Here is a 72,089-nt window from a genome sequence, read left to right as displayed (position 1 = left end):
CTGAAGTTTTTATTTTAATTTTAATATTATACTCGAATTTAGGTTTTAGAGGATCCTCATTTAAAGAGACATTACAATTATAATAGATCACCTATTTAAATTTTAAGATGATCCGATATGAGGCCATTTATTTCAAAGCGCATTAATATTATTTTAGCTCTATACGTCAAATGCATTGTTTACCTTTGATTTTATAATCCTCATACTTTCCATCCTTTATATCACCATCGATGTGGGACATCACACAATAAAACTAAGCATACGTGTTTTCTTTTAAACAAAAGCACCTTAAAAATCTGCATGGACCATTTTATCATCATAAATGATTAAATTGAATAACCTTTGTGCTTTCTCTTCTCATGCAATGTCTATTTATTAAATATGTGATACATTGATTAAAGTACCATGTGTGTTTTATAGGTAACATAAATTCTAATTGTACTTATGAATTTATACACCATATCTAATTAGAGAGATAAAAGATGCATAACATTGTTCAAATTTTTTTAATCCTTATTGTTAAGACAATCAATGAATGTTAATGATGGCCCAGTGTGAATATCTATAATAATTATAGACCAGTGAAGCATTCAATTCTTTTTTTCAAGAAAAAATTGTGATACATTGTTGTATGTACATGATTTAAGATTGTGATACATTGTTGTATGTACATGATTTAAGAGTATCCTATATATGTTCAATAACTATATATGTTCACTAATGCACTTCTTTTGAAACATGAAATTGCATATATAATGAGTCTATAATTTTAAATTATCCTACAAATCCAATGAGAACTTAATTCTAAATATTTGATAAATAATTAATGATCATTTATTTAATTATGCATGGAAAACTAGCAATTTTTTTATTGGGCCTCCTAATCTTTATTTGGGTTTTCTCAATACATTAGGGTATTGATAATGGAAATATTAATATATTCAATTACTCTAAGAGCTTGTTCTATTTAGATTAATTTCCGTTTAGTTCAGCTTTGTTTAGCTCCGTTAAGTTCACTTCAGCTCAGTTAAGTTTAGTTCAATTCAATTCAATTCAATTCAACTCAGATTAGTTCAATTCAGTTCCCGATTTCCTTATCTCATGAACAATTCAGTTTATTTTACTTCAGTTCAGTTTACTTCAGTTAATTTCTATCAACTCACCTCAGTTCATTTCAATTCAGCTTAGTTCTATTCAGTTTAGTTTAGTTCAGCTTAGCTAAGTTCTGTTTAGTTTAGTTTAGTTCAGCTCAGTTCAGTTTAGTTTAGTTTAGTTCAGTTCAGTTCAGCTCAGCTCAGCTTAGTTAAGTTTAGTTCAGTTTAGCTTAGCTCAGCTCAGTTGAGTTGAGTTTAGTTCAGCTCAGCTTAGCTCAGTTCAGTTCAATTTAGTTCAACTCAGCTCTGAGTCCCTAAAGAAATGTTGACTTTTTAATAATGGTTTAGGGGTTTAAGGTTTGGGATGAATCAACTCATTATTGAGGATTTACTCATTAGAGTTAATCAACTTTTTTGATGAAGTTTTTTGAAAAACGTAAAAGAATTTTAATTTGCATGAATGTTATATTTTTACAACTTTTCTTATTTCTACATATTATTCATTTATGTCTTAATGAGATTATGCACACACCGTTCTAATTTTATGTCCTTTTCACATGCAAAATAATATGCTCCTTGTAAATAAAATCAAATTACATAATGGAATAAAAAAAATCTAAATATTATTTACAAATATAAATAAATTTGTATCATGGATTTCCTTTGAATATAATTATGTATTTTTTATTTTTAAGAAAAATCCGTATAAAAATATGAACTTATACGTATAAATATATTCGTGTATAAATATGTATTTCCTTTGATTATTGAGCGTTAAACCCTTATTTAATTTGATTTTATAATCCGTATATAAATTCGTAATAAAATCTGTATATAATTCCGTAATCCTTACAAAAATCTGTATTTATGCGTATAAATATATCATGTATTTCCTTTGAATATAATTCCGTATGTTCGGTATTTTTAAGAAAATTATGTATTGTGTATTTATAAAATAATTTCGTATTTTTCTTAAAAGAGTAAAAAATTCGTATTGTGTATTTATACAAATTTAAGAATTAAATGTGATATTTTAGTTAAGGATATATAAGAATATGTTTCAGATTTGGAATTTATTTACTAACGTAATTGTAACAACTAAATTTAATAAAATATCCTATAATATATTCACCTAAAAAATTGCCCCATAATATTTGTAACAAAAATTTAGCATTGCACGTATAAGGAAGTAGGGTACGGAATTTTATTTTTAATTTTTTTTCCCCTAAAAAACGTATCTAATATAGGATTTAAAAAAAACAATATTATATCTTCAACCTATAGTCATCTTCAACCTTTAGTCATCTTCGACCTTAACATTTAATAATGGTGGATTGCAAATAAAAGAAAATTGAAAAAATAATTGCAGATGAATCATGAAATTATATCAAACTCAAGCACAATATATATAATTTTGACTTGTCTGAAAATTATTATTCGAATAAGTGAGTTAGTGAATGCATTATGAAGGAAGTAATCATTGTAGGTCCATTGATTTTGTACTCCATGAATAAAGGGAGAAAAAGCCAACGAATAAATCAGTATATGAAGCCAAAATTTTGATTATATGATGATCAATTTTATTATGAAATTAAACAAAATATAATAATTTAATTCATTATTTGAACCAGAAGAATGAATGTTGTAGGTTGAACATGAAGGTTTTTGATGATATATGAATATAAAATAATTCAAATCAATTGTATAAATGAGAAAAAAAAAACCTTTTGAACAAATAAATTAATTTAACCTAACTAGAGTTTAATGACTTGATGACTAGGCTTGATGATTGTGTAATGACTTGATGACTAGGCTTGATGATTGTTTTATGACTTGATGACTAGGCTTGATGACTGTGTAATGACTAGACCTGATGACTGTTTTGTTGAGGTATCGAATTAGACGTCTAGGATTAGTCAATGAAAAAAATAAACAGATGAAATTTAATATCTTATTGTAGTCGACCATAGTCGCTCGTAGTCGAACATAGTCGACGACTACGGTAGAATGTTTTTCAATACTACAATGCTTACTGTTTCACCAACTTCTACAAATTCTTCAATATTGTCTATTATCTGATCAATATAAACCAATATATTTTGGGTCAATGTCATTCAATACTGCAATGCTTACTGGTTCACCAACTTCTACAGATTCTTCAATATTGTCTAATATTTGATCAATATAAACCAATATATTACTATAATAATCTAATTTCTGACACTTTTAATCTAATATTTGATAATTATCATCTACTTTCTCACACTTATAATATAATATTTGATAATTATAATCTTATTTCTGAGACTTATAATATAATATCTTATAATTATAATATAATATCTGACCATTATTATCTAATTTCTGAATCTTTAAATCTCAAATTTGATATTTTTTTTTTTTTTTTGGAAAATAAGATTTTATTACCAAAAAGAGAAGGTTACAACTTACAGAAGCTAAGTTATAACTACCACCAGAACACCAAAAGACCTGAAAACAACAGATCACCCCACGACCAGTTCTAGACCCAAACCTAGCCACCTTCTAGGAAGGGTTCTAGGAAGGGCCTAGAAAAACTGGACTCGGATTTCCGGCCACCTTCTAGGAAGGGTTCCGGAAACCAGGACCAGACAACAAAAAAACCAAAAAACAACAAAGCCAAACACCCGAAGATCACCAAAACCTACAGCCAGAAGCAGACATGCCTGCATACCGACTAAAGAAACCAAAAGAACAAAGATAAATCACAAAACTAGCACCAAAGGAACAAAAACAACAAACTGCAGCAACAAAAACAGCACCAAAACAACAGTGCATTAACAAAACCAGCAGTGCAGCAGCAAGAAAACAGGCCACAGCAACACCAAAAGAAGAACGCAGCACCAGCAGCAAAGAGCAGCAAGGCAGGACAGTGCAACAGCAGCAGAAACAAACCAGCTGCAGCAGAAAGCAAAGCAGCAACACAGCATAACAACAACAAACTGCAGCAACCCAGCAGCTCAGCAAAACACAAACAACCAGCAACACCACACCAGCAGTGCAGCATACAGCAGCACCCAGCACAACACAGCAGAACACCCAGCAGCAAGGCAGTCAGCAGGTAGCAGAGCACAGCAGAACAGCAAAGCAGCAGCAACAAAAACCTCCCACAGCCTACAGCAGCACACTGCATCAACAACAACAGCACCAAAGTAGACAGCAGAGCACTGAGCAGACCAGAGCAGCAGCAAAAAGACCAGAACAGCAAGGCAGCAACACCACCAGACAACAGCAGCACACTGCAGCAACAGCAAAAGCACCAGAACAGCAAAGCAAAGGCCAAACCAGCAGGGCAGACAGCAGTGCATAGCAGTGTACAGCAGAACACCTAGAAGAGTACAGCACCAAAAGCACAAAGACAGCAAGCAAACAGCCACACCAGTAAAAAAAAAAAAAAAACCGCAAACAAAACAAGAACAACGGGAACCTCAACTGAAAAAAGAAAGAAACCAGAACACACACACAAGGAACCCGACTCAAATTTGATATTTATAACTTAATATCTGACTATTATTATCTAATTTCTGATGGTTAAGAATCTTATTTATTTTTTGTTTGTATGACCAGACTGACGATGGGTGGAACTAGGTCGTTGAAACTAATCCTCCCTCGGTCAAACTAAATTTATAAAAACTTAACAATCCTATATACTAGTATAGAGGCAAGTCAAGGGTCGAACCCAAAGGAACGGTAATGTTCAAGCGCTCTCAATTATGCGCCTAAGCTAGGTCGGAGTCTAAGGATTAAAGGTAAACACTTACCAACTAACAAAACAAAGAACCAAACAAATAAACACTAGGAACGGGATCAACAAGTAATCATGAAAATTGTAGCAACTTGGGAACATTATTCAAATCAATGGTTGTGAAGACTAATGACAGGCTCAATCAAAAGAGTCAACAAGCTATCTCCTAGAGGTCAAACTAGCGCCAGCTACGAGAGACTCTAACTAGGAGCATCACTAATCAAGCTCATTCGACAATTGCGATTCCTAAATCAATGATCCGTATCATTAGAAACTACAATGCAATCTAGCATAATTCTGAAGGCCTAATCGAATTTCACACATGCAAACTTCCATTAATCACTTTAATCTCAACAATAAATCAACACAATCCCAAATTAAGCACAATCAATCAATCATACAAGTTTCACCCAATTCCTAGCTAACAACTACTCTAACATCATCATTAAATCAACTAACAACTAAAGAAATCAAGGATCAACAATATATGAAGAACAACTACACTAATCAACAACCAAACATCAAAATAAAACCAAACAATTATGAAATCAAACAAAGCAATAAAATGAGATAGAGTTAAGACTGGTAATTGATAATAGAGAAGATCTCCAACACGATTGTCACCATTGAATCTTCAATCTCTCAATCACCATTAAATGGCAATTGGAAAGCTCAAGATGCAAGGAAGTGGATTCTCCAAGTTCAAGCTCTTGCGCTCTGAAGCCGTGCTCTAATGAATATGGGGTGTTAAACCCACAATCATGTGCTTTTGGGACTGCCTCACTTAGTGTTCATCATCATCATGACTGTGCGTTCATTCGAAGACCTTAGCGAATGCACGAAGCCGCAAGAAGATCGAAGAAACCCCAAAGATGCGTGGGGGCGCAAGGCACGGGCGCGGGCGCGCCACCCTGCAACACGGGCGCGCCTCCCCCGTAGTGCGGGCGCGCCTTCCTGGGTATTTGTTTGTTCGATTTTTGTTTTTGCGCCTCTATAAATACCTTTGTCAACCTGATTTTTGGGGCAAGTTTAGAATAAGCTTCATTTCACATTTAGATCGTATTCTTAGCTTAGTTGAGAGCTTTTCTCTCTAGTTTTAGGGTTCGTTTAGGAGTAGATTTTAGAGAGAGACTCCACCTTACTAAATCACCAATATCAAGACCCAAACCTCGTTCAATACCTACAACCACGAAAAAAGAGCAAATAAAGGAGAAAAGAGTAGAAAAACCAACAAAATGCATAAAAGCTACAAAATAAGAGAGGAAAGGTGAAACCAAGACCAAATGCATAAAACTAAGCATTTATTAATAATGAAAGCCATGAAAATAAGGTAAAAACAACCTAAATGCTCAATAAATGGGTGCCATTTATGACACCCATCAAATACCCCCAAGCTTACCTTTTTCTCGTCCTCGAGCAAAACTGAACCAAGGGAGAAATGATGAGCTTATTCAAATAAACAAAAAGAAGAGAAAAGACAAGAATATACACTAACTCACTTTCGTAGGAATCACGGTCAATTTAGCAACTAAAGACAAGCCATTTAAACCCCTAGATCGCCCTAGAGGACGAGTGATGCTCTCATAAAGGTTTCCTAATAGATTAACCTATAACTCTCATAATAATACAAACAAGGCAAAGCATGAAAAAGAAACCAAAATAAAAGAAAAGCAAACAAATGTTCATGAACTGACTTTCCAAATGTACAAGCATAAATGAATGCAAATCTTTCTAAACAAGTAAGGGAGTGCATGTTTCAAGATACCCGAGGTTGATTGAAACATAAATATGATAAGCATAGGATCTAGAGAAACACAATCCACTTTCATCCCAAACGGTCTTACCGCGTTCTCCCTACTAGTCTCATATCTTCCCCTAGTGAGCATCTCAAAAGTTCCACGAAGGAACCGAAAAAAGAGATAATTTTGGGCTACTCGATGTCTTGACAATGCATCCCCTTTCCTATGGCTTTAACTCATAATTCCCTCCCCCGATATATGACTCAACCTTTAGGTCGAAAGGTCTTTCCCAATGGTTGTAACGTAAGGGCAAAAATTGTGAGGGTAGGCTTAAAATTTTAAAATTTGGCAGTATTCCTAATTAGTAAAGCAAAGGACGATCAAACCTTCTCCTCATAACCAAGCAATCACCAAACAAAAACAAAGTAACTCCCCCAAGCTTATTCAAAGCCATAACCACAATCATATATACTAAAAGCGTAAATGCTTCTCCCCCAAGCTTAAAGGAAGCATTGTCCTCAATGCTTGAAAAGGGGAAAAGAATCACATCAAAATATTTTTGATTTTTCTTATTTTCAATTCTTTTTATTATTTTTTATTCTTTCAAAGCAAATGTCCATGCCTCTTTAACTTAGGACGACTTTTACAATTTTTGCATTTGCATTGTCCTTGCCTTTTTTACTTTGGACGGCTTTTTTCATTTATTCATTTGCCATTATTCACACAAATATTATATCACAACATAAACTTGCTTTCAAAAGAACCAAATATCCAAACTCCTCCCCCACAAACTCCAACAATAATGATCAATTGCTTCACAAAAACCAAGAATAAAAACGAAAATGAAACAAAAGGCTCAAGATCTAAGGATGTGGCTTGAAAAGAAGGGAAAAGGCTCAAATGGTTAGCAAGAAGGTAAATGTAAACCCAATGAACTAAAAAGAAAGAAAATTAACCTAGAAAAGAAAAATTACCACCCTAAAAAGATGCCTTTGTCATCCCTAGATGGTTCGGTCTCGTGTTTGAGAATTATGAGTCAAGATTCTAGATTAGGTCCGCAATAGTCAAGGATCCATGCCGCTCATGCAAATATATGTTGAAGGCTTGAAAAATAATGAACCTCACATGGATGTAGCAAAAACTCACTATTGGTGTCAATTCGACTATAGGAAGCAACTACCAACATGCCACAAACAAGTAGAATCCGGTTTCATGGTCCCACTAGTTCTAACCAACTACCTTAGCATGCTTTAACTAGAATCAACCAAGCGTACTCTCAAACCGTGCACACCGTTACCACTTAGGAAGAAAAGAATTCAACTATACAAGTCCAAAAGTATTATGTCCAAAGCAAAAACAAAACAAAGATACATTGCAAAATTGCCTTGATAGAAACAAAAATCTTTTTGGAGTTTTTCAAAATATAAGAACATGAAAAAGCATATACAAAGGTGCATAGCATATGTGAATCAACATCCCATCAAACATGATAGAACACCCTCCCCCAAGCTGAATGAGACAATACACTGAAACATAAATCATAGAAACCATGGGAGGGGAAAACAAGAAGAGCAATCCAATAAACCAACATACGTCCAACAAATCATCATCCACTTGTGAGAAAGAGCAAAGAAGGATATTACCGGACATTAGGGGGGTGTAAATACCCACAAATGACCCAATCAAACCTTTTAAAGCTAATTTCCTCAAGAATTGAACCTTGCCTTCCATATGCTAGCAAAAATAGGAGTCAAACGTCCTTGATTCTTGATCCAAATCGAAGCACCAAAGTATATCAAGTCATGTACCTAGCAAAAGGCACACAAACATTTCCATGAGAGAAAATCTATTCTAAAAAGAAAAGAAAATGAAAGCAATAAAACACGGGTTACTTCCCGAGAAAGCCTTGCTTAAGGTCTAAGCTTGACCGCTCTAGAAAATAATAATTCAATGCAAGCAAGAGCTTCTCAAATGTACTACTACACATTTCATATGAAAGCAAGTATGCACATGACAAAAATAAGGCATGCAACAAGCATAGTGCACGCCTAAGGAGTTGAGAAGAGTAGTGCCAAGAAGAGGAAGGAGAGAAGGGAAAAACAAGAATATAAGAAAAAGGAAGAGAAATAAAAGAAAAAGAGGAAGGCATACTTTTCTCAACAAAATATTTTTGGTTGGAAATCCCACCATTATCCCCAAAAGTCATCAAATAAGGCAGTTGGGGGACTAAAAGCTCTTCAAGAGGAAGGGATATGAGAAAAGATGGTAATGACATGGGATAGGAGGGAACAAGATCAAGCTTTCTTGAAAATGAGGTGCAAGGTAAAGAAATAGGAATTGGTTGCTCACTTACACCACTATCCATTGAAACACAAGCTCTCTCATCCAATGAACTCACATTCAAAGGGCTCTCCTCCAACTCATCATCATTCAAATCAATCTCATTCTCAATCACATCCTCCTCATAAACTTCACACCCTAAATGAGCTCTCAAAAGCTTCAAATCATCGTAAAGGTTTATTGGATGCTCATCAAAGGGTTGAGGGTCGAACTTGGGAGGTAGCTCAAAATAAACATGAGAAGTACAATCTCCCTCTAAAAAGGCCTTATCCATCTCAATGGTGGAAAATGTAGAAGAGAAAGGGTCATCAAAGGTAAAAGAGGAAGGCAATGGTTGAAAATTTAATATAGGAGTTGGAGACTCAACCTCACCAAACACTTCACTCTCATCTTCATAATCATCAAAAGTAAGCTCTGCCTCCTCAACCTTATCATATGGAACCTCTTCTTCATCAATATCATCTAAGCTCAAGGCCTCACCCCTCGAAGCAACCATGGTCATCATGCAAAGGAGATGGGGTGGAAGAAGATTGGTTCTCAAAATTAAGGAATGGGGGAATGAAATTACAATCAAGGGTGGTGGGTGGGGGAATTGACATATCAATTGGTTTTTCAACACTCAAAACCTCTTGGTCCTCATCACTTTCAAACATCCAATCTCCCATGGAAACTACTTCATCCTTCTCATCCTCACTCTCTTTCCTCACAACTTCTCCACGCTTCAAAAATTATAATGTCCCATCCTCCTTAACTTGAATTAACGTTTTCTCAAAATTAAGAGAAACCAACATTTTTAGTTTCTCTTCAACTCCATCTAAAGGCTCATTGGAACGAAATTAAAATTTAGAAGGAGGTTCAAAGTGCAAACTCTCTTTTGGAACATCCATCTCCACACCCTTTTCCTCTCTCATAGGCTCTCTAACATTCTCCTCGCACACCTTGGAGCTCTCAAAACAATCATCATCATCATCTTCCATAACTACCAAAGTAGTAGAAACTTCATTTACATTCATCATCGATGACAATTGATTCTTCATCTCCTCATCCTTCCTAAGAACACCCACATTACTCTCTTCCAAAACTTTCACCAATTCCATTTGGCTTCTCATAATCTTCGAAAGTCTCATCTCAATTGGTTCCAAATTAGAATTCATCTCTAATTCTCTCAATGAACCACGAATTTGATTATGAGGAGACTCAAAGCTAGACCCTAAAGATTGGAAATATGAAGAGCATTGAGGAGTATCATGGGGGAAAGAATTATATGCAAGCATGCGAGTATCAACATTAGAGATATGAGTGGCATCATCAAAATGGGGAATGGGGGCACAAGAAGGCATGTAAGATTCATTATTCATGAAACATGGACCATAACAATCATCAATACACTAGTAGAAAAAAAGCATTAGGCACCCCCCATATGGCACCGGTTCAGGCTAAACTGGTGCCCAAAACCGGTCCAGAAATGGGCAGGATTTTAGAAGAAGAGAAAAGGCACCGGTTCAGACCAAACCGGTGCCAAAAACTAAAAAGGCACCGGTTTGAACCGGTGCCAATTGAACCGGTCCTCAATTAAAAAAAAAAAACCGCTTAAACTTTATTATTAAAAAAAAAAAACCCGCCCATATATAAACCCCCCAAACCCTATTTCTCATTCTCGCCGCTTCTCCTCTCCTCTTCTTTCCTTCTCTTTCTCTCTCCTCTTCTCCTCTTTCGCTCACCAGGCAGTCTTTCTCATCTCCTCCTTCTCCCTCAAGACTAAGCTACCACGTCTCCTTCTCCTTCTCCTTCAAGACCACCACGGAGACCACCACGAACACCACCACGGAGACCACCACGAGCACATGCAACACCACGAACACGTCTCCTTCTCCCTCAATTTCTGGGTTTTTTTTTTCCGATTTCACCTTAGGATTTTTTTTTGCGATTTTGATTTTTTTTTGTCAATTTCTAGTTTTTTTTGTTAACTCGATTTTAATAGATTTATTGTTTTCGATTTTTTTTTTTTCAATGTCTGGGTTTTTATTTCGATAGCAATTTCGATTTTTTTGTTTTCGATTTCTGGGTTATTTTGTTTCCGAATTCAATTTTGATTTTTTTTTTCTCATTTTTGTTTCTTGTTTATTCGATTTTAATACATTTTGTTTTCGATTTTGATTTTTTGTATTTCGATTTCTGGGTTTTTTTTTTCCGTTTTCAATTTTTATTTTATTTTTCGATTTTTGTTTATTAGATTTTAATATATTTTGTTTTCGATTTTGATTTTCGTCTAATTGATTTTCGAAATTGATTTTTCTGGGTTCTGAGTTTAATTTATTTCGAAAATTTTGGGAATAATTTTAATTCATTTTTCTGGGTTCTGAGTTTAATTGATTTCGAAATTGATTTTGAATTTTTTTTGCGTTTAATTGATTTTCGAAATTGATTTTTATGGGTTTTGAGTTTAATTAATTTCGAAAATTTTGCGTTTAATTGATTTTTCTGGGTTTTGAGTTTAATTGATTTCAAAAATTTTGGGAATAATTGATTTCGAAATTTTTGGGGTTAATTGATCTTCGAAAATTTTGGGGTTTAATTGGTTTTCGAAATTTTGGGGTTAATTGATCTTCAAAAATTTTGGGATTTAAAACACATTCAAAAATTTTGTGGTTAACTGTGTTTCGATTTTTTTGGGTTTTTTCTGGTTATTTATTTATTAAATTATTTTGATTTTTGAGTTTGTACATTATATTCTAAGTTCACAAGTGATGCATGAGTTATCTGGGTTTTTTTTGCATTTTTTTGTGAGTTTTATTGATTTCTGGGTTTTAATTGATGCAGGTGTTAGATGCACAAGGAATTCAAAACTTTGATTTTGGAATATTGTTTTTGATGTTGTAATTTTTTATTTGTTTTTTTTTTTTTTTTTGTATTTTTCAATATCTATTTAACGTTGAATTTTATTGTATGATTATAATTCATTGTTTTTTTTTTGTTTTTTTTTTGTATTGTACAATAACAGTTTAATATATTGTTGTATTTCACTGTCTTTTGCGCTTGTTCTAATTTATAGTTTGATGTTCTAATTTATTTTAGTTGATTTAATTTTTAAGTAAAAAAAGGCAAAAAAAAAAAAAAAAAAAATATTTGGGCAGTTTTGGCACCGGTTAACCGGTGCCAAAACCAATGAAATTAATTATTTTGGTTCATTTTTGGCACCGGTTAACCGGTGCCTAATTGGGTATATGGCACCGGTTTTGAACCGGTGCTAAAAAGGGGGTATTTGGCACCCCTCACATAAGCAGCGGTTCAAACCGGTGCCTTAGACCGGGTTTGAACCGCTGCCAAATCACTTTTTTCACCTAGTGATAGAAGCATTTGAATAACCATGCCCACGATCATAACTATCTCTAGCAAACCATACATAAAAGTCTCAAGCATCATCGATTGACAATGCCAGAAATCTACCATTAAACATGCTTTCAACAATGTCTCTAGTTTGCTTAGTCAAATTATTATAACAAATTCCACATGCCTCCCAAAGATCATAACCATGGTAACTAATGAAGTTCTCTAGTCTATTAAAGTACACCCAAAATGGATCATTCTCAAATTGAGGAAACGAGGTATTTCTCATTTTTTTTTATACAAAACAAACAAAAATCAAATAGTAAAGTATAAAAAAAAAACCTAGACTCAAGCAATCAAAAACACTCAAACATAGACACCGTCTCCGGCAACAGTGCCATTTTGATGATGGGTGGAACTAGGTCGTTAAAAATAATCCTCCCTCGGTCAAACTAAATTTATAAACACTTAAAAAACCTATATACTAGTAAAGAGGCAAGTCAAGGGTCGAACCCAAAGGAACGGTAATGTTCAAGTGCTCTCAATTATGCGCCTAAGCTAGGTCGAATTCTAAGGATTAAAGGTAAACACTAACCAACTAACAACACAAAGAACCAAACAAATAAACACTAGGAACGGGATCAACAAGTAATCATGACAATTGTAGCAACTCAGGAACAATATGCAAATCAATGGTTGTGAAGACTAATGGAAAGCTCAATCAAAAGAGTCAATAAGCTATCTCTTAAAGGTCAAACTAGCGCCAGCTACGAGAGACTCTAACAAGGAGCATCACTAATCAAGCTCAAACGACAATTGCAATTCCTAAATCAATGGTCTGTATCATTAGAAACTACAATGCAATCTACCATAATTCTCAAGGCCTAATCGAATTACACACATCCAAACTTCCATTAATCACTTTAATCTCAACAATGAATCAACACAATCCCCAAATTAAGCACAATCAATCAATCATACAAGTTTCACCCAATTCCTAGCAAACAACTACTCTAACCTCATCATCAAATCAACTAACAACTAAAGAAATCAAGGATCAACAATATATGAAGAACAACTACACTAATCAACAATCAATTATCAAAATCAAACCAAACAAATATGAAATCAAACAAAGCAATAAAATGAGATAGAGTTAAGAATGGTCATTGATAATAGAGAAGATCTCCAACGCAATTGTCACCATTGAATCTTCAATCTCTCAATTACCATTGAAATTCCTCACTTTCTCTCTGTAAAATCTACTCCTAAACTAACCCTAAAACTAGAGAGAGATGCTCTCAACTAAGCTAAGAATATGATCTAAAATGTGAAATGAAGCTTATTCTAAACTTCCCCCAAAAACCGGGCATACAAAGGTATTTATAGAGGCGCAAAAACAAAAACCGAGCAAACATATACCCAGGAAGGCGCGCCCGCGTTGAAAGGGAGGCGCGCCGTTGCTGCAAGGGTGGCTCAACCGTGCCAAGGGGTGGCACGCCGGCACCCGTGCCTTGCGCGCACGCGTATCTCTGGGTTTCTTCGATCTTCTCGCGGCTTCATGCGTTCGCTAAGATCTTCGACTGAACGCACAAGCATGATGATGACGATGAACACTAAGTGAGGCAGTCCCAAAAGCACATGATTGTGGGTTCAAAACCCCATATTCATGAGAGCACCGCTAGAGAGCGCAAGAGCTAGAACTTGAAAATTCCACTTCCTTGCATCTTGAGCTTTCCAATTGCCATGAGCTTGCTCCAAAAGTTTCCTCCACCTTAGTAAGTCACCAATTTCAAGACCTAAACCTCGTACAATACCTACAACTACAAAAATAGAGCAAATAAAGTAGAAAATAGTAGAAAAACCAACAAAATGCATAAAAGCTACAAAATAAGAGAGGAAAGGTAAAACCAAGACCAAATGCATAAAACTAAGCATTTATTAAGCATGAAAGCCATGAAAAGAAGGTAAAAACAACCTAAATGCTCATCAAAAGGGTGTCATTTAAGACACCCATCACGGACTCTCGTTGAGTCCGTTCTACACAATACTTTTCCAAAATGGAAAGAGAACTTACCTTTCTATAAGTCTAAATATAGAGAGCATATAATGCATGCACATGGAATCTGGGAGGAGGAATTGATAACAATAAAAAATTTGGTGGTGGATTTAATGAAAAAAGTGCTTGGCACTTCTAAACCGTTACACCAAGATATTGACACGGCAATGATGTTGAGGGAGTTAGATATCCCAAAGATGTTACCTTCACAGCTTGCCCTGTTGTACAAAGATTTCACTAATGAGGAGATAAGGAGAGCGATGTTTAGCCTCAATGGTGCAAAAACTCCGAGGCCAGATAGTTTTTCGGCTGAGTTTTTTAAGAAACATTGGAATACGGTGGGTCAGATAGTTACTCTTGCGGCCAAGAGGTTCTTGAAGACAGGTTTTCTTCTGAAAGAATGGAATCATTCCATTCTTGTAATGATTCCTAAATTTGAGTCGCCCGAGACCGCTTGTCAACTTTGGCCTATTAGTCTTTGCAACACTATCTATAAGTGTGTGTCCTAGTGTTTAGTTAACAGGTTGAAACATGCTATGCCGGACTTGATCTCAAATACTCAACATGCGTTTCTTACTGGGAGACAAATGACAGATAATATTCGTTTGAGCCATGAGGTATTATATAGGATAAATAAGAGGAGGAGAGGTATAAATTTTCTGGCGGCGATCAAGATTGATATAAGAAAGGCTTATAACAGGGTAAATTGGATGTTCTAACACCAAGTTTTACAGGCCTATGAGTTCCCTCCTCACTGGATTCACTTGATCCATCAGTGCATTTCTACAGTTTCATAAAGTGTTCTACTAAATGGAGATATGTCTCAACAATTCAAGCCCACAAGAGAATTACGTCAGGAAGATCCTTTATCTCCTTATTTATTTCTTTTTTGTATGAATATATTTTCAAGAATGTTGGATATAGGTTATGCTTTGAAGATATTTGAGGGCATTAAACTACCAAGAAGAGGCCCCTCTATTTCCCACTTATTTTTTGAAGATGACGCCCTTCTCTTTTTAGGGCAACTAAAAATTGTTGTCAAACTGTTACTACACTAGTAGAAAAAGGCTTATTTGCGTCGCTCATTTATAGTGTATTTGCGTCGCTTCTATGAGCGACGCAACTGCTCGCGGCGCAAATGACTTTTAAGTCATTTGCGTCGCTCCTAGGCGCGACGCAAATAAGAGTCATTTGCGTCGCTCCTTTATAAACAAGCGACGCAAATGACTCTTCTGATAAACTTATTTTTTGTTATTTGCGTCACTCCTTTATAAAGGAGCGACGCAAATTACTCTTCTGATAAACTTATTTTTTGTTATTTGCGTCACTCATTTATCAAAGAGTGACGCAAATGACTCTTCTGATAAACTTCTCTTTTGTTATTTGCGTCACTCTTTTATAAAAGAGCGACGCAAATGACTCTTCTGATACTTCTTTTTTGTTATTTGCGTCACTCCTTTATAAAAGAGCGACGCAAATGACTCTTCCGATAAACTTATTTTTGGTTATTTGCGTCACTTGTTTATATAGGAGTGACGCAAATGACTGAGTAGACAATACAAAACTGTTGTATTTGTGTCACTTGTTTGTTTAATGAGTGACGCAAATGAGGTGAATTATTATTTTTTTTTAATTATAATAATTGCTTGTATATGTTTGTAGTACCTGTTTTCCTTGCTAGTGGTATAAAGTAATATGCTAACGCTAATAATTGAAATTAAAATGCAATATTATTGAATGCAAATGTAAATTTCGGCAGAGTCTACTTTGTATTTTGGCCTACCCATAAAATTGGGAATGACGGCGGCATATTATAAACCTGTCCAATAAATTTACAACTCAATATCATTGACATTATGGTCATCATCCAATACAATCACCAATACCAACCCAAATTGTTGGTAAACCAAATACATTCATGTCAAGCCTAACAAATAAAACAAGAGTCTAATAAGTAAATGGAGTTTGCTAAGTGTAGATCTAAAGTTCAACATAGCATATAAAATAGTCTGCCCAAATATCTTGAACCTCGTTTATCTCCTCCTCTTTATACGGTGTAGATCTTGAAAAATCCTATAAGCACAACACAAATAGATGAGAAAAGGTGTAATTCAAGTGTAGGTACTTCAAATTGTATTTATTAAGTAAAAATGAAATATTTGACAGCTTATACCGTAGTAAAATACTCATTGCTATGATGATTTTGAAGTATTTCGAACAGATAAAAGATTCAAATTACACTATGTGAGAATAAGAAATAATTCAGGTGACAAGCAAAAGCAAAACTTAAATTGTACTTTCTCTATTTTTATTTCATTCTCTTTGGGTTAGGAGTTATCTCTTTCTTTCTCTTTGGGCTTTTAAACTTCTTAAATCGCACTTTCTCTATTTTTATTTCTTTCTTAAAATTTAAATTGCTTGGCACAATTCATAATGAAGTATGATTTAGATTTTATTGTTAATTATAATGTTATTTCCTCTTTTTCAAAGAATTTTTATTGTTATGATGGTGATTATTAAAATACAAAGAACTTAAGAAACCAACGTACAAGTGATTGACCCACTTAATTAATCCCAAAAGTCAGAACATACATTAAAATGTAGCAATAAAAAAGAAATTCACTAGTTCTTAGCTAAATTATCCCCCTGCCAACAGCATATATATTAGCTATTTTTTTACCGTTGCATTTAATCAAAAATATAGTAGTGCATCAAATAAGCATATTGAACTCAATTTAGCAATACTAATGGCTGAAGCTTTTATACCTGCGTTCATAGAGAACACTGCGGCTATAATGACTCTCATTCACAAGGTCTCCAAGCTTCTTAAGCATATCATCCTCCCTGTAAAGACAAGTTATTAATTATAAGAATCCAATATTTATTTATACATAAAACAACAGGTGAAAGAGGATCCTAATTCCCAGCAAATAGCTAAATTCAACTCACCTCAAATCCGAGGATACAATCAGGATTCATGAATGGAAACATAGTTGCAACATACAAGGGCCTAAATACAATTAACAATCATAGACAGTCAATTAAGTACTGAAAATCCAATTGACCCAACACATTCTAATTAATGGTATTATGGCATAATCCATTGCCCGGTTCCTAAAATAACAAGTCACTAAACCTTGGGTCATGCACTATGATGCAAATATTATTGCAATTTCAATCAATTATATCACAATTAGAAATCCAATAAAATTCACAATCATTATACCAACCACAAAAAATAAGCTAAAACTACAGAGAATGGTTAGAGTATATACAACAAGCGAAGACAATGTCGTATGTGTACTACCGCCTCAATTGTTTGTATACAATCACAAACTCGTGGAACTTAAGGAATTCACTTCCACATAGTAGAGAAATCTGACATAAATTTACATATATTAATTAAACCAACAAAAGCCAAACAAGCTAAAAATTATTTTCTACCTTAAACTAACACCATTTTTGCAATTAAACTAAGTACTTGTTCAAGTTAAATGCTGAAATTTATCTACCATGAAAATATTTAACATAACAACAAGAGCCAATGGGTCGAACTTAGCTGAAATTGACTTCACAAATTGACTGCTACAGTGGGTCGAACTTCACGGAACTTTTCCTCTAATTAGTAGGTCGAAATTTCTAGGGTTTATGGGGGTAAAATATAATAAGTTTTTAGAGGGTTTTGCTTGAATTTTCTGGGGTGTTTAGCACTGATTTTGAGCTCGAATTGGGGCATTTTGAGCTCGAATTGGGGCATTTTACTGCTTGAGGTTGAGGTTCGAATTTCTGCTCGAATAATTAGGGGGTTTTTGGCTCCAAAATGTTTAATTTTTCAAGGGTTTTTAGGGTACGAATTTGCTAGGGTTAAGGTATGAATATTTGCTCAAATTGGGCGGTTTTTGGCAAAAAAATGTTTGATTTTTCTGGGTTTTTAGGGTTCGAATTTGTTGGGGTTTTAGGTTCGAATTTCTTCTCTAATTGGGGGGTTTTTTTTGCTCTAAATGTTCGATTTTTCTGGGGTTTTTAGGGTTCGAAATTGTTGGGGGTTTAGGTTGGAATTTCTGCTCGACTTAGGGGGTTTTTGAAAGGAAATTTTTCGATTATTCTGGGGTTTACATTCGAATTTGCTGGGGGTTTATACACCGAACTTCTGCTCGAATTGGGGGGGTTTTTTGCTCGATTTGTATGGGGGTTTTCGTGTTCGATTTTGCTGGGGGTTTTGGTTTGATTTTGTGCTCGAAAATCAGAGATTTTTGGCTTGGATCTTTCTATTTTTCTGGGTTTGAAAGAATTGTGTTGTTGAATTCAGTTGTTGAAGGCAACAACAAATGGGTTAGCAAGAATATTTTTTTGTGGGTATATTGAATTTGGAGGCAGCAGCAAATGGGGAGATGGGTGGAAAAATTAGAATTTATTACTAACCTAGACTTATTTGCGTCGCTCATTAGTTAAAAAAGTGACGCAAATAACTTAAATTTAATGAGGTGAATTAACTATTTGCGTCGCTCATTAATTAAAGAAGTGACGCAAATAACTCTCAAACTCATTTGCGTCACTTGTTCCAAAAGGAGTGACGCAAATAAGACCGTTATTTGCGTCATTCTAATAAATAAACGCGACGCAAATAACATAAAGCTGAAGCATATCAGGCATTTGCGTTGCTTCATAGAAAATGTGCGACGCAAATAACTTATAATGAAGCTAAAATATATCATTTGCTTCGCTTGTTTCTACGAGTGACGCAAATGAGGCGACGCAAATGAAATTTTTTCTACTAGTGCTAATATCTTACACAGGTTCTGCAAAGTTTCTGGATAAAAAATAAACTTGGGAAAATCCCACTTCGATGTTAGCCCCAATACCCCTCTCATTGATCAAAGAATGTTTAAAAACATATTGTGCATTGGACAGGAAAGTCAGCTGGATCCGCATTTGGGGGTGCCTATTGATATGGTAGGAACAAAGGAAACAACCTTTCATTAAATTGTGGATAAGATTAGTAAGAAGATTTCTAGGTGGAATGCAGTTCCCCTCTCCCAATCCCAAAAGTTAATTTTGATTAATTCGGTGCTGATAACATTATCAGCCAATGTCCTTACTTGTTTTGAAATGCCAGTTTCTATTGCTAACAAAGTGGATTCTCTTCTGGCAAGATTCTTCTGGGTGTCTATGGGGTCACAGGGTATGCATTGGGTTAATAGAGACACAATTCAACTGCCTAAGGGTATGGGAAGATTAGGAGTGTGCAATTTGGCTTGCTTGAATAGTGCTCTTCTTATGAAACATGTGTGGAGAGTAAGTAACAATCCACAGCTTTTGTTCTCTAAGGTGTGTAAGGCGCGTTTTGTAAGTCCTATTCTATCAGGGAAATTAGCGTCTTTGGTAAGCAGGCCCTACTCTTGGGGAATGAGAGGCTTAGTTAAAGCTGAGGACATTTTGGTTCAGGGGTGTGGTTGGAAGTTTGGGAATGGGAAAACAATTATGGCTACGAAAGATAAGTGGATGGAAGGGAAGATACCGACAACGCGCTCTTTGGATACGACGAGCGAGATTTGGAATTGGAGGGCTAGGGATTTGTTAGACCAAGATGGTACAGGATGGAATCACAGAAGACTCAGTTCTTGTTTTAATCTCAAGGATGCGACTATTATAGCATCAATGGAAGTGCCAGTTATGGAGGCAGAGGACTACATGTACTGGTTATACCATAAGTCTGGACGTTATACGGTCAAAACAGGTTATGCTTTTGTTTTGTTAAAGGTTTGGAGTCTCGGATAGGAAATGTGGCGGTTTTGGAGTTTTATAAAGTTCTCTGGGCTCTCCATATACTTCCCAAATGGAAACTTTTTGTGTGGAAATTACTCCATAATGGTTTGGCAACAAGAGGTAACCTAGGTAGAAGAGGGTTGGATATTCAAGTTTACTGTGATCTTTGTGAGGATTTGGAGGAAGATATGCAACATATCTTCAAGTTTTGTACGACGGCGTATTTGGAGGGGTGGAATACTAGGCATCCACTCAGAAGATAATGCAGACCAGTCCTTTGTAGATTGGTTTCTGTACTATATCCAGCTTTACCTTAGCTTGGATGGGAAACATGGCCATAGGATTACCTTCTTCTTAGCTACTTTGCGGGGTTGGTGGAATGCTAGGAATAACAAGGTTTTTAGGAGGTCAGGGTCGAGTTTGTTATCGACTCCGACAATTATTTCAGATGGATAACGTCAACATGATCTTTTTACCAGTAATGGAGAGATGACCTTACGCTGCCTGCACCCTCCAGAGAGAGTTTACATGATCACCCGCCAGGTTTCATGCGGGCAATTCTAACTAATGATGGAGCTCAAGAGGGGTCAAGTGTGATACAAGTTGATGGGTCCTGGAATAAGCAGAGAAGGAGATCAGGAATGGGGTGGTACCCAGATGGGGTGGAGGAATATGAGTTCGATGGTCTTGGAGGTGCGACACATGGCCTAGCTCAGTCGGCCATACAAACTGAGATGAATGCTTGTATACATGGTCTTAAGTGGGGACTCTTTGACAGCTAACATCGATAACAATTTACACGGATTCAGAGAATATGGTTAGGATGCTGAGGAATAAAAGCAACGTCGACGTTGATCTAAGATGGACAGTGGATCATATTCTTCATTTGGGATCAGCCTTCTCCTGGTGTAGCATTCAAAAAGTAGACAAGATCAAGGTACAAAAGGCACATTTGCGGACAACGGCGGCTAATACTAGTTTACTGTCTTTTAATAATGTTTAGTAGTGTTTAGTAGTGTAGTTTGTTTTAGCATATGTCAAAAAAAATTTAAAAAAAAAAAAATCAATCATTAAAGATCCAATAAAATAAAATTAAGAGTCCAATTTCCAATCATCAATCATATATATATATATATATATATATATATATATATATATATATAACAATAACTTGTCTCACGAGCAAACCAAATCTTACATCGCTACCTTCATCCCAATAACTTATTTATAAGGTTATTGGTTTATCTTACATTGTCGATAAGAAAATAATAACTTGACAATTATTTCCGTTTAGAGGGAGTATTCGATCAATAATCGTTCCACATGTGAGGCAGCAATGCAACTTCAGACGACAAATAACTTTCAGAGCTTGCAACCTCCCCTATACTTGACGAACCATTTAAGTTAGGGGAGGTTTCCATTTTTGTAAGCTGAGTTAGGACAGCTTCGAGCACCTTTCGATCACATGCTAAAGGACTTTGGTTTATAGAGGTTGAGTCATTTTGGATTACAGTAGTGCAATTGAAAGTAGTCGAGGTTTGATCATTTTGAGTGGAACTATTATTAATAGGATAGATGTGAAAACTTTGGTGATATAACAACGGATTATTGGTATTATCATGGTTGGCAGATGATGAGGTAATGGAGAAGCAGGGCACTTGCTGGTAAGAATTACTCGTATCTGCATTTACTTGAGTTTGGTTAAAGGTGATGTAGGAGTCCATTAATGATGGTAGGCCGGATGATGAGCTTGTATCTTCCATGGAGTTGCTCTCCTTATCAGCACCGCCTTTCGAACATATTTCTGATCTATTCTTATAGAAAACCCTACAAAGGACCCAATCTTCTTGCTTCAAGTTAATGAAAAAACTGTATGAGTTAGCATATAGATAATGTGCATAAAACTCTAGAATATTTCAAATATCAATTATTTATCTTAAAAAATACAAAGTTATTAAGTTAAGTAACATGTGTGAGAAACTTTATCTACTCATTGCATTCCTTAAGTTTTTATTATAAGTATTACACTATCTTAAGTTGACTTTTAAAATAAAAAATTAATTCAATTATGTTTTATATACAATAGTTTAACAAGACATGCTTAGTGATATAAAAATTGGACCATTAATATCTTTAACATTTTAATAGAATATGTACCGATGAGGTTTTTGTTTATTCACCATATACCCTCGATATTTTTCAAGTTCACCATATAATCTTGAGTTGCTACAAAAATTCATCATATACCCATAATGACAACAATATGAGTGAAATTTGATTAATTATTCATCGAAACCACCCTAGATAGATCTCTCCCTCATTCCTGAAACCGCTCTTCTCCTTTCCTTAACTCCCGAAACCACTCTAAATCCATAACCATATCCGTATGATTGATTTTGAGGATGAGAAAAGGAAACTTAGGGTGCTTTGTGGGTGAGAAAAAGGAATGTAGGCAGTTTCGTGGGTAGGGGAATGTATTTAAGGTGGTTTCGGGTCATAATTAACCCTAATGACTAATGAAGTTTACAATCATCAGTCATCAAAGGATAGATGGTGTATTTTTGTGAAACTATGGGGTATATGATGAATTTAAAAAGTTTAGGGGCATATGGTGAATAAACAAAAAACTCAAGGATATATGTTGAAAAAAACAGTTATTAAAATGTTGAAAAATGAAAATAGTCATTGTAACTAATTCAACTACATATTACATGACAAATTTTATTTGTTATGCATTAGTTAAAAATACAAGTTAATACATTAAATAAATACTTTGTACTATAAAAAAGAAAATTATTGTAATTGAAATATATGTTAAGTTATGGTGAATTTAATTTGGATATTTACTCTCTCCACCTGGCCCTTCTTGTTTTAATATCTTAACTAGATTAGTACTCGTGTGTTGCACGGTGGTTGATTAGAAATTTTGTCTATAATTTTTTATCTTTTGTTGTTGATAACTTTCTAATATGATTTGGCTCGTTATTTTTGTACGAAAAATTTGTTATATAAATATATTAAAAAAAACATGAACTTAAAAAAATTAGTTATAAAATGCTGCATCATAATGTAATATTTACTATGTTATTAAAAATATAATAAAATGAAGGTTAGATTAAATATATTAATGTTTTATAAATGTATAATTCATTAAGGTTATACGTTTAGAGTGGAAGCCTAATAAATCCGTATTTACTATTTAAAAAAATATGTATTAATTTGTTCAAAAAAAATAGTGTATAATTAGCTACTAATATCTATGTCTATTTAATATTGTTGTATTATGAAATCCAAAAGTAGTGTGGATTATATACAACAATATTGATGTCAAATTCAAATTTTCACACCTAATTGGTCCTAGTTTCTAGCTAGAAAAAGGCACAAAAAAAAATTGATGACATCATAGGTAAAAATTGAAGGGAAAATTCTTTATGAGAGTTTGACACGTAAGCACTTTAAGAAATTGATGACATCATTAATGTTTTGTTTTAGTAATAGTTAATAGATGGTCAAACTCACTTCTATTTTTTATTGTCGGCCTAACATCATTTTTGTAAATTATTATTTCACTCTTTTGACATTTTTTAGTTTTCAACAATCTAACTAATTTTATAGCTTTCTCTGCTCTTTTTTATCTTCCTACTTTTGGTTTATGTTATTATTATAATCTTACAATTTTTCTTTAATAAAAAAACACCACTTTTATCGGTTCTTACCCCCACCACATGGTCCATAATAATAATAATGATAATAATGATAATAATAATATTTCAATACAAAAAAAATCATTTTTCTGTCCTACCGAAAAAGTTTTTTTTATTTTTTTATTTTTGAAAAAAAAAGGACCCACTTCCTAATTACTACTTCATTTCAGTTTTGATGAATAGTAACTGGAAAGATGTAAAATAAATAATGGAGGGAGTACCCCATTTACATTATAGTACATTGAAATAAATTAAATTTGGAAAAATTGTAAATAATAATATGACCTTTGTCTGATCTTTCAAAACACGACCTTTTGATTATCCCAAAATAATATGCACCTCTAGCGACATTTGCTTACAATAGAATAAAAACATTTGTAGCCTTTATCGTGACATGTGTTGCATTGTTATGGGTGATGATGTTTAATTTTAATTTGTGAAATTAAACCCTTCTCATTATCAGCCCGTCCCCTTCCCTGTCAACCATCATCCCATCTCCTTCTTTCTGTCACATAACCACTAACAGCCTAACACTTCTCTCATAACTCATAGCCATCACCCCATCGACCCGTTTTCAAACTGGGGAAATGTCGTGAATTGGTAGATTTCGTTTTGTGTGTGGGGAAAGTTATCGTTGGCAACTTGGTGGGGATGGCGTTAGGAGGGGTGGGTTGAGGAGATGGTCGTTGCGGTGGTGTTGAGGAGGTGGTTGTGAGGAAGAGGAGAGAGATAGAAAGGATGTGGTTGTAGTAAAGCGAGAGTGAGAGTTAAAAGGGTGGCAAGAGCGTGTTTGGTTTCGAAGCATAGTAAGATATTTTTGACAGGTTTTCCGGTGACATCACCGACTGATGGTGAAAAGTCTTGTTTCTTCAATGTTCGGGTGTTAAGTGTGAAGACTGGGGAGGGATGAAGGGATCGGAGGAGAGTTTAAAAGGGGGTGGTGATTGAGGGTGCTAGATGGTGGCTGGTGAGTGCTACTTTGGTGATGCTCATGTAAGAAATTATGAAAAGGGATAGGGAAGAGAATTTTTTTTTTTTAATTTTTTAAAATGAATTTATATGTTAAAATAAATAATAAATCCTCTAACAAATCACAATGTGACATGTGTTTGGTTTAATCTATTAATCAAGTTTTTTTTTTTTTTTGAAAGACATCTATTAATTAATCAAGTTACCAACACTTTACTTTTTGTTTTGAACATATGCACCCAAAAGTCATATTATTCTTAGATAATAAAAAAGGTCATTTTATTTTTACAATACTGGCCAAGGGTCATATTATATTATTGTTGATAAGTTTTTAGTAAATTTAATATCCTTAAACAACAACATATTCATCAAATAGTAGCAATTACAAAATAAATGGAGTAATATATGTACTCTATCAATAGTAATTTTATGTTATACTCAATAACCAAAGATTTTTTTTTTTTTTTTGACAAGAGCAAAGGAACAAGCCAATTTAAAAATAACTAAGCGTATTCGAGCGGCAATTCCTAGCAATATCATTGGCCTTCTTGACTTGGTCTCTAGCGACCTTAAAAATGGTGCATTTTTTGAAAGAAGCACCCATTTCCTTTATCTCATTTACCGTCCACGAGATCTCAATATTCTTACCTTTTTTGTCTTGGAGGTTGTTAAGGAGCGATATTGAATCCGATAGGAAAAGGAGTCCTTGCATGCCCTTTGCACGAGCCCACTTCATGGCTTCCAAGCATGCCCAAGCTTCACACTGTAGTGCAGAGTTTGCTGCCCCATGTCTTCCTCTTTCAATTAGGATCATCTCCTCTTCATTACCCCTAAGAGACCATCTGATCCCTGCCCTCTTGGTCTTTTTATCCCAAGAGCCATCCACTTCAACCTAGATGTTTTCAAACCCCTATATTTCTTGTCCCAATTGGACATGATTAAACCCTGGTGGAAGGGAAGGATCATCCCTTTCCTCGCCCACATCATTATGATGCCGCTACTCATTATGTGTGAAGGTCTCATGATCACGCATTGCTTGGTTGATGAATTCCTCAACCAGGCTTGCTCCTCCATTTGTACCATTAAAACTTCTCGCATTCCTCGTTTTCCATAGTCCCCATAAAGTCGCAATAAACAAAACAATACGGGTACCATATATGCTTATCATCCTCGCTATTGAACAGCAGGATAAAATATTGGATCCAATTTCTCAACGAATTGAACCCAGTAGAGTCAGAGAAAATTGCTAGGGACTGTTTCCCCAGGGCTCTTTTGCTAGAATACAGAATCTGAACAAGTGTTGGCTATCTTCGGGATCCACCCTGCAGTAGCCACATGTATCATCTATTTGGATACCCCTTTTGGTTAGATTCTTCTTGACTACAATTCCATCATGGTAAAGATTCCACACAAAAATCTTCCATTTTGGTTGGATGTTCATTCTCTAAATAAGCTTTACAAATTCATGATCCTTTTCATTATGGATCTTCCCTCGGCTTGAATCCTCTTCTTTCATAAGGAAATAGTACCCCATTTTTACCGTATATCCCCCTGTGGGATGGAACTTCCAATAGATGAAGTCATCCTTGCTTGTGGAGGGTAGTTCCATTGATAAGATAGCCCTTGCACTTTCCCAATCAAAACAGAATCTCACCTTTCTGATCCTCCAAGTGCCTGTTTCCCTGTCAATAAAATCACTAACCTTCCAATTCCTTGCAGCCCCTAGAGTTTGCCTAGAGTTAACAATTGGAGCCTCTCCACTGACCCATGGCATGCTTATGGCCTTGATCTTATCTCCATTACCGATTTTCCAAGCAAACCCCTTCTTGAACACATCTATGACCTTTTGTATGCTTGATCTTCCCATTGAGGGATTCCCTCTCCGGGCATAGCGCATAGCAAAAGAACAAATCCCACATGGTTGCATTCCTCTATGCACCCTTAACAAAAGCAACTGCGGATTTAGGTGCATCCTTGTTGCTTGTTTGAACAGGAGGGCATCATTTAGAGTTGAATCCCCTCTAATCCCTAGCCCTCCCATACTTTTAGGGGATTGGATGACAGTCTTACTTACCCAGTGCATACCTCTATTCCCATTATTGGACCACCAGAACCGAGTGACTAAAGATTCAAGCTTGTTGGCGATGCTTTGTGGGAGTTTAAGAAATTTCATAACATGCGCTGAGATACTCACCAAAACCGTATTTAATGAGGACTAGTTTAGCAGCTTTTGACAGACGCAGAGGGGCCCAATACATAATTTTTTCAGAAACTTTGTCCACCAAAAACTGGAAAGAGTGTCGTTTCCTTCCCTGGATATCTATTAGAGCTCCCAAATGAATCCCCATGTTGTCTGTTTCAGCCATAGCTAAGATCCTTCTCAGATCTAGCTTTATGCCATTATCCACCCCCGAAAAAAAATTTACGAATGATTTTTGTAGATTTAATTGTTGGCCTGAGGCTGTACCAAACCTATGCAGGATGTCCCTAATGCATCTACAAGTCCCTTCATTAGCTTTGAAAAACATCATAGCATCATCATCGAAGAATAGGTGAGAGATGGAGGGGGATCTCCTTGAGAACCTCAAACCTTTAAACTGGTTGATATCCTCTGCTATAGATAACATTCTAGAGAGGATGTCCATACAAAAGATAAAGAGGTAAGGGGATAGAGGGTCCCCTTGCCTCAGGCCACCCTCAGGCAAAAAGTGATCAGTAACTTTCCTATTGATGATTGTTCTATAACTCACTATCGAGATGCATTGTGAGATCATCCTAATCCAGTGTCTTGAGAACTTATAAGCTTGCAGGACCTTAAGAAAAAAGAGTCAATCCACCCTGTCATATGCTTTTGACATGTCAATCTTGATTGCTGTGAAATTCGAACCCTTTTCGAATTAATAAGGTGCATTAACTCATGGCTCTGAAAGATGTTATCCTCCATGTATCTCCCTAGAATAAAGGCACGCTGATTCTCCGAAATCAACTTTGAAAGTATTCCCTTTAACCTATTCACTAGGAACTTAGAGATGCACTTGTAGATTGTGTTACAAAGGCTAATCGGCTTGAACTGATTAGCAAGCTCTGAAACTTTTACTTTTGGAATCAACACCAGAAGGCATTGATTCCACTCTTTGAGCATGTTTCCAGATCTCAGGAATTGGTGGACACTGTCTAACACTAGTTGACCTACCTCTTTCCAGTAAACATGAAAGAAATCAGCAGTAAAACCATCCGGCCTTGACAACTTCGAACAGTGGATGTCGAACATAGCCTTTTTTATTTCTTTGTCTGTGGAAGGCTTGTCAAGCCATTCCCAATCTGCGTCAGAAACATTAGGGATATCCAATTCCCTAAGCAGCAGATTAATATTCTCCCCTTGGTTGGCTTGATACTCCGACTTGTAAATATCTTGAATGGATGTTAAAATTACCTTTTCCACCTCCTCTTGCCCTTCTACCCAAGTGCCATTTTCATTCGTTAAAGTGAAGATCTCATTGTGTAACTGTCGTTGTTTTACTCTTCTGTACATTGTAGGGGTGGGGAAGTCACCATATTTGATCCAGTTTAATTTCATTCTTTGTTTCCATAAATCAAAGCTAAGCTGGTTCTCCGGGATGAGCTGATTTATGAGTTTGATGTACCCTCCCCCCCCCCCTTCTTGAACCGAGTTGATATTCATTCCTGTGTCATGAAGCTCCTTAAAGACCTTTCTCCAGTTAACCCCCCAAAGTTTTTTTTTTCCACGCACCAATATTTCATCCTTGTTCTCACCCCCAACAATTTCCTTGCAAATTGGAACATAGGAGAGCCACCAACTTCCACGTTCCATTCTCTTTCCACTATTTCCTTAATCTCTGAGAAGCATAGGCACCAATTTTCAATTTGGTATGGCCTATTAGAAGCATGGGTGCTTCTTTTCAAGAAATAGGTGATAGCCGCATGATCAGAACAAATAATGGGTTCATGCACTACTATTCCATCCGGCGAGTGTTGAAACCATTCCTCCGTTATATAAGCACGATCTAACCTTTCAAAAATGAGATCACTTCCTTCCCTTTTATTGCTCCAAGTAAACCTTGGCCCTGAGAAAGGGACTTCCGTGACATTGCTACTAAATCTCCAATCTAAGAAGGAGTTGATACCTCTAATTTGATTCGAGCCCCTAATTTTTTCGGTTCCACTTTCTACTTGGTTGAAATCCCCCATTACAAGCACATTTTTTAACTCCTCTAATATCCTTTGGAGTTGTTCCCAAACAATTTTCCTATTCTCTACCTAAGGCTCTCCATAAATAAACAAGACATACTTAAAACTTCCATAAGCTTCAAGAATTTTACAAAAGATAAAGTTTTTTGTAGCATACAAGCATTCCACTACATCATTAGACCAACCTAACACTAGGAGCCCTCCAGTACTTCCATCTGAATTACAACCAAAAATTAAAGTAGGGTGCAACATACATAATTTACTAGTTGCATTAACAAAATCCATTTTTGTTTATGAGATAACCATAAACAAAGGTAACTTCCAACGATAGAGCCACACTAGATAGGGAATTGCAAGAGACTGTGGATCATTTAAGCCCCTGCAATTCCATGCCACAACTTTCATATTCCACTTGTAGGCTGATCTGGTCCAGCCGCCTCACCATTTGAAGAGATCTTCACTGATTCAAAGGTAGAGATTTGCAAGCAATGTCCATGTCATCCACTACCAACCTTAGAGCCGAGGTCACCTCTTCGCTCTTTTGTCTCTTGAACGGCTCTGAAGATGAAGATGAGAATTCTAGAAGCCTTTGTTTTTTCCCATTTCTGAATATCCTCAACTACCTCAAACCCTTGATCCCGAGCCATGTCCAGATCTGAGAGAGCCTTTGAAGAAAATTTCCTGTTCCCTTTTGCACTCTTTATCCATATGTTGAAACCCCCTTTCTCGGAAAACCTATGAAGCCTCTTGAGTCTTTTGCGTTCAACCCAAGTTGAATCTGAATCACTATATTAGACTAAGTCATCATCACAAGAGTGCGGGAGATGCCCTATAGCTTCCCTTATCCTTTCCCTGTTGTTACCACTATCATCATAGCTAAACAACTCAGTAAAATTAAATGAACTAAGATGTGATACCGGAGATTTCGGTGGATCAAATTCCATGAGAGGAAAGTTAGGTAACCCTCCTAGATCCTCCGGGGACAGTTGCAAGAAGGGATGCATAGTGGCTCTTGAAACTCGGTGCAACTCCTGTATTTCTGCCCTTCTCACATTTCGAATGCCCAAAGCAAGGACCGTGCTTGCTTCCATTATACTTGCATACTCCTCACTTGAAAGATTTTCTTCATTGTTCCTTCTCGTTGCCATAATAGTCGAGTCCGAGAACCCCTATTGCGCACCAAAGCCATTTCCAGGCCCATTAGTTGTTAGAGAGCTTCCCCTATGGCCCACCGAGCCCAGTTGCTGCTGCCTATCAATCCACATCGGAGTTACGGCCCAATCTGAATCCCAACCGCGTGGAATATCGTTCTTGGCCCTCCTCCTTGCCCGATACTGGTATGCGCTAAAGAGGACTCCCCCACCTTATATGTCGCGCCTACGAAGTTGGGCCGTGGTGGGGGTGGCGGGCTATGCATAGGAGACAGAGGAACCCATCCTCCCACAACCGGAGTACCAAGACCCGAGCCCAAGTTCAGCCTATGTGATCCACCTTGATCATCATTAAATAACTGCCTTCGAACATTGCTTGTAGGAATACCCAAATTAGGGTTTTGCTGCCTCGAAACTACAAATTCGGCTTATGGATCATTGCCTAATCCAAACTATCTTCCAAGAGACACAGCTAAATCCGGTTTAACCGGTTCAATCCCATCAAGCTCAATTATTTTCGAATCATCCGTACAAAAGTCTTCATTTCCCGAATGGAAATGATCACTTTCATTGCTTTCTGGCGACGATGAGTTACCCTCAAAAGGATGCCCAACCTCAAACGCTGCTTCTCTTAGCACCCTTCTATAAATCAGGTTGTCTTCTAGGTGGTTGTGGTGCCTAAAATCTACCCCCATATTGCAGATCTATACTAGTCTGGTAAGCCGTGTATGAAATTGGAATAAAATGGATATTCCCTTGGACCATATAGAACCCATATCCCGTCGGCTTCCACTTCATCGAGCCTTTGCCTAACTCGTCTTCTTGCGTTGACAAGGTGTAGAGGGCAGCGAGACGTGGCATGTCCTGCACACCCACAAAGCATACAAAACCTTTATAAACCCTCATATCTCAAGTACACCCAAATAACCCTATTACCGTCCAATAGTATGAAACACCCTGGGATTAATGGAATTGATAAATCCACTAAAACCCTAGCCCTGAGTTCTGCTTGAATTGGTAGCCCTTCCCCATCAAGATCCAACTCCTCAATGTAACCCACATGCCTAAAAATCTGTCTAGCCTAGCCTTGCGTGAGATAGGCTAAAGGCAACCCATAAACCCTAACCCAGAGCCTAGTTAGAGTAAAATCATTTGGTGTGGGACATAATCGATCTGATATTGTCTAAAATTGATGATTCTCCCTTCAATAATTGGTGTACTAACCCGAACCAATGCTTGCTGGTCCTTACTCATACTGCATTCAAATAGAAAGTAAGGTCCCGACCTATATGCCCTTATTTCACCACTTCTAATCCACCTTAAACTTACTATTTGTTGAACCATTGAGACAGAAGGGGGTGAGGTCCTACGAAGAGGCCTATCACACTCAAGTTAAAATTAATTTTGATATCTTCAACATCAAAGTCTAGAGGGTTGGGTATTAGGGGTCCCCCTCTCAGATCCATGTTTTCATGCTCATTATGAGCATTTGGTGACTGATTGTTATTACTCATATTAAGACAAGAGGAATGAAAGAAGAAGAATTTAAGAGGAGAGATAAGACTGGAAGAAATGTGAGAAAAAGACAAAAGAGAAGAATGTAGAGTTGAGTTGTATTTGCTGCAACTCTTTCGCTTTTATAATCAAACTAGAGTCCTTGGTAGACGGAAGGGTATAAGCGTGGGGAGTAGGCAAGCTGTGTAATGAAACACTAAACTATAGCGAGCCGCCTCTAGCTAACCTTACTGCACCCGTAAAAAACCAGAGCATTTAATGCTATATGAGTATTGGCTGCATTAATCGGCAAGGAGGCTCCCAGCTTTTCTTGGAAGGAGAAAAAGCTTAGGAAAGGTTGTAGCCTTTAATTGGGAATCGATAGGTTTTTTGTGATAATCAAGGAGATTTTTTAACAATGGATAAGGTGGCGTTAATCCAAAACATTAGCTATGAGATAGCAAAATCTCCTACCTAGATGGAGCTATATTAAGTCAAATCCCCTATTTTATAGGACAAAGGAGGGGGATGAGATCTGCATGCATGCAATGCCCTAGAACTTGTTCTTAAAGAATCCTAGCAAAGTTAAGAGGAACTCACTTTTAGTGAGAGAGGCTCTCGTTCTAGAGAGAGAAAGTTCAAATGATTTAATTCCAATAATCATAGATACACATTAAATAAGTAATTGAAAAGAAAAGGGGAAATGACTGTAAAATTAATTAGAAAAAAGTAATAATGGAGAGATAATGTGAAAGGTAAATAGGTAAAAAAAAAAAAAAAAAAAAAAAAAAAGGGGGATCGAACTACATACTTTTAAATAAATCGAGTGTAAAATAAATGTTATACATTGAAGGTAAAGTTAGAGTAAAGTTATCAAAAATTACTTCAATCTAAAATAAACTTAATCTATTTATTTGGTTATTGATATTGTCACTATCTTTATAGGGAATTGACTTTATATGAATAACTTACCCTAAATTTCACTTGAAAACTATTGTGATTTTATATTTAATCTCACATAATCCTAAATTTCACTTTATATTTTGTGTAAAAAAATTTACAGTTGGTTATATTAACCCAATCCAGACTACAAATTATCTCAGATTGGATAAAATTACCCTACAATGAACCAATGTGTTAACTGGGGCGTAACTATTACGGGATCAAATGATTAACATGCATGGTAAAGGGACTAAGCTAGGCATAAAAAAGAAAGGTAAAATGAGTAAGAAAAATTAAGGGATTATATTAAAATGAGGAAATTATGTCAACAACTATGAATTAAAGCATGTGTTTTGAAACCTAATACCTATTAAATTGTTTTTTTTTTTTTTTTAAAGAACTACCACAAAGTTGTAAGAAGTTTAAGTAGCACTACCACTCTAACAATTTTGGCTAAAATTTTTGGCATTTGGGTCTCACTTTTTACCTTTATGAAGGGTAATTTAGTCAATTTAGATGGTGATTTTATGAGGTAAAGGTAAAAAGTGGAACCTACATGTCGAATATTCTAGATGGAATTATTAGAGTGGTAGTGCTACTTAAACTTTGTACAATTTAGTATAGTTCTTTTAAAAGAAATTTTTAATAGGTAATTGTTTTCAAAACACGCGCTTTAATTGGTAGTTCTTGACAAAATTTCCTTAAAATGACATGTGTATATAACAAAATATAACAATTATTACTATAAGCTAAAAACTCTATATTATTCTATAATGTGCCTTACTAGGATGCAACATCAATTCTAATGATCAATACTCCCCTGTTTAAAAATGTTAATCCCATTTACGTGTATTAAAACAAATCTTTGATTAGAAATATCTTTAATCTCACACTAGCTAAAATATAAAAATTAGATATTAATACTCAAGAAGAATTAAACTAGATCTCATATGATCTATGACTATGATTATTCTTAGATAAAGAGAGAAATTTACAAGATTTACATATATTTTGTTGTAATACTATTATCAAAATTTTCATATTCTTATATATGTGGTGACAACACCATGTAACAGGGGTTATTTCGTTAGTGTAATAGGGGTTACTTTGTCAGTGTTAAAGGGGTTACTTTATTAATGCTATAGAATTACTCTGTTAGTGTTATGTATATAAGGGTTACTCAATTAGTATTACAAGGATTACTTGGTAAGTTTTATATTAGTAACTTTGTTCTTTTATAAGTGGCCACACAATGTGGCTGACCAAACACAAGACGGACTGCAAAATTTTCTAATTTGATACTCCTTCTATCCCATATTGGACTATATCCCATTCAAATGAGCTCATCCACGCACTATAACTATAATTAATTAAATTTGATGCCTTAATTTGAATTATAAATTTTATTTAACTTTAACATAATTTATACAGTAATTTTTAAGATAAAAAACTACTACATTTGTTTCTATTTATTTGCAACATATGAATTTTGTATGTCTCACAAAAAATATCCGTTTGTTGCAAATAAAAATAAAAAATCTAGTATTAAATAAGATGTATGTATCTCATTTTATTTTTATCAATCCATACTTTCCTATTAAATTTTTAAAATTTTAAAGTATTTTTTTGTACTATGGAATCAAATATATTTAGCATTAATAAACACAAATAAAATTAATGGATAAAATGATTTAGTCAGATCTAGTTTGGTGTAGTTTGATTTGGTCATCTTTTTACCATACAAAATTTATAAGTACTTACTTAAAAATACTAAACTAAACATAGCCTTAGTTTTCATACTTTTCTTTTTCAGTTATCTCATGTTATTAGAGGTTTTTTTTATATATACTTTGTTTTAAGGAAAAAATTTAATACTACCTCCATTTCATAAAATGTGCAACAAACTTGACTGCACGTTTTGATGCTTGATTAACAAAGTAAAGGTATGTGATTAAGGGTAGGAGAGAGAAAGAAGCTATAATTAATTAATCAAGGACCACCACCACTCCACCACTAACTGCCATCTTCTCCTCAAACCACCCACCAACAGCACCACTAATGTCGTACCAGCCAACCTACACAACCCACAAGCAGCACTACTTACACCGTCCCAGCCAACTCGCACCACCACTAAATTCCAAAACCCACCATGAACAAAATCCTGAAACCCCACCATCCTCTCACCACCAAGATCCGAAATCCTAACCACCATCTCACTACCAAAATCTGAAACCCCCACCACCCTCTCTCCACGAAAATCCTGAAACCCCCACAACCTGTCTTACCACCAAGATCCCAAAAACCCCACCACCTTCTCACCACCAAGATCCGAAACCCCAACCACCCTCTCACCACCAAAATCCCAAAACCCCTAACCACCCTCTCACCACCAAAATCCCGAAACCCCACCACCCTCTCACCACCAAGATCTGAAACCCCCACGCACCATAACCACCAAAAACCCCAACTCCACCTAACTCGTAGCCACCAAAACTTACCCCACAAGAAGGAGCGGCGAGGGGGCGCGGCAAACTTAGCGGCGACTATGATAAGAAGGGCGGCCACTGATCTGAGTGGTGGCGGTGGAGTGATGGTGGTGAGAGAAGAGAGAGAAAAGTGGTGTTACTGGTGGTTGAGAGGGAGGAGAAAGAAAAGTTGGTGGTGATGGTGGTGGTGGATGTAGGCTGTGAAGGAAGAGAGAAAATATGGGTTTGGGTTTTAATTATAGATTGATTAATTTGGGTTAATAAGTTAATAGGTGGTTTATTTAAGTTAAGTAAGGGTATGTTGGTAATTTCACACAAAAAAATTACTATATTAGGAAATTTTTTTTTTGTTACACATAATGTGTAGTTTCCGTTTTAGGAAATTGTTGCACATTTTATGAAACAGAGGTAGTATTAATTTAATAATTAAAATGTAGTATCTCCAACAAAAAGGCGTTTTCCCTGACATTTACATATTATGAAATCTACTCTTTCAATAAGATAATAGCTCAATATCTTCTTTTACATTCATTGTTTTTTTTTAATAAAGTAATAATTGAAATCCTATCACTTATGTAAATATATATATAACTATTCCAAGATGGATTGAGTAATTCATATATTTACAACAATTGTTTGAAATACTATAACTGGTCAAGTTATAATTTAAAATTTTAACAAGCAAAAATTTATGTATAAAAACTTGTTAACTTTCTAAATTATTATCTATTAATGTCTAATAAGATAGTAAATGTGATAAAAGGAAAATAAGTTATTACTTGCCGAAAAAAAAAATGTTAGAACGTAATTGGATAAAAAAATTAATATCACCTTACATAATTTGTATTAATAAGAAAGTAATATTAATGGAATACTTAGGCTATTTCTCTTCACCATAAACTAATAATATTTAAATTATAAGTTAAGTTTAGTTTAAATTAGTTTAGTTGCGTGCAAATAAACTTAGTTTAGCGTAATCAAGTTCGGTTAGACAAAATAGCTTAAGTTCAGCAAAAATAAGTTAAGTTTAGTATAAATAAATTTAAATTAGTAAAATACAATAATTGAAATGAACAATTATAATAGCGAATTAGTAATGAAAGAATTTAGTAAATAAAAATATTTTAATATATGTAAAAATAATTTAAGTTTAACAAAATTTAATTTTATTTCATTATAAGTGCGGGGTATAATTAAGTTCAACAAATATAATTTAACTAAAGTAAATATAAGGTGAAGATAACAAGGACTTATTTCTTGAATGTTCAAATGAATCTAAAACGATGAAAAAGAAAAATGTTTGAATTACCATAAGATGATTAGAGTATACACGTAGTTTTTGCTCCTTTAGGTTAGTTCATGTTCACTTCACCTTAAGGAAATAATATTTAGTGTTTCAATTCTAGTTAAAATGATTTCAACTCTATAAAAATAATAATTTATCAGTAAAAATCAATACCTTTAAAGAACAAATATAATAGAAATCGATAAAAATGTAATTAAATAAAGGAAAATAATTCAAGTTGTAAAATTAATACTCGTTAAGTAAAACTAATATCAGTTCAGCAAATATAAGGTGAGCATAACATGTTCTTATTTTTAATACACTTTAACTTGTAAGATTTGGGTTTTTTTTTTTATTTACATTTTGTTTCAGAAAGTCTTGTCATCTTGTGAGGAAATGTATATTATGTAAATATTGTTACAATTCTCTTGATTATTCCGGAATAAAATGATCTTTAATATATATACATCTTCCATAAGAGCAAATCCAATGGTTGCCCAATTCAAAGTTGGTCATTACCTTTTTATTTATTTATTTAATAATATCTCTCTCTTCAATCTCAACCATTTCCAATCACCATGCCCAATTATGCCCATATATACCCATTGGTTGCCCTCTAATTTTTTATAATCATAATATTCATCACTAATCTAATTTTACTGCTGATGTCATTACTTTCTACAAGTCAACCTCTTAGAAAAAACCTCCAAAACTAATAATGACATCATTATTTTTTTTCAACATAAATAAAAATTTAAAATCGTAAAATAATATTTATAGCGTGCATCGCACGAGCCTAATCTAGTTAATAAAATAAAAAAAAAAATTTACAGCCCACTCATACCGTGACAAGTGGCACATATATATATTGTTTGCCCACTCTTTCCCAATGGTCATGTCCATGATCTGGTCATTAGCTAGATTTTTCTTTCCTAAAGTATTATCTTTTAAGTTTTTTTAATACTTTCTTTCTCTCTCTCTTGATGCTTAGGAAGTAGAAATGGAGGAAAGTTATGTATTTGTAAATACATAGCATTGATTAAATATTTTATAAATACATGGTAGATATATAGAGAGAAAAGAGGAGAGAGATAGGAAGAGAGAGGTCAGTAGATGGACACCACCTATATTTTGGTCGAATTGTATCACGTGATAGGGGGACCACATGATGATTGTTCCACTAAAAGATTATATAGTATCATTGAATCTTTAGTGGTATAATAGATTTAGCACAACTAAATGCATATATAATACCATTATATACATATATAGTATCATTGTATTTTTAGTGGTATCATTTGATCATCCAATGATAGCAGAATATGATTTCGTTTGTACATACGTGTAATTACATAAATACGCCTTGTTATGCATTTCTACATGCATAACGTTACTCCCTTTAAAATCCCTCCTTGATGCCCACCTTAAATAAAGAACCATTGGCTTCACTCTTAAAAGAACAAAAAGCTGACAACTTATGACACATGTCACATTGCGATTCGTCTGGATTTTTATATTTTAATTTTTTACATTTCACTTTTAAATAAAATAAATTTTATTTATTCCTTTATTTAATTTTAAAACACAAACTCCCCCTTTTCCTCGTGTTGGCTCATCAGCCCCATTCCCTCCCTTTCCCCGATGGCTGCTAGCTCCCTTTAGCGCCGCCAGCTCCAGCTACCTCCCCCTTCCCGCAAGCCACCCAACCCCCTCCTCATCCCGTTTCCCACAGCACCCCAAGTCCTCCACCCCCTCGTAGGGCCCCAAGTTATCCCCCTACCCCTCTAGCTTGTCTCAATCTCGATTACCGTGTCTTGTTTTATTAGTGGCGTGTTTATTAAAGAATGGTAGGGGTAAGAATTAGTGGTGAAAGGGTTTCGAGGGAGGCAAGGGAGGATGTTAGTTGAGGCTTGAAGGGGCTTGGCCCCGAAAGCTTTTGGGGAAAAAATTGTACACTTATAGAGTAGTAGCCTAGTAGGTAAAAGTCCAAAAATTACTAAATTGTTTTTATTTTCTTAGGAAGCCTAAATACAAACGAAGTATTATACTTCCTCTGTTATCTTATTATTGCAGCACTTGCCTTTTTAGGAACTTTCACAAATATTGCACCATTTTCTCTTTAGGTAAAAAATATTTGTGTTCACACTACAAATACCCAACATACCCTTGCTTTTTCACATTTACTTTTTAGTTTATCAATATGTCACATGGAAATTTTGTATTTTTACCTTTCACTCTCTTACTTTTTTCCACTACCAAAATATTTGTACCCAACCCCTATGGTGCAATAATAAAAAAACGAAGGAAGTATTATGAGTACTAATCTACTAATCCTACTATACCTACCCAAATCCCAAAAAATCACTGACAACCCTTAAACACTTTCCCTCTTTTACTATGCTCATTTTTTTCTTGATAAAGTATTTGCACCTTAAATAAGGTTAAGTTTTGTTTGAATTCATTTTTCATTAATATAAATCATTGATGTTATTGTTATGAACTACTCCGTATTGTTTCATTTTTTTTTTCATTTTTTTTTTTTTTTTTACATTTTTTCGGTTCTAATTTTTTTTTTCCAATGACATTTCTTTGATATTTGGATTAGTTTGAGACTTTGAGCCTCAAAAGCAAATTTATAATTTTAGGAGGCAAGACGGTTATCAAGGTTAATAAATTGCTTACTTAAAAGTATAGAGTATATTTTTCCCTTTGGTATCTCATTTTTTATTTCTTCAATAATATCTGTCAATTGACAACTTGTTTTAAATTTTTTCAATGCTTAAATTAGTGAATTTTAATGTATTTATAATAAATATATTAAGTCACTAATGAACATATAATTATGCTAGAGAAAATGGAGGAAGTGGAAATGGAGGAATATTATGCATTTCTTTTAGGAAAACTAAATGGTGTATTAATTAAGGGACAAAGTATCTGTGAGTACATAAGGTGAAATATCCGGAGGACAATGATTCACCCAAGTTTGTTCTACACCGAAAGGTAACAATTTAGCAAGATGATGATCAACTATATTGCCATCTCTTTTAACATGATTCCAAATACAAGAGTTAAGAAAGAACTTTAAAACAAAATATCCTCAAGCACACCATCAAGATCAGAGAGAAACACCATAGCCTTCGATAGACGATCAATTAGTCTTTGACAATCAGATTTGATGATCACCTCTTTGTACCCAAACTTCCTTGCTAAACGGACTTCCATAAAAATAGCCTTACCCTCGGCAATTTCAGGAGACCACCACGCCTTCAATCTTCGGGTAGCTGCAAAAAGAACCCCAACCACACTGCCACGAGCTACAACACCCAAACCCTTCCAACCTTCATCAGCGAGGGAAGCGTCAGCATTAATCTTAACAACCCTAACAGGGGAGCTGTCCATGTTTTGCTACTGCGAGACCGCTTCAACCCAAAGGTCACATGGAATTTCTTACCATAAAGACCAAACTCTTCACTTAGTCTGTTTGCTATTGCCAAAAGTACCGGGTTTGGAGTGATTTTATATTGAAAGACCTTTTGATTTCTGTCTCCCCAGGCACACCAAGCCAGATAAGCAGCTCGTTGCTGCAATGTTGCACTCCCTATTTTCCAGTTAATCTAGAAATCACATGGATCATTCAACAATTCCATATCAAATAGGGACATGCATCCAATATCTTCCCAAATTTCCTGTACTCGAACACAATTAAACAAGTCATGGGAACTTGATTCATCCTCCAAACCACACCACGGTCATGCGGCGTTATCAATGAGATGACGATGGAAAAGAAGGGCTTTTATGGGCAAAGAATTCGTACAAAAACGCCATAGGAAATGCCAGACTTTTGGAGAAACATCCATGTTCCAAATAAACATCCACACTTGATGAAAATCATCAAAGTTGCAACCCTTTCCAAGCATGTAAGTTGTCTTCGAAGAATACAACCCGTCGTTTGAGAAAGCCCAAGTTAAGGTGTCACTGGGTTCCCTTGAATTCAAGGGGATCGATAATATGCATTTTTTTATCTCTCTCATTAAACTTCCTAGAGATCAAGTCAGTGTTCCACTCCATACTATCAAAATTAATGAGCTCACTAACCTGGGAAAATTCGCTGCATTCATTCGTGGTAATAAATTTGCCATGTTCATCTGCAAGCCAAGGGTCTTTCCATATGTTAACTTTAAATACCGTACCAATTCTCAAGATCACTCCCTCTATCACCAGGGATTTTGCACTCATACACTTTGCCAAGAATAACTTCCCTCGTACCTAAGAGCTGCATCAAGAAAGAAGCAATTTGGGTAGTACTTAGCCTTCATATCCTTGCTAAGGAGAGAGTCTTCAAAGTGCACAAGACGCCATGCCTGCCTACCAAGAAGTGCATCATTAAAAACACGAAGATCTCTAAATCCCATACCCCTTAAGCACTTAGGAGTACAAAGAGAGGCCTAGCTCCTCCAATGAACCTTCTGGTTAGTACCATGTTGACCCCAAAAGAATCTCGCCATAGCACTTCCATTTTTATCCGTCACTGAAGATGAAAATTTATAAAACCACATTAAATATGTAGGAATGGCTTGAATAACCGATTTCAGCAGAATTTCTTTCTCGGCCTGAGAGAGAAGCTTTTCCTTCCAACCCTGCAGCTTTTTCCATATTATGTCCAAAATAGCCCTGAAAATTGCCTTCTTTGATCGTCCCGCAACAGTAGGGATACCCAAGTATCTACCATGTCTGTCTACTTGTCGCATATTCAAAATACTCTTAATTTCATCTTTCTGCTCTTGTCGAACCCCTTTGCTAAAAGAGACTTCCGATTTTTCATACTTAATTTTTTGCCCGGTTGCTACTTCGTATAAGTTGAGAATATCAACGATGACTTTGCATTCTTATCGGTTAGCTCTAGCAAAAAGAAGATGAGAAATAGTAGGACCTCTGCGACTATCTCTAGCCCAAGGAGACCTCCACTCTAAACCTTACTCTGCAACATAAGAGAAAGAGCATCTGCCACCAAAATAAACAGATACGGAGAAAGAGGGTCACCTTGACGGAGACCCCGGGAGGGAACAACATCCCCAAAATCCCTTCCATCAATAATGAAAGAGTATCTCATAGTCGACACACATTTCATAATTAAGTTCACCCATCGCCCATCAAATCCCATAGTAAAAAACAACTTTCTCAAAAAGCCCCATTCGACCCTATCATATGCCTTACTCATATCTAATTTTAAGGAAATTGTAACCTTCCGTCCCTTACTCCTCTTTTTCATTGTGTGAAATAATTCCAGAGCTATAAGAGCATTATCAGTAATAAGGCAGGACAAAAGCAATTTGATTCTCCGAGACCACACTAGGAAAAATTAACTTAAGTCTCATTACAAGCACCTTTGAGACAAGTTTATAAAGCACATTACAAAGGCTAATAGGTCTGAATTCTAGGGTCATAGTGGGGGAATCAACTTTCAGAATTAAAGCAATGTTAGAATTATTAACATTTTCAATAGAAGTGGAACCGTAAAGCACAACACTAACAAAGGAAGTCACATCATCACCCACAATATGCCAAAATTTCTGATAAAAGATAGCACGCATACCGTTAGGGCCTAGAGCTTTACAGGGATGCATTTTTTGAAGAGCAGAAAAGATCTCGTCCTTCAAATAAGGCTTCATCAGGTTCAAATTTTGGTCCGCCGAAATTAAATTTTTCACAAGCTGCAAAACTAACTCCAAATTATCATCTGACGGCTCAGTGGACTAAAAAATCCCTCTAAAATAATAAGAAATAATGCCTTCAACTTGCTTCATATCTTCCTTCCAAACCCCATCCGAATTGTACAAGCCTTTTATTCGGTTTTTCTTCTTTCGTTGTGAAGGTTTATGGTGAAAATAGCCGGTATTTCTATCACCATCACGCACCTCTGCAACTCTCGACCTCATATACCAATGAGCCTCATGCTTGTCATGGAGATGATCCAATTTCTTTTCGAGCCTCAAACATTCCTCACAGCTAGCAGGGGTCACAATTTGTTGCTGAGCATACTTAACGGCCTCTTCCTTGAGCTCAATTTGCTTACCAAGCTCATCAAACTTATCCGCACTCCATTCCAGAAGCTTGTTGCGCACTACCCTTAGTTTGGTGATCACATTTGCACCAGCAGCCCCCTCCCAAGCATTACGGACCGTGGTTTCACACGTCTCATTAAGCGGCCACACTTATTCAAATTTAAACTTCTTCTTACTCTTTTTCTTCTTCTTAGTCTTCTCAAAACGGGTAATAATAGGGGTGTGATCGAAAAGGTATTTCAAGAGATGATCAACGAATACCTCGGGATACGAGCGAAACTAGGAAGGAGAGGCAATGAACCTATCCAACCTTTCCTATACTTTAGTAGCTTCAGAATCACCCCTCTCCCACGTCCACCACTGACCTCTAAAGTCGAGATCTCTAAGTTCACAATTGTTCAAAACTTCTCTGAAATTTGGCATCTCCCTACAAACACAATCAGAGCCACCCTCCTTTCTATTAAGAGATAAAATCTCATTAAAATCGCCACCAAAAATGATAGGAATATTCACCCCCTCACATAATGACTAAATGAGACTCCAAGTACAGTGCTTAAGAGTAGAGTTTGGCCATCTGTAGATCTCCACGAACCTCCATTTAACTCCTCGCACCACATCTCCGTAAATATGATTATTCGAAAAAGAAATCAAAGTAAAATTAACCTTCTCCTCATTCCAGAATAGGCATAATCCACCAGACTTGCAACGACTAAATACACCAAAAGATTTCGAAAAACCAATTATATCTTTTATTCCTTCTGCATATAATTTACTGATCATGGTCTCCGAAATGAACACTAAATCAGGGGCATACATCAAGATCCATTTGCAAAGTCTACAAACTGACCAAGGGTTTCCCCCGGTAGTTCCAACAAAGTAGACTCATTGGGCTTGGCGGGGTTGGTTCAAACCAACCTCCGCCATTACTTCAATTCGTCAACATACTCAAGGTCAGCCATCTTTTGTTTCTTCCCTTCTCCATCAACACCTTTATCGATTAGTTCATCTATAATGAGACTAGAATCCCTCGTACGTAAAGGATCATCCCACCTGGTCTCCTTGCCTCCGTTTCTTTCTAGCCTTTTCCAGGTTTTTCCACCAGGATGTTTACCAGCAGCATTAGTAGTAGCAGCAAAGGTGAAGGTAGGATTCGGGCCTGCCTCAGTGCTAATAGGCAGAGCATTCACTTCCTCGGATTTCACTACCTGATTAGTTGTATTTGAATCCATGAAGCTCTCACTATTTTCAGCATTCACAAGGTCAGTATTAGTGATCAAGCCCCTAGCAGGTTCAACTTCCTTATCTTGTTTCTTCCCACCTTCTTTAGTCATAAACAATTGGCATTTCCCTTTAGTAATTTGGGCAAACTCCTCGTTCTCCTTTGCATGGCCCTTTCGAGGTGAGGCACGAAGAAATAAACCCCACCCCAGCCTCTTCTCCTTCTCCTCTTCAGTCACAGCAAGGCAGTCTTTCTCCGAGTGTCTTATCACTCCCCAAGCAAAGCGAAAATATGGCAATCTCTCATAATTCCACCTTGAATTCATTCCGTACCTTAGTTTTGATTTGTTGAAAACGTCTCAGGGACTTCGTGACATCAATTAAAACCCCACACTCTCCTATAACAATTCAAACCAAGAGTATCATCCTCTATGTCAATCCCCTCCCCCAACCACTCAGCAAGGGCTTTTATATATTCATTCGATCTACAATTAAACAGCAATTTGAAAATTCTAATCTAGAAAGGCAAATGCGATAGTATCACCTGGTCAGGCTGCTCGTCTCCTCGTACTTCATTCAAGACCAGGAGGTGGTTGTCCCAACACCATGGATCACCCTTCATTATTTTTTCCTTATCACGCCAATGAAAGAACTGGAATGCGTAAAAATTAGGGCTCACAACCCTAGTGAGCATCCCTTCCGTTGGCGCCCTAACCTTCATCATTGTGCGCTTGAAAGCTTCCACATTGTAGGGTCTGGATGTGCATAATCGTCCAACCAATAACAATGTTAAATTCTCCTCTGAGTTCGTGCTTTCTAATTCCCTAATTCAATCACATTACCTTCCTCCTCTATTTTAAGAGAGGAGTATTTGTCAGCCAATCCCTCCGCCATTATGCCAGAAAAACAATTGATTGAGTCGGAGTCACAGCCTTTTCGCAAGGGAGAAAACCCTATCTTTCGAGGGAGAAAATTCCTTTTATTTAATATGCTAAGTTTGATCTAAGTTTGAATATTATGCATTTGTAAATACATAACATTGATTAAAATATTTTAAAAGCACATGGTAGAAAGAGAAAGGAGGATATAGATAGGAAAAGAGAGGTCTGTAGGTAGACCCCACCTATTTTTTTGTCGGATTGTATAGTATCACATGATGGGGACCACATGCTGATTGTTCCACTTAAAGTTTATATAGTACCATTAAATCCTCAGTGGTATTATTTATGCATAAATCTAGTATCACTGTATATTCAATGATACTATTTGATCTTCCAATGATACCAAAATATGTATTCGTTTGTACATATGTATAATTACATGAATACCCCTTGTTATGCATTTCTACATGCCTAACATTCCTCCCTTTAAAATCCCTCGAGAAAATGTTTCAAGATTAAATAATATAAATTTTATTTATCCCCTAATTTAATTTTAAAACAAAAACTCCTCCCAATTCCCCATATTAGCTGATGAGCCCTATTCCCTCTCTTTCCCCAACGGCCGCTAGCTCCCTTTAGCACCGCCACCTCCAGCTACCTCCCCTTCTCGCAAGCAATCCAACCCCCTCCTCATCTCGTTTCCCACAGCACCCCAAGCCCTTCCCTCTCCGCAGCGCCCCAAGTTCTCCCCTACCCCTCTAGCTTGCTGCAACATTAATTATCACGTCTTGTTTTATTGGTGGTCTAATGGGTGTTTATTAAAGAACAGTGGGGGTAAGAATTAGTGGTGAAAGGGTTTTGAGGGAGGAATTTTGGCTCGTAGAAGATTAGGTTAAGGGTTTCAGCCGTGCTGGTTTGAGTTGGAGAGAGGGGTCGTGGGGGTAGGGTGAAGGTTGGTAAAGAATTTGGAGGTTGATGGACGATGGGGATGAGGGCTAGAGTTTCGGTCAAGGAGTGGGCGCTTGGATGGGGTTTGTGGGGGCTGATGATGGTGAGTAGGAATGAGGATTTGTGCATTTGTGGTGGCTGTGTGACAGTGGGGGAGGTGAAAGGCCGAAATTTTTGGGTTTTTTTTTTTAATAAAAATTATATTTTTGTAATGAGCATTGTAAAAATATACTCCCTTTGATTTTTTTATAAAATTATTATTTGCATCACTTGCAAATGGGTGGAGTTTTAAGAGAATGAATTTGGCAAGAGCCGTCTTGGACATTTTGGGGGCCTGAAGCGAAATCTTAAGAAAGGCCCCTAAATTATGGTAATGTATTGCATAAAATTTTATACATGTATTAAAAAGTTCACCAAAATTATGGATTACATAATATTTACTTAAAAAATCTCATCTTTCGGGCTTTTTTTTTTTTTTGAAATTCATCAATCAAACCCCCACAAGCTATATTACCTAGCACCTTATTTTTTAAATTTAAAAAAAGTTAAAAATTTAAATCCAATTAAAAAATTAATAAAGAAAGAAATTACTTAATTCAAGCTAACGTAACAGATTTTAGGTAATTAAAGAAAACAAATAAACTAAAAGATAAAGTATACAAGAAAAAAGAAAAATAAAAGCTCACATAAAAGAAAATAAAAATGAAAATAAAAAATCCAAAGCAAAAGGAAAATTAACAACCAAACCCCTTTTTCCTTTTTTTTTTTGGTTGCTTTGTTCATTTCCTCCATTTGAATCCCAAAAAGAAATCACTTAGGTAATTAAAATAATCTTTAATTCATATTTAGATTAAGAAGCAGTTAGAATTGTGATTAGTACAATAGGTCTACATTACATTAATTTATGACCATTTTTATTTTTCAATTTTTAATAATAAGATATTAAAAAAATATGGGCCCTACAAAAGGGGTGTCCTCAGGGATTGCTCAATGAGTTTCCCCTAGTAGCCAATCCTGAATTTTGTATAATATAATAATGAGAGTGGATAAATAAATTATTATGGTAAAAGTAATATAGGGACATGAAAGTGAAAGTATGTGATAGAGTAGTTGGGACCATGAGAGAGATAAATGATAAAATAATTTGGATGAAGTTTAAAGTACGAGAAAGAAATAATAAAATATATGTAGTTGTATAAAGTTATTATATGTAGAAGTGATACAAATAAATAAATAACTAAATAAGTAAATACCAACCATAAAAGGAAAGTGATACAAATAAAAAAAATAATAAAAAAAAAAAACCAACCCATCACATTGCAATACATGTAATAATTAAGCTGTTATAGAGGTTACCAACCGGTCACATCCTATTATAAGCAAATGTATATGAAAATCGTTTTAATTTTTAATAATCAAAAGACTGTTTTTATTTTGGAAAACTTGGTGAAAGTTCATTTTATTCTTAGACAATTTAACCTTAATATTAATATAAATATAAACATAGTTTAACAAGATTAATATTAACAACACTTATTTATAAAGTAACAGTTTCATATTTCGGTTATTTCGATTTTTTGGATTCGAACACGGTCATTCCGATCCAATCCAATCCGAAAATTGAAATGTTAAGAAAGAGAAAAATCAATCCGATTTAAAGTTTGGATATGATTCGAATTAATAATTCGGTTTGGATTAGATTGGACTTTTATTTTAGTCCGAATAATGGACACCCATATCCAGAATTGATATATACACCCACAACTAAAGAAGTTACTCTCACAAGAAAAAATGTAAAGCTAGAGTAACGAGAAACGAACCCAAGGCTTATAAAATTTAGCTATTTTCCTAATCTTTAATATCATCATTTCTTAATATTTGCAATTAAAAGAATATTTTATGTCTTACAAAAAATACCCTTTTGCTGCAAATAATAAGAAACAAATGTAGTACAATAAAATTTAGTGTGCAACAAAATAAAAGTAATACTACTTCAAGTTTTTATTAGATAAATCACTTTTTAAAAAGATTTCAATTAGTTGCATCACTCTCCATTTTAAATTTTTAATAGATTAACTCTATAACTTTCCTAACATATGAAGTATGAACCCTCTTTAATTAATTTATTTTTTTCTCTCTATCTTTATTTACTCTAAAAATTGCCTAAGATTTCACTATTACAAAAGTGTTGCAAAAAAAAAAAAATTATAAAAAAAAATTATAAAAAAAAAAAAGTAATAAAAAAGAAGCTTATTCTTCATTCGTCATAGTTCATAAATACAAATGAAATACGGAGTAGTACTATACCATTAGTACGTGATGTGTGTTGGTTAACAGGTATTAAAATTAAATCATTGCAGTTGTATGCTGATGCAAGATGGCAGCGGAAACTAACTACTCTTTAGCTCATAATAAAAATACCCAACACGGTTTAACCACCGGTTCTGACTTTGATGTTAACTCTTTATCAAAGTCAAAATTTAATTTGATATAAGAAGCAAAATAAAAATAAAATAAAATAAAATGAAATATTGTACTATAACGAGTTAGCTCACTGATTGATTAAGCTAATTTTTTTTTTTTTTTTTTTTTTGAGGAAATTGATTAAGCTAATTAATACTCCGTAGGGAGTACTAATCAACGTGGGTCCCATAATTATAATTTAATCCGAGATAGAGATGTGCAAATCTTTCAGGAAATTGACTGATTATTCCCAAAATTAACTATTTGGTGCAAAAAAATTTTAAAATTTCAAATATATTTATTGTTCGTGTGAAATGAGATGTAATTTGAATTGAATATCAAATTGGTATTTTATTTCATTGAAGAATTTTCCAAATAATGAAGACTTTCTTAATATTACGGTTGTTTTAACTGTTGCATGCTTTCTAATCCACCTAATCCATTTTACCTATGATGAAACTTTCATTATTAGTTTATTACTAGAATACTAGGATGCGGCTTAAAGATAAGAGTTAGCAGTCTACTTTATGAGGCACATGCTAGTTTGCATGGAAACAACATATACTCGTTCTTTTTAGCCATGAAATGCTACGGACGTGATACTATACATATACAATTAATAGCTCTTTTTATTCACGCGATGTGTCCATGGATATAATTTAATGTAAAAACGTGAATTCGAAAAAATAACTTAATTTTTGTTTTTGTTAAGGAAGAATAACAATAATAAAAAATTAAAAAAAAAAATAACAATCCAATAAAAAAAAAACAAAAAAAGAAAAAAAGAAAAGAAAGAAAGAATAACAATAAATTACATAATTGAACACAAATTAATTTCAGGGCCAGCCCGGAGGGGTAGGCCTCGAGTGCGACCGCCTAGGGCCCATGCTAGAAAGGGGCCCAAAAATTCAAAAAAAAAAATCAGTTTGCATAGCTGTAGAATTTAAACGGTTTAAACTATAGTTTTTACTCCTTAAAAAAAAGCTACTTTTGAAAAAGATAATTAATGCATTTTTAGCAATTAACATTAAATTATTTAGATGTCAATTAGGTGAAGATAACTATGCAATATAACCTCCTCTTTTTCTAATCTTCCGATTTCAATGAGTAGCTGCTTCAAAATATTAATCTTTTCAATTACACCGTCTCATATTTATTCAATTACCGAAATATTATGCAAAGTTATTACTTCAGTATTGTGTATGGAGACTTACTATTCAAATAATTTAAGTTATTTTCATTGTCTTATATTTAAAGTTATTATGTGTATGTTGAAACCCATTGTAGCCTACTTTTGAGTGTCCCACGTTGGAAAAAGAGGAAAGGTGATTCTACTTTATAAGGTAGAGGAATTACTCCTACTATTGCCAATTGGTTTTAGTGTGGAAGCTCCAAAGCCTTGTTTGTGGACCAAACTCTCCTCCTCCTCCTTGTTCGGGTAGCTCAGGCCCATTTCATATTGTTTCAGAAATTTATCATGGTATCAGAGCATAGGTTTGTTGAGTCGTTTATAACTGGACATTTGTCAAGCCACTGGTTAAGGGGCCTCTATTGGATGTTAATTCCCAAAGAGGATTTATATTGTACTTTCTGGTGTGCTCTAACTTCTAAGGACATTCACAAGTGAGGGGGGTGTTGAAACCCATTGTAGCCCACTTGTGAGTGTCCCACATTGGAGAAAGAGGAAAGGTGGTTCCACTTTATAAGGTAGAGGAATTACTCCTATTATTGCCAATTGGTTTTAGTGTGGAAGCTCCAAAGCCTTATTTGTGGACCAAACTCTCCTCCTCCTTGTTCGGGTAGCCCAGACCCATTTCATATTGTTTCAGAAATTTATGAGTGTAAAAAAATTTGTTTGCGTAAGGGGCCCTTTTATTAAATTATGCCTAGGGCCCATAAATTTCTAGGAACGGAACTGATTAATTTTACATAAAAAAACGACAAAAGTTTACTTGGCATGGTGCAAGATAGTCTATTTGTGATCGTAGAAATTAGTTGGTTTGAATTTAATTGAATAGATTTTATATTATTTTAATTAAGTTTCTTAATTAATTTGTTTTCGTAGAGAAAAAACATAGTATAGGACTATCTCATGATTCTCTGATAGTCTGATAATATATATATATATATATATATATATATATATATATATATATATATATATTACATTTTTCTTGTTTGATTTGTTGTTTTATTTGACTGATTAATTATACGACCTGTCTTTTTGTGATAAAGATTCCGGGCTACAATTGCTACTATTTTTCTTTATCTTCCAAATTAATAACAAAAGGAAATTATAGGCGGACACTGGTTTCTCTCCCGTCACATATATAAAAAAGATTTGCATGATTTAAAATATCTATCAATCATTTTAATGAAAGAAATTAGTTTGTTGTTCAATTTCTTGAGATTGAACTCATAATAAACATAAGTATTTACTTTGCAGAATTTGAAAAAAATTTACATGTAATAACTATGTATTAAAAAGTGAGAAGCTAAACGACGCCCTTATTTTACTAGGTAATGCCCACATTTAAATATGAATAGACAAACAAACCCTCGCGTGTATTTCATGTTCTTAATCAATCTAATATCCTATCCTCCCAACAAACAACCACCAACCGAGAGTAAGGTCATCGGACACATCGCTGAAATTATAATCGTTTTTTTTTTCCTTTTTTGTGGAGCGGGAAAACGCCTATTTATTTTTTCAAAACTCTAGGGGAGAAACGCCTAGAATTTTCGAAATTCCTAAGGTCTTTTGAAAATTCTAGGCATTTTACCCCGTAGAATTTTCCAGTTTTTTTTGTGTTTTTTATTTTTGTCGTAACTTTTGATTCCATATTTGGATTAAAGCAAATAATATATCGTTTGAAAATTCAGGAAGTCTACTTTCCAACCTATTTAGAAACAAGTTAATATCATTTCTAGATCTTAATATATTTTTTAAATAGCGCAATGGTATTGATTTTGGACCAAACTTAGTATTTTAGCTATATCTTAAGATCAAAAAATGATATTGATCTGATTTCAATTTAAAAATTCTACAATGTCATTATTTAAAAATGACACCCCAATTTGCAGATGTGGAAAAATATAATTGGCCTATATTTTGTATTTTTATTTTCATTTTGAATTATTTTTAATGCCCACAATGTATTAAAATTGTATTCTTTTTTGTATTATTTTTAATACATGTATTTTTGTAATACATAATTATAAATTATAAGAATGTATTTTTATAATATAAATTAATTTTCAAATTTATAATTATAATTATAAATCATCATGATAAAAATTGTTCATCATCATTACTGTTCGATCATTATCCTTCATCATTCATCATTGTTTTATCATCATCGTTCATCATCGTTCGAACATATGGTTCATCATTATTCGATCTTTGTTGGTCTGCGTTTATCTTCATGGTTCATCATTGTTCGATCGTCATCGTTCATCATTGTTCATCAATCATGTCATAGATTAGCCCCCTATTCCCAAATTCAATGTTAGTTGTTGATAAATTCGCAAATCCCAACTAAAATCATGATAAAATTTTGAAAATAAATTGTGTGTTTGCATTTGCTTTTTGCCACTTTTGGTTTTAAGTTTTCGTTCGTAAAAAAAATCTCAATAACAATCTCATTTATAAGTATTTGCAAATGACAAATTCTGCTTTAAATGGTTCGAAATTATGATTTATGTGGACTCAAATTGGGTTAGAAAGTAGACTTCTAAAACTTTCCAAAGATATATTATTTGTCTTAATCCGATTTATGGATCAAAAGTTGTGATAAAAACAAAAAACACAAAAACTGAAAAATTCTATGGGTGGAAACGCCTAGAATCTTCGAATCTCCTAGGAACTTTTGAAAATTCCAGGCATTTCTCCTCTAGAGTTTTGAAAAAATTAGCCGTTTTCCCCCTCCAAAAAAAAATGATTTTAATTCCGGCGATGTGTCCGATGGTGGTGGTTTGTCGGGAGGAGTGATGGTTATTAGATTGAGTTAGAGGCCAAAGAAGAAAAATATGGAATACACACTAGGGTGTGTTTGTATCCATTCACATTTAAATGTGCGTGTTACCTGGTAAAATAAGGGTGACGTTTAACAGTGATATAGAGTAGTTTTTCTTCTTATTATTAAAATTATTATTTTTGGCCCGATAATTAGAAATTAAATTAGAAATCTTACCACGTCTAGCTAATATTAAATTTGTCAGAGAAAAGAGTTAGATATCCTAATTATTATTTTGAGACTATTAATAGCTAGATTTTCTCACATGGGGAAAGAACTCAGATAAATCTCCCTGTATTTCCATGTCATTGTACTTTCTGATCATCAAAAACTTCGTATAAGATCTTTATAAAGGGAAGAAAAAAATGGACCATCCATTTCTTTCTAAACCGAGGCGAGGGGCTGGCTCCTAATTAATTCATAGCTCTAAACTAACCCTATGCAGCCTGAAAAGTCTAGTGCACAATTAGAAATATGCCTATTTACCTTATAAGTTTATAAAATGTACAAATTATAGGTAATTATATATGTAGCTTTTAGGATTATTTTAAGCATTTAACATACTTTCTAAAATGGAATAAAGTTGGAAATTCATGACAAAATGACAAACAAGTCAGTGTAATTAATGTTACTTTATCCTATGTACATCCTTTTCCATAAATTATATGTCCTTAAAGTTAATGAGAAAGACTAACCTTAGAGGTAGGATTAAGTTTAGGAGGGCCGAATGGTCCTTCGACACGAAACTCATGCATAACCCAATCGGTTTTTTTGCCCTTGGGTGCTCTCCCTTGGTAGAAAACCAAGGTCTTCCTCATCCCCACAAGGCTGCCACGTCGAATTACTGGCCGGTCTTTTCCAGTGGCTTTCCAGTAGCCGGAGGCAGTTGCTCGATTTGTTCTTAGGCCCGTTGCATATTTCCTGTCACGTTGGTTGTAAAAGTACCATTCTTTTCCTCCAACACAGGCTGTTTCTGCCCCAACAATAAACAAGTTAAATATTTATTGTGATCAAATAAAATTTCTAATGAATTTATGTAATACCATTTCTATTGGAACAAACATAATTACAAACATTTACACTTTTATCTTGAATTAAAAATATATATTTATGTTCAATGCTTATACAAGCAACTTTTATATTACTTACTAGAAAATACTTTGTTTTTTTAAAAGCTAATTAAGCTAGTATATATATTTTTTTTGACGGGTTTCATATTGCACAATTAAATACTATCATCGTTTTGTATTACTTGTTGAAATATTTTTATATCTCACAAATATTACCCCAAATTACAAATAAAATGAAATATATGTAGTAATTGATCATTTATCATTATACTCTAAAGAGTATGCATACGAACAAAACAAACAAGTATTGAGTAAAATTGACTCATATAGAGATACTTTTTAATGTGGAATTTAGATAATGTATATATTTCCAGATGCATAAAACATTTACGACTAAAAACTACTTTTTACAGTATTAGTTTTACACAAACATATTATTTTTTTTTTGGCTAATTCACAAATTAAGGAAATGTTGGAAAATAATTAGCAACAATTTAGATGAGTAATTAATACTGAATTTTCCATGCATTATCCAGAGAGCTAATCAATCAAAACCTACTCCAAGAATTTAAATACTTAATTAGTGATAAGGGCCATGCCAAATTCGGCTGCATTATCTAGAGGGTCCAATTTTGCATTGCATGCATGACACAAGTGACAAAAAAAATATAGCATTTTCATACGCTCCTAAATTGAATTATTTTTTTTATATTTTATAATTTTTTTTTTTAATTATCTATCAAATTTCACAACTAGAACAAATTAATTAGGAATTAAATTTTATAGGTGATGATGAGACATTAAACCTCGACATTTTGTACACGTACGTTGAAAGATGATAATTAGTAGGTATAACGACATTAAACTTGTAATCACTTTTATCACTATCTTCTGAATTAGATGGTGCCAAGGGTGTCACTATCTCAGGAAAAATAAGGGACTATTAGATGTAATTATCTAATATATGAATATGGTTGATAGTACATGTATATATAAATACTATTAATGGAGAAATAAAATTATTAGATCTTGTGTACTACAAATATATGTTGATTTGTATGCAACAATTTTATTCATCCACTCATCCTTAATACAAAGGGAGTATAATTTATAGCTCTATCTGAAGTTAAATTCAAAAAGTGGTAACTATATATAATTATATATGGTGTTACTCCAGCAGGATATACTTTAATTAGATTAATTGCATCACTTTGGCTGAATACGTTTATTTAGTACAAATTTAACTATAAATGTTGGAAAAATCTTGTGTGGATCTGATTTTATTGTGGACCAGAGGTTTCCTTATATGCACGCAACTGACATTATATTTAATATAGTGACCCTAATTTTCATATATATAGTAAACTTATTTTTAACATATAGTAACCTTAATTAAAACTTGTGTGGCTTTTAATATTATTGTGAATATGAGGTACAATGTTAAATTGAATATAGTGATCATAATTTTTACATATTGATGTTTATTATTCATATTGACAAGTATATAACACTATTAATCTCTTATTACCTTTATAATACCATAATGACTTTTATTTCAACACAATACTCTTTATTTTAATTTAGTACATTGATTTTTTTAATTAATCAAACAATCATAGTGTCTCTAATAAATTTGTGTGAACCAAGTTCATTTAAGAGTTTGTAAGCAATATATGTAATTAAATATTTATTATATTAAAAATTAATCTTTTGAAAATATATCTATTAAGATAAACCAACACCATTTTACAAGATAAATTTGTTTTCACATAATAGTAAAATAAAATATATGGTCAAAATGGAGAGTGTAAATTGTACAAAAAAATCAAATGATGCTATAATCTGGAACGGAGGGGTACGATAATTAGATCGCCTTAAATTAAATTGCAAGCTAACCATTGTAAAAGTGAAATTCCAAGAAGACAAAGAGCCAGCAGTAAATATCATGAGAAATCAAGCGATTTTTTTAGCAAATATATAAGAGTAAGAAGCCCATTAAGAAGCAGTCATTAGAAAGGCTGATGAGATATAAAAGAATGATATTCTACATAAAGTAAGGGTTTTCAATTATAAACCAAATGTTGTATAAAATTTGGTAAAACAATTGACTGTAGGATTTCACCTAATATAACTTCATGAAGTTGAAAATAAATTAGATAAATGTAGAAAGCATGTGGACATATTTTACAATACTAATGACGAAAGCATAACTTATGTCGAATTAATAATCTCAAATTGGGTTATTATGCCAAGATTAATTAATGTTCTTCTGCATATAAAAAGTCAGATTTTATGAGAAACAAGAAATCAAATTTTGATTTCAACCTTACTATAAAGTACATATATTCCAATTTCTTTTTTTTATCCTGCTTTCATAATTTTCCTAAGATTTAAATTTACTTTTGTGGAATGGAAGTTATCTAACTATTACTATGACCGAAGAATATTGAATAATTCCAATTTTAAGTGGAGGTAATTGAATTAATTTACAAGATGGCTGACACAAATAATTTCCCGTTTCATAAACTATATCGTAAAAAGTCAGTAATTGGTATAGGCCTAATTAAGTGATTATAGAAAATTCACATAATATTTATACTCCTTTGTTTGGTATTTGACCTTGTAAAAATTAAAGGGGAATAATTACTGTAATTTTTAAAAGCTCAAATACCAAATCAAGGAGTATACTTAAAGTCTTAAACCAATATGTGAGATATGATGTTTAGATTTTTGTTTTAATTTTTTGTTTATTATTTATCAATTTACCATTCAATTACAGAAATCGGAAAATTATAACAACATACTATTGTATGCCGAAAACAAATTTGAAATATATTTTCTTTACAATCCATAGTTTTCTTACCAATAACCTTAATCCTTGTTGTAAAAAAAAAAAATATATATATCTTAATCCTAATCCTAATCCTAAATCCGCCACTGTATCATCATACAACTTCTATAACTCTATACGACTCAAAAATAAAAAGCAAGCAGCCTATATATAATTTTACCTTGTTCATAACTCGAAAATGGAAAAGAAAAAAAAATAACAGACTGACCAGGAATATCCCAAGGCTCACACTTGTTGAGGTCAACTTCAATAAGAAGAGCAGATTCACAACCATTCCATTTCTTCATTAAGTAATCACAAACAAGTTCATCATCTCTTGGATGAAACCTAAACCCTGGTGGCAGCTTTGCCTCCACCATGGTAAGGCTACTCATTTTTTTTTTTCTTATTAAAAATAAAAATAGTGAAAGATTAAAATGCTATGAAAATTATATGTAAGTAGGTAGGAAAATAAATATGATGATGACGAGAATCCAGGGCATATGGGGTGGTATAAATATAGGGGAATATTGTTAGGGGTTAAGTCAACTAGTAATTCCGTGTTAAATGGGGATCACTAAAGAAATTTAGAGGTTCATGACGTATGCTACATGAGGTTTTTCAATTGCTTGCCAACCTCATGACGATCACTGTTAGGAAGTAGCTAGGGGGAGTTGGGTATGGACTCAATTTTCATACCCCCCTTTGTTTCTAAATAATTGACCCAATCAAATTTCATGCGCATATGTAACCACTGTATGATTAAATAATAAAAAATTCTCATATGTGGTTTGCCATACCGTGTGTCTAGCCACATTTTTTTTTTTTGAAAGAATGGTCGGGGTTACTTGTTCATGGGTTACTTAATCAATCAGGGGTTTCTCACTCGGTCAGGGGTTACTCGATAAGTCAGGGTACTTGGTTGGTGAGGGGTTACTTAATTGTTTAGGGGTTCTCTGGTAAGGGGTGGTTACTCATGTGTTAGCTAGCCACGCGGTGTGGCCAAGCCCAAAAAAAAAAAAAAAAAAAAGCGCTGATAAGTAATAGAAAAAAAAATTAAGAAATATGATATGATGAAACTTTATATTAATTAATACCTATTTAACAACATATTTCATGATAAAATTTGTGTTTTATATGTTATTAAAAAACGCTTGTCAAAGCTAGCTTATAAATAACGTGACAATTATTTACGGACATAGGGAGTACTCTACACGAGTGTAATTTTTCCCTTTCACATATTTTTCTCATATATATTTACTTGCGAATGTAGATGGTGAAGTTCGAACTTGTGACCTTAAAGTCGGCGTTTCTGACATGTCCACTAACCGTTCGCCCTGATAATAAATATATGTTAAATAGTGTGATATTGTCACGCTTTTACTGTTTTTGTACAATTTTAGTCTCTTTAATTTGAGAGTTGGCAGTTTTTGTAAATTTACTTCTATCAACAACCACTAGGCTTGGCTAGCCTAACTAAGTTGTATAAGTGGAGAAAATTGTGGTTTTAAAGGAGGGGAAGTGTGGAGCTAATGAGTTATAACGTTATATGTAAGTGGGAGATCATGGAATGAAATGACTTCAATCACCTAATTATGGCATTAATAACTTAAATCTTGAAAGGTTGTAATAAATTACATCGTTCTATTAGAGCTATTGTAACATACTTGGTTTGAAAGAATTGGTGCATAAGCATATTATTCTTTAAAATCATAAGGACAAGGCGTAATAACCACAATGAACAAATTGATTACCCATACCATAACTTATGCTATGTTTGGATAACAAATTAGAAGGGAAATGGAAGGGAGGGAGATAGGAGGAAGGAGAAGGAAGGGAAAGTGGAGGAAATAATGAGCTCCATTTTCCCTCCAAATCTCTCCAATTTTGAAGGGATGATCTTTATTAAAGGAGGAGGGAAAATGGATCCCTCCCTCCCCCTCCCCTTCCCTCCCCCAACATATTATCCAAACAAGGGAGTTTGTCTCCCTCCCTTTCCCTTCCCTTCCATTTTTTGTTATCCAAACATAGCCTTAAAGTTCAAACCTAACTCTCTAGTAAGAGAAAGTTTCTAGAGTGAGAAAATCCTCACGTTTTCACCTCCAAACCAAATAAAAAAAAAACTAACTTCAATAATTTGTTCTTACTTACTTCTCTTCTTCCCTGTTCCTCGCTCCTTTACTCTTTCTTAACTTCAGTTGTTTATCTTTCTTGTCCTACCTCATTTTAGATTATCTCAGTTTTCCAGTATGTCTAGATTTGTGGTTCCTACTACTTTTGTTTATCCTCACTCATAGGTGAGGATTATATCTCCCCCCCCCCCTCTTCTTGAAGATGATTCTGATTTAGATTGGGAGTGTTGTGTTATAGGGCGTTATTGGGATGATCGCAGATTCACAACTCCTCTAGTTCAGCGACTTGTTTCGAGATTCTGGTATTTAAAAGCCCCTGTTACGGTTTATCCTTATGGTCGTGATCTTTTGTTCTTCTGTGGAACTCAGGAAGACGCTGATGAGTTAGATAATAGAGGTTGGGTTCATTATCGAGGTGGGTTCTTTGTTCTTCAAAGTCTTCGTGGTTACTCGGTGCCTCTTAACCTCAACCTTCACCTTGTGGAGCTTTGGGTCAGAGTAGAGGGTCTTCCGATTCGGTACTCCACTCCTGAGATAGCATCGGCAGTCCTGTCACATGTTGGAGAGGTAACCATGGTGGACGATTCCTACGGTCAGTTTCCTATTCTGTACCATCATTTTAAAATTCTGGTTGACTTATCGTTGCCCTTAATTCCTGGTTGTTATTTTCCTACTATAAATAATCAAGTCACGTGGGTACGATTTAATTATGAGGGTATATTTAGACTTTGTAAAAAGTGTGGATTTGTCGGGCACAACAAGAATTTTTGTGCTGCGAAGCAAGAGTCAATCACCTACCATCTAGAAGCCCACTTTTGTTAGCTCCACGAAAGCAGCGCTCGTGTGCTTTATGGTCCTACCGATACCAATTTATATTCAAATGCTCTTCCTGGTATTCGTCCAACTCATTCGATTTGGACCACAGAGGTGTACTTTGGTAATTATGATGATGAGGACCCTTTGGAAAATTCGACTGATTCCCGTCCTTCGGATTATGAAAGAGGTGGTTTGAATTTCCCCTTGGACTCACAAGATACTCAATCAGGATCTACTCTTCACGACCGTGCCTCGGTTACTTCCATTCCAAGGCTTATTCCTCCACCAGATCCTGGTGTTTTTCGGAGCAGCAGGCATGAAGTTCATCGGAGATGTTTGGATAATGATCGCACGATTAGGGAGCAGATCGAGACGCAGGATCAAGTTGACACAACTTCACCACGTGTCAATCATGCCACTTTTAATTATTTTTGCTGGATCAATTTGGAGAGTTTGGGTTCTGATGAATCAAATGTCAATCCACACCTGGCGAATCCACATGATGGGTGGCGGAAAAATTTGTCTTCTTTTGATGAAAGGATTTACATGCATTCTCCTTTGGTGGGATTGGGTCTAGCTGACTTATTTATGAAAGGGCGAGTCATACTAGATCGGGTTGGGCGTTGCGGTCCCAAATTATTTCAACAGAAGTCAGCTCACCTACAGCCTTTGGGCCTCATCGAAATGACTCGGTTCCTAATTTAGGTATGACCTAGCCCATTTTTTATCAAGATCATTATTATTAAGCCTCGAGATCAAGTTACGAGATAGATCAGGTGGTCCCTTCAACTCCTTTAATAATCCCGTACTTTTCTCCTCCTCCAATGGGCCCTACTGGACCCGTTTTTGAGGACCCTTTTAGAGCAGGTCCTAGTAATTGGGAAGCTCCTTCGGCTACTGCCGCTGCCTGACCTTCACCGTCTCTTTCTTTATCTTTTCCGATCGAGAATTCTGAGCGTTTGGGCTACATTGATGATTCTTCATCTAATGCTTTTGAATTTCCCCTAACTCCGGATTCTTTTGCAGCTTCGGATTCTAGTAACCACGGCTCTTTGGATTTGGATCATGGTTCTTCGGATTCGGTTCACACCTTATCCAATTCCAACACGGTGGTTCCTATGGACTTTTCACCGCCGCAATTGCCACCTGCATTACCTGCTTCGGTGTCTTCTCCTCCCAAATCCCATTCATGTTCTCCTTTGCGGAAAGTAGGTGGAAAATCGAGGACTTATTCTAGTTTGAAGTTGCGCAAGAGTGGTGAGAAAATGTGGGAATGGGTGAAACAACATGGTCCTCGCAAGCGTTCTAGTGGTCAAATTAAACCTTCTGCTCCACCTCTTCCTGATGATATGCTGCAACACTCTTTGACATCTGGTTGTTTACCTTGATTTCTTCCTTACAAAAGACGCAAGGCAAATTGTGGTACTTCTTGAAAAGTTTCTTCTAAGGGATTGGTGACCTCCCGTCAAGGGTCACCATAGCCAGGATGAGAGTTGCTTTATGGAATTGTAGGGGTATAGGAGAAGACGGACTCCCCTAAAATTCCATATATTTCCTCACTAGTCCAATCTCATGGTTTAGACATGGTCTGTCGTCTTTTGGAAACAATGCTCTCTGTGAATAATGTTGTACAAAAACTAGCCTCTTTGCCTTTTTTGGGTTATTGTGGCATAGACGCTTTAGGGATTAGTGGTGGTATGTTTATATGCTGGTTTGTTCCTTTAGTAGAAGTCCCTGTTTATAGCTCTCAAAATGTATATCTCTGTAAATTGTTGCAAGGAGATGAAATAAAGTATGTGATGTTTGTGTATGGATCGCCCCATATTTCAAATCGGTTAGAGGTTTGGAGTACGATTAGTAATATTTTGGAGACTTATCCGAATGTGATTATTATGGGTGATTTCGATCAGGTAAAATTCCTTTTAGATAAAATAGGTGGAAACTTATCTATCCCTGGGAGGTCAGATTTTTTATATTGGCGTACTAGCTTGGATTTAGTAGATGTTCCTTTCTCAGGCCCTCGGTTTAGTTGGAATAATAATAGGCTTGATTCTGACCCAATTTTTGAGAGGCTAGATAAAGCCTATGGTACTTCTGCCTGGTTTACTAATTACCCAGACACTAGAATTCTTAATCAACCGATTTTGTTTTCGGATCATGCAGCAATTATCTTGTCTGACACTGTTGATTTAGATGATGTTAAGCGTCCCTATAGAATTGAGAACTGGTGTTTATCTGCTACAAAGGTTGAGATATAGTCATTGCTGCTTTCTCCTTGTTCTTTCTAATGTCACTTATGTTTTCCTTGTCTCGTAAGCTTTCTGTTATTCGTGAACGGCTTCTGACCTGGTGTATTTCTAATAAGAAGGCTTGGGGTATAAATTAGAAACATTTGGTGTTTGAGGTTCAACAAGCCTCCCAATCTCTGTCTTCTCGTGCAGACCGATGCTTGTTCATATCCACCAAGAATGAAATAGTGGCTGAGACACAAACGACTTATATTTTTTTATAACAGCGAGCAAAGCTTAAATAGCCGGGATGCTTTGGGTGATTCACATTCTCATCTTCTATTTTCCTCTATTCAGTCCAGAAAAGAGAAAGAATAAGATCTATGGTCTTCGAGACTCTTCTAGGGTCTGGCATCGAGAACTAGATTCGATAGCCTCTATGATACTGGATTTTTTACAAAGATCTTTACTCGACTTCAGAGAGTGCTTTCTCTTTTGATGAGGATTGGTGAGAAGGATTGCAATTACCATCTCTCTCTTCAGTTTAACAGAATTCTCTTATGGAACCTCTTTCTTCAGAAGAAATTCTGATCGCTCTTTTTAGCATTGACGACAATAAATCACCAGGTCCGGATAGGTTCCCATCAGCTTTCTTCACGAATCTTTGGGATTCTGGTTGTCCCTCGGCGATTTCAACGGTGTAACACTTCTTTGCTCACGGCTATATGCTTAAGGATTGGAATCAAACGTTCTTGGCCTTAATTCCAAAGATAGATAATCCAGAGTTTGTTTCCTAGTTCCGTCCGATAGGATTATGCAATGTGATCTATAAATGTATTGAAAAATGCCTTAAGTCAAGACCTCTTCAGATTCTGCCTAGCTTAATCGCTGACTTCCAGAACGCTTTTGTTCATGGTCAGCTTCTATCAGATAATGCGCTTATTGATCATGAAGTCCTATCCTACATGAACAGATCGAAGGCTAAGAAAAGGTTTTTTGCAGCCATTAATTGGACATGAATAAAGCCTATGATAGAGTCAATTGGGATTTTATTTTCAAGCTGCTTCAAGTTTACGTTTTCCCTCTGTACTAGATTCACATTATGCGGCAATGTGTTACAACAGTTTCTTACCAAGTTCTAATGAATGGAAATCCCCTGCCGACATTCCAGCCAATGTGTGGACTCCGTCAAGGAGATCCGTTGTCGTCCTTGTATACACCTAAAAATGTCTCCCCAAAACCAAACCCGATGATGAATGACGAGGGGAAAACTAGGTCGTTATCTAATCTTCCCTCGGTCAAACTAAATTTATAAACACTTAACAAACCCAAATACGAGTATAGAGGCAAGTCAAGGGTCGAACCCAAATGAACGATAATGTTCAAGCACTTTCAATTATGCGCCTAAGCTAGGTTGAAGACGAAGGTAAGAGAGAATACTAACAACTAACAAAACAAGTAACCAAGGAAATAAAACACTAGGAACGGGGATCAACAAGTAATCATGTCAATTGCAACAACTTGGGAAAAGCATGCCAATCAAAGGTTGTGAGGACTAATGATAAGAGCAATCAATAGGAATCAAAGAGCTATCTCCTAATTGTTAAGCTAGGGTTCACTATGAATAACAAACTAAGAGAATCACAATCAAAACCAATCGATAATTGCAATTCCTAAATCAATTGTTCATGTCATTAGCAATTACAATGCAATCTAGCATAATTCTCAAGGCCTAATTGAATTACACATATGCAAACCTTCACTAATCACTTTAATCTCAAAAATCAATCAACATAATTCCCAAATTAATCACAATTAATCAATCATACAAGTTTCACCCAATTCCTAGCCAAACAACTATTCAAGAATCATCATCTATCAACTAACAACTATGGAAATCAAGAATCAACAAAATATCAAGAACAATTACACTAATCAAGCATCAAACATCAAAATTAAACCAAACAAACATGAAATTAAACAAAGCATTAAGGAGAGATAGAGTTAAGAATGCTCATTGATAATAGAGAAGATCTTGAACACAATTGTCACCCTTGTATCTTCAATCTCTCAATCACCATTGAAATCCTTCACTTTTTCTCTCTAAAAATACTCCTAATCTAGCCTAATATAGAGAGAGAAGCTCTCAACCTAAGAGAGAAAACTATTATAAGACTAAGAATTATGTGAATGAATGATAATAAAACCCCCCAAAAACAATCTATAAACAAAAGGAGAAAATAAACTTAAAATCGTAAAAGACCTAGAAGCCTGCGCCCGCGGCCAAAACCCGCGCCCGCTGGGAGCCCGCGGCCGGCCCGCGGAGAGTTACTGCCCAAAATGGCAGAAATTGGTTGCGACAGATTTGCAGGGCCAACTTTGGAAGGCTGTAACTCACGATCTAGGAATTTTATGATGGCGCGTGCGACCTATCATTGGAAATCTCTTCAAGTCTAGTTTCCAACCCAACTTGAATCACCTCAATTCAATCTGTAGAACTCGAGAAATGGCCGAAACAATGCACAAAGGTCCTTTTTGATACTTTGTAAGCCTTCATTTTCCTTTGTTTCTTAGATTGGCTTGACTTGCGTGCTTGGCTTCCCTAACTTGGCTCCGTTAAATTCGTTGAATGCACTTGAGCCCCCTCCTTGATGATTAAATCCCGGGAAGCTCGACACACCTACAAAACAAGTCAAACAAACGGAGAAGCGAGGGAAAAAGCCGAGAAATGAATAAAATAATAAGAAAACCACTAAAAGCACGCATTTCTCTAAACTAACACACAAACACGCAAATCAAGAATTATTCCCTAAAAACACGACATAAACGACTAAAAACGAGCATAGAAATATAAAGAAAACATAGCCTAAATGTGCCATAAACGGCACGGATCAAATTCCCCCAAGCTAAACTTTTGCTTGTCCTCGAGCAAAATAAAATCCAACCCAAGGGAAAAGTGATGAATTTATTCAAGCAAATAAAGAAACAAGAAATATAGAGGGTGAGAATATACACTAACTCACTTTCGTAGGAATCACGGTCAATTTTACCAACTAAAGACAAGCCATTTAAACCCCTAGATCGCCCTAGAGGACGAGTGATGCTCTCGTAAAGGTTTCCTAAGAGATTAACCCATAACTCTCATAATAATACAAACAAGGCAAAGCATAAAGAAGGAAATCAAAAGAAAAGAAGAGCAAACACATGTTCATGAAAGGACTTTTTAAAATGTACAAGCACAAATGAATCTAAATCTTTCTAAATAAGTAAGGGAGTGCACGCTCCAAGATACCTAAGGTTGATTGAAACATAAATATGCTAAGCATAGGAACTAGTTATCACACTCCACTTTCATCCCAAACGGCCTTACCGCGTTCCCCCTTCTAATCTCATATCTCCCCTTAGTGAGCGTCTCATAGATTCCACGAAGGAACCGGAAAAAGATCAAATTTTTGGCTTACTCGACATCTTGACCTCGCATCCCCTTTCCTTAGGCTATAACCCATGATTCCCTCCACCGATAAATGACTCAACCCCTAGGTCAAAAGGTCTTCCCAAAGGTTGTAACGTAAGGCAAAAAGAGTTAAGCTAGGCTAAATTTAAAATTTGGTGGTTAACCTAAATTGTGACGCAAAGATTGCGCATTTCTTTACACCATAACCAAGTAATCACCAAACAAAAATACCAACACCCCCAAGATTATTCAAAGCTAAGATCACAAACATGTACACAAAAAGAGTGAGAACGCTTCTCCCCAAGCTTAAATGGAGCATTGTCCACAATGCTCAAAAAGGAAGAATACTCACATAAAAATATTTTTGCATTTTTCACTTTTTCACTTTTTTTTCTTCATAATTCTTTATTAGTGCTTTGTCCTCGCCTCTTTTAACTTTGAACAGCTTTTTAAACTTTGCACTTGCTTTGTCCTTGCCTTTTTTTACTTTGGACGGCTTTTTCAATTGCCATTATTCACAAAATATACACAACACAAACTTGCTTTCAAGAGAACCAAATATCCAAACTCCTCCACCACAAACTCCAATAATAATGAACAATTGCTTCACAAAAACCAAGAATGGAAACGAAAATAAAATAAAAGGCTCAAGATCTAGAGATGTGGCTTGAAAAGAAGAGAAAAAGGCTCAAAGGGTTAGCAAGTAGGCAAATGTAAACCCAAAAACCAAAGAAAATGAAAACTATCCTAGAAAAGAAAAAGTACCACCCCGAAAATATGCCTTTGTCCTCCCTAGGTGGTTCGGTCTCGGTCTTAGGAATCATACGTTAAGATTCTAGATTAGGTTTGCGAAAGTCAAGGACCCACGCCATTCATGCAAGAAAATGTTGAAAGCTTGAAAAAGTATGAATCTTACATGGTTGTAGCAAAAACTCACTAAGGTTGTCAAATCAAAGATAGGGAGCAACTACCAACATGCCACAAACAAGTAGAATTCGGCTTCATGATCCCCCTAGTTCTAGACAACTACCTTAGCATGCTTTATCCTAGAATCAACCAAACGTAATCTCAAACAGTGCACACCACTACCACTTAGGAAGAAAAACATTCAAGTATACAAGTCCAATTGTTATTATGTCCAAAGCAAGAACAAAACAAAACACATTGAAAATTTGCCTTGATAAAAACAAAAATATTTTTGGAGTTTTTCAAAATATGAGAACATGGAAAAGCATATACAAAGGTGCATGACATATATGAATCAACATTCCACCAAACATGGTAGAATACCCTCCCCAAGCTTGAATGAGACAACATGCTCAAACATAAATCAAATATTCCACGGGAGGGGAAAAACAAGGAGATTAATCCAATCAAACCAACATATGTCCAACAAGTCATCATCCACTAGAGAAAGAGGAAGTAAGGATATTACCGGATATTAGGTGGGTGTAAATACTCGCAAATGACCCAATTTTAACCTTTCAAAGCTAACAACCTCTAATATCGAATCTTGCCTTCTATATGCTAGCAAATGTGGTGCCAATCTTTCTTGATTCTCGATCCAAATAGAAGTATATCAAGTCATGTACCTAGCAAAAGGAACACAAACATTTCCATGAGAGAAAATCTATTCTAAAAAGAAAAGAAAATAAAAGCAATAAAACACGGGTTACTTCCCGAGAAAGGCTTGCTTAAGGTCCAAGTTTGACCGCTGTAGAAAAAAATAATTCAACGCGCGCAAGAGCTTGTCAAATGCACTACTACACATTTCATAGGAGAGAAGGTAGGCAAATGACGCGAAGAGTACGTGCAACAAGGATAGTGCACGAAAATGAGGAGAGAGATGACAAGAAAAGGAAGAGGAAGAATCAAAACAAAAATTCAACAAAATATGAAGAAAAAGAAAAGGAAGGCAAACTTTTTTAGGGTTTTTATCATTTTAGGGTTTCGTGTGTTCACTCAGCACATTTTCTCTATAAATACCCCCTTATTTCTGATGTACGGGGCATCAATTAATTGTCTATTTTCTCTCTTCTGTGTTCTAGCCTAAACACTAGCCTACCCTTCTTCTTTCATAATTCCTTCTTCAAGCACTCCAAGGAGTCCATACTTTACTCGTGGTTCTGTCCTTAAGCCAAGGCGTGAAAGGTAGAACTGTTTGAGGGTTTGACCCCAAATCAACTCTACTTTATTTAATTTAATTTAATTATTGTTTTATTATCATTTCCTTGAAGTTACTAACTCGTTTATTATTTTTTAGTTGCAAGCAAACAGAATCAAAGTAAGAATTATGCTTCTTTTATTTCTATTATTTTTCTAACAATTTTTATTGTTAGAATTATTGTTAAATTGCTTCAAATATTGATGTTGATTCTATTATTTATTATTATGATCACTATATTGCATGTTTAAAGGGAATATGTAATTGAAAATCACGCCTAATAAGATAATTTGGATGACCGGCTTAGGTTGCTTTTTAATCTTGTTGTTTAATTCAAGTGATCAGAAATTTTATAGAATTATGTGTTGCATTAATATTAAACCAATTTAGCTTAATAATAGATTGGAGCAAATTGAATTTTTGTTTGTATGCCTTTGAGATCGCAGGAATGCTTTTCACTATAAGAATTGAGTAGAGGCTGGCCAATACGGGCGAATGTGACTCCATGACTCACTTCGTACCATCATCCCCGATCCTCCTTTCGTGGTTCCGAACCATATGGAGTTAGTAATCTCATGGATTATGAATGGGGTGTAACCTTCACGGGTCAATCGTTGTTGCCTTCATTGTCCCTTATTCGTGGTTGCCTTTTATGATCCGTGAGCGGTTTACAAGTTCCTTAAAAACTTGTTGGCGACTCCCTACTAATCGTTGTCCCTAATCGTAATGTCAATTCCCACTTCCTATGAGTGCCAAGCATATTCACAACATGCTTTAACGAAGGCGCACTTCAAACGACGCCTACAATTTGGCGACTCCACTGGGGAGGATTCTTGGTTATTTATCGATTTGAGTGATCGGTATTTAATTAAGATGAGTGGATGAGACTTGAAAGATTCTTGAAAAATATTCCTATGATTAATTTGGCATTTTTGCATATGCATAGACGTTTTAACGTCGCATTTAGGTCTGTCCTGTAGAAGAAATTGAATAACTTGATTGCGTACGAAGGAAAACTGGGCACCAGTCAGATTTTCTGACTACCGTGCCACGACATAATCTGTCGTGTCACGGTACAGTGCACCGTCTGACGGTGTGCAGTACCGCGGCACGGGAATTTTTTGCGTGTCACAGCAGTCCTAAAATCCGTCCAGTGGCTTGTTTTATCTTCTCACAGTCAACTTCCTTCGATTTTTCTAAAAAACGTGTGTGTTCTACATGCGTCTTAGCCCCGAAGGATTTAAGCTCTATCAACCTAAACACGCTCATGGCAATAAGGGTTGATCCGAGTTATTAAATCCACCCAAACCATGGAGTCAAGTTCGATTTCATCACGAACTCGCGGAGCTGCCCGTTAGCATACACCCTCAAGGGAGGCTGCCTTGCTAACGCGTCCAAACTCTTAACCATGGTACCCTATTGACACCAAATAAACTTAACCATAGTCGAGCATAGAACTTGACCTTAGGTTGCGAACTATTCTTTGCATCATTGTGCCTACGTGTTTTATGTTTGGTCGTTTTGATCCTAACCTTAACGATCTTTCTTTGTCTATGGTGGATTATTTTATGACTAACGATTGCCAATGAACCGTACTCACTTAGTAATTAGCAAAAACATAAAATAAAATAAAATAAAAAAAGGGGGGGGGGGAAAGGTTGCCACAACACGGACTGTCCACCGCGGCGCGGTGGACCTGCAGCCAAAAAAAAAAAAGTCTGCCGCGCCACGGGAAACTCTACCGTGTCACGGCAATTTCCACCGTGACACGGTGGATTTCCAAAAAAAAAAAAAACCCGTGCCACGTCAGCATCCACCACGGCATGGGAAACTTTACTGTGTTACGACAAATTTCCACCGTGGATTTCCAAAAAAAAAAAAGAAAAAAAAAGTCTGTCGCGCCACGGGAAACTCTACCGTGTCACGGTGGATTTCCAAAAAAAAAAAAAAAAAAAAAACAAAAGTCTGCCGCGCCACGGGAAACTCTACCGTGTCATGGCAATTTCCACCGTGGCACGGAGGATTTCCCAAAAAAAATAAATAAAAAAAAAACCACCGTGTCACGGCAGCTTGTACCGTGACACGGTACAGTTTTTCGTGTCACGGTGCCTTTGAAATAAGTCCAGTCACATCTTCCGTGTTAATTTGGTCCTCACGTCAGTCATTTTGGTTATTGTTCACATGTCTAGCCGTACGATCATACCACGAGTCTTATAACATCACTTAGTCACTCACGAGTCAAGTATAGTCCACACACTTTCTTTATGTTCCGACTCGAGTCGTGCACCAGGTCGTTTATGATCGTATACTAGGTTCATGCACCCTTTTTTCGTTATAATAAAAAATGAGTGGAGTTTTCTCACCTGTTTTCAAAAGTCTATTTTTTAATTTTTTTTTTCTTCCTTCCTTTCCTATCTTGAGCTATGAGTCAAACAATTAAGTGAATTATTTTATTCCACAGTACTTGGTCAAGGAACAGGGATAGATTAATACGGTTCAAGTCATTATCGCAACAATCTATCAGATCTAATAGGCGTTTAAAGAGAACTTTTCCATCTCCACATTGCTTATCACTTTTCAATGGGCACTAAAGAAGATATTGAGAACATCAACAAATCCATCGAGGCACTGTCTGCCATGATGAAAACCCTTACCACTAGGGTCACTACCATGGAACAAAACAAGGTCACTGTTTCCACCCTTAACAAATTCAAGGAATAAATGAGTAAGATTTCTAAGGATTTCACTTATGTGGAACGGCCTCCCACTCCTTTGGATGTGAAGGACAGACTCCCTGAAAAGTTCTCCACTTCCGATATTCCAAAGTTCAAGTCTACTGACAATCCAATATTCCATTTGAAGGCGTTCTCTGCAACCATGGCTCTTAAGGGATTGGACGTAACACTCTTCCCTACGGTGTTCCCTATATCTCCTTAGAACATGCTTGCCAACAATGGTTTTTTTCCTTGGATTCCAAGCATATTGCGACTTGGCAAGATGTCACCGACAGTTTCATGAATCGTTACAAGTGTAACATTCAAACTAAAACTTCTGAACGTGAACTCTCCATTCTCAAACAGAAAGAGAATGAGGGCTTCACCGCTTACCTGAACAGGTGGAGGGAAACAACTTCACTCTTGGTAGATCCTCCCAAAGAAAGAGAGATGGTTCGCCTCTTTATTAAAAATCTGACTCATAAATATAGGGAACATCTCAAATTTCTTCCACTGAACACTTTCGAAGCTGTATACGACATCGGCATCAATATCGAGGATGAGCTAATAAAGACTGCTGGTAGTAACAATAATAACACTTGGAAAAACAAGAAGAACGACCATCCTTCTTCTTCGTCTTCTAAGCACGAAAATACTACCAACAATATAAGCCAAGTTGATATCAATGAAGTGTTAGCTCTTGATGCTCCATTTCCCAAGAAGAAAAGAATTTACATTCATTTAGGAATGACTTATGATGCGGCCTTTGATCGCCTTTACGGTCAAGGCTTGATCACACCTATTGGGCCATTTCCAGAGCCAAAACCTGAAGAAAGGAGCGCCAAATGGAATCCCAATTTCCATTGCAAGTACCATCAAGGAAGGGGCCACACTACGGAGCAATGTTGGAATTTGAAGGACGTCATTCAAGATTTGGTGGATGAAAACAAACTTCCTGTCCCTCCAGGCACACAAGGCGCACATCAGATCCTTCGTGCAAGATTTCATGATTTCTTTCTTTATCATTCATCTCCATTCCCCCATTCATGTCTATCACAGGTTTTCCACTTTGAATTTTTATATGTTTCATGTGTTTCGTTCACCTTTTCCATTAATAAAATGTGCAAATTTCCTTTACATCTCGATCATAGAATTTTTCATTCATTCATTCTCAAAAAAAAAAATAAAAATAAAAAAAAGTAAAAAATAAAAATAAGAAGAAAAAAAAATTAATTACCGAATTAAACCCAAGGTACACCAATGACTTGAGGCACCTTTGCAACCCTGTCATTCCCTGTTAACCGTTCAATCACATTCCATTTCTTCATCAACCATTTTGAGCCTCGTCTAACGTTTTGGCCTTCATTTCTTCAACCCACATTCACTTAACCCTGGGATTGGAAGATGTGTAATTGTATAACATTCAAAAAGCAAGTAGGAAAAAAAAGCAGCAAAGAAACAATAAAAAAATGTCTAAAGGCAAGTGTTCCAATGTCTTTGATACGAACACGTCTTAAATTGCGTCTCTCATCGAGTGCTTGGTACCGTTCCTGAGAAACATGAATGCTAAGTGAGTGATGGACCGCATGATCTGAAATTGCCTACATTGATTCAAAAGAATGAAAAAAAAATTATATAAAAGTGTAGACACCTAAAAATGTCTCCCCAAATCCAAACCTGATGATGAACAACCTTTCACCGCCATTATTGGTCGGGTTGAGTATTTAATCTTGGAGTGCTTAAATCCATATTTCAATTTCATAAACCAACCCAACTTCTATACCATTTCCCCAAACCATAACTTATTTTCCTCTTTTTGTGCCTTTAAACCCAAAATAATTCATTTGTGTCCTTTAAAATCATTCATTTCGTGTCCTTTTTATAAAAACGTTTAATCCAGTTTATTTTGATCCATAATCTAGGTCCAATGATTTAATATTTGTATGGGGATTTAAAATAGCTTTCCAACGATATATTATAAGCCGAAATCCGAGTTATAACGAATAAGTTATGGCCAAAATATTAAACTGAGCCCAAACCGAACCTAAGCCCACCTTACCTACGATCCAATGATCATGTGGAGGGTCCAAATGATTTAATCCAATTCCTAAAACAATTAGGATTAATTGGAAGCTTCTACAAGTTTCTTAAAGATCTTAATTATCCTTTTTGAAAAGATAAGATTAAAGAGTTTGAAATTGAATAAAACTCCTTTTTTTTAAGTCCTAATTCTATTCGAATTGAAAGACGTTCAAAGATGGACAGATATTATTTTCGTGCCTCATAGTTTTTATCCAAATTTAATATGTTTGGATATCCCTTGAAATTATATTTCCAATGATATATTATAATATAAATTCCGAGCTATAACGGAAAAGATATGAATAAAATGTCAAACTCTATCCAAAACTGACACCGTCTCACTATTTCGGCAATATCTTTTATTCTACAAAATATTTTAATCTGATTCCTATTGGGTTAGAAAGTAGACTTGAATAGATTTCCAAAAATATCTTATTTAGCTAAAAAAACAATAACCGGAAAAACTGCTGTCTATGGCAAGAGTTTTAATCCGATTCGAACTCGATCTTTTCTTGATTCTTCGACCCTCTTTTTTCCCTATAAATAGAGGTCATATCACCCTTTTTTGAATTATCAAGAAGCTTGATCATCAAATCATTATCTTCTCCCTCTTTAGCCTAAATACTAGCCATCCTATTTTCTCAAAATACTTTCCCTAATTA

General features: G+C 35.3%; 2 protein-coding genes and 1 long non-coding RNA gene across 5 annotated transcripts; 1 reads left to right on the top strand and 2 right to left on the bottom strand.

The window, feature by feature from the left end:
- Positions 1-16,170: 16,170 nt before the first annotated feature.
- On the bottom strand, positions 16,171-18,715 carry LOC145629109 (uncharacterized). Of its 2 annotated transcripts, XR_014111569.1 has the most exons (3): positions 17,293-18,715; positions 17,110-17,187; positions 16,171-16,416 (listed from the first exon to the last, which is right to left on the bottom strand). It is a non-coding gene; the product is annotated as an uncharacterized LOC145629109 (long non-coding RNA). The 2 variants fall into 2 exon arrangements; XR_014111568.1 differs by having other exon boundaries at positions 17,110-18,715.
- Positions 18,716-21,258: 2,543 nt separating this feature from the next.
- On the bottom strand, positions 21,259-56,533 carry LOC145629107 (NAC domain-containing protein 21/22-like). Of its 2 annotated transcripts, none has more exons than XM_081681617.1 (3): positions 56,067-56,533; positions 52,633-52,910; positions 21,259-21,959 (listed from the first exon to the last, which is right to left on the bottom strand). In XM_081681617.1, exons 1-3 carry the CDS (start codon positions 56,230-56,232, stop codon positions 21,417-21,419), a joined length of 987 nt encoding a protein of 328 aa, XP_081537743.1. In that variant the 5' UTR covers positions 56,233-56,533; the 3' UTR covers positions 21,259-21,416. The 2 variants fall into 2 exon arrangements, with proteins under 2 accessions (XP_081537743.1, XP_081537744.1); XM_081681618.1 differs by having other exon boundaries at positions 52,633-52,904; positions 56,067-56,530.
- Positions 56,534-60,368: 3,835 nt separating this feature from the next.
- LOC145627878 (uncharacterized) lies at positions 60,369-61,043 on the top strand. The gene has a single exon (XM_081680222.1). The coding sequence runs from the start codon at positions 60,369-60,371 to the stop codon at positions 61,041-61,043; it is 675 nt and encodes a 224-aa protein (XP_081536348.1).
- The last annotated feature ends 11,046 nt before the right edge of the window (positions 61,044-72,089 follow it).

The sequence above is a fragment of the Chenopodium album genome, chromosome 4 (genome assembly GCF_948465745.1).
Source record: "Chenopodium album chromosome 4, dcCheAlbu1.1, whole genome shotgun sequence".
NCBI classification, from domain to species: Eukaryota; Viridiplantae; Streptophyta; class Magnoliopsida; order Caryophyllales; family Amaranthaceae; genus Chenopodium; species Chenopodium album.
The sequence above is the reverse complement of the archived record's forward strand: the minus strand, read 5'-3'. Positions and strand labels throughout refer to the sequence as shown.

What these genes read in the sequence shown, in the direction of transcription:
- LOC145629107 (XM_081681617.1), bottom strand. Translation starts at nt 56,232, where the DNA reads ATGAGTAGCCTTACCATGGTGGAGGCAAAGCTGCCACCAGGGTTTAGG. An exon ending in TGAGCCTTGGGATATTCCTG is followed by an intron (nt 52,911 to 56,066) that starts GTCAGTCTGTTA and finishes TTGTTGGGGCAG; the next exon opens with AAACAGCCTGTGTTGGAGGA. An exon ending in AACTTAATCCTACCTCTAAG is followed by an intron (nt 21,960 to 52,632) that starts GTTAGTCTTTCT and finishes ATTAACTTGAAG; the next exon opens with CAAGAAGATTGGGTCCTTTG.
- LOC145627878 (XM_081680222.1), top strand. Translation starts at nt 60,369, where the DNA reads ATGGTCTGTCGTCTTTTGGAAACAATGCTCTCTGTGAATAATGTTGTA.